The 72,089-nt window shown below is 37.7% G+C and overlaps 1 protein-coding gene across 2 annotated transcripts; it reads left to right on the forward strand.

Moving 5' to 3' along the window:
* The first annotated feature begins 17,915 nt into the window (after positions 1–17,915).
* Positions 17,916–52,238, forward strand: LOC149785532 (acetylcholine receptor subunit alpha-type acr-16-like). 2 transcript variants are annotated; one of them, XR_016413512.1, is made up of 2 exons: positions 17,916–18,084; positions 51,711–52,238. XR_016413512.1 is itself a non-coding variant. In XM_089931202.1 (2 exons), the coding sequence occupies exons 1-2, from the start codon at positions 44,427–44,429 to the stop codon at positions 52,174–52,176; spliced, it is 474 nt and encodes a 157-aa protein (XP_089787328.1). In that variant the 5' UTR covers positions 44,317–44,426; the 3' UTR covers positions 52,177–52,238. The 2 variants fall into 2 exon arrangements, 1 of the variants encoding a protein (XP_089787328.1); XM_089931202.1 differs by lacking the exon at positions 17,916–18,084 and adding an exon at positions 44,317–44,434.
* Positions 52,239–72,089: the final 19,851 nt, after the last annotated feature.

Genomic DNA, 72,089 nt, shown 5'->3' on the forward strand with positions numbered 1-72,089 from the left:
GGCTTCCCCTGCCAAAAGAATGTGTAACTGGCTTCCCTGATGGTGCCGCTGTCAGCCAGTCGGGTCTCCTGGAGGCAGGCAATGTCGATGTTCAGTCGGGAGAGTTCTCTGTCAATGACGGCAGTCTTCCGTGCATCGTCGATCTGCTGTAGGACAGTGGTCAATCCAGGACACATGGTCCTGATGTTCCAGGTTGCAAAACGAAGAGTTGGAGTCTTTTTATTTCTTCTTTTAGTCTTTCCTGGTGCAGAGTTTTGTGGCCCACTTGTCGAGATGGTTCCCTAAGCTCCACGCACCCACTGAAGCAGGCAGGCCATGGCGGGCAACACCTTACTGACTGGGGGCTGCCCAGCTTGAGGCGAGCGGTAGCTGTCCAGTGAGACCTGGTGATCTCTCCCACCGTCAGAAGTAACCCCTGGCGCCAAGCTCTACGCCAATCGAGCTTTGACTTAGAACCGGTAAACTGCTACTTCTCGTGTTGTGCCGACGCCGTACGACGACGCTGGAGTGTCCTCTCCAGTGGAGCTATGAAGCCTGGGCAGGGTGGTATGGAGAATCAGCTGTTGCCCATGCAGCAGATCCCCCCTCTCCACGCAGCTGGTGTGCCCAAGGGAACGACGAATGCCGATACAGCTTGGCACCAACGGCATCGCAGGAGTTGCCGGAATGACGTTGAAGTCAATGTCATACCGCCTTATGGACTCCATCTCCGGATTTTCTGTCGGGGTTTACTCCCTTAGCCTTTCCCATGAGTGGGTATAGCCACAAGGCAGCAGAGGTTTGGAATCGGAGTTTTCCTTCTCCTAGATGAGCTACCATCCAAGGTTTACGAGTCCCATCTACCCGAAGCAACTGGTTTTAAGGCGCCAGTGGGCCGCTTTCACCCCTTCTCCTGTTAGTAGAAAACATGGTCTGCCGGGCTTCAAATCTAAGCCACTCGCGAAGGCCAGGAGCTGGATTTTAGTTGACAGAGGCAGTAAGAGACGCAGGCTGTATGGGGCATTTTGGAGGATTGGGGCGCTTGTCTCCCATTCCCACCCCGGGCAATGTCAACCTTAGACCACACCCGTTCATAATAGCCTAACATCATACATAGTACGAATTTGTTACATGTATATGTTACCCATTTGCAACAGCCTAACATCATGCACAGCACGAATTTGTATGTAATGCTACCCGTTTGCAATGCCTAACTTCATACACAGTACGATTTTGTTACATGTATTTATTACCCATTTACAATAGCCTAACATCATACACAGTACGAGTTTGTTACACGTATAAGTTACCCATTTGCAACAGCCTAACATCATGAAGAGTAAGAATTTGTTACATGTAATATCTTACCCATTTGCAACAACCTAAATCATGCACTGTACTAATTTGTATGTAATGCTACCCGTTTGCAATAGCCTAACATCATGCACAGTACGAATTTGTATGTAATGCTACCCGTTTGCAATAGCCTAACATCATACACAGTACGAATTTGTTACATGTATATGTTATCCATTTGCAACAGCCTAACAGCATGATCAGTACGAATTTGTATGTAATGCTACCCGTTTGCAATAGCCTAACATCATACACAGTACGAATTTGTTACGTGTAATGCTACCCGTTTGCAATAGCCTAACATCATACACAGTACGAATTTGTTATACGTATATGTTACCCATTTGCAACAGCATAACAGCATGATCAGTACGAGTTTGTATGTAATGCTACCCGTTTGCAATAGCCTAACATCATACACAGTACGAATTTGTTACGTGTAATGCTACCCGTTTGCAATAACCTAACATCATACACAGTACGAATTTGTTACGTGTAATGCTACCCGTTTGCAATAGCCTAACATCATACACAGTACGAATTTGTTACGTGTAATGCTACCCGTTTGCAATAGCCTAACATCATACACAGTACGAATTTGTTACAGGTATATGTTACCCATTTGCAACAGCCTAACAGCATGATCAGTACGAGTTTGTAGCCGAGTGGTCTAAAGCGCTCTTCGTTACGGATCACTGCCATCTCACCTCTGTCTGCGGCGGTTCGAGTCTAGGATTCAGCCAATGTGGGTATGTGAGAAAGCTTGCCAGTAGCTTCTCGTGGGTCGGTGGTTCTTTCCGGGGTTTTCTCGGGTTCTTCCTCCACCATTAATACTGGCCGCCATGTATAGCCTATCGTGTGCTGAAAAATGGCGTTAAACCCCACAACAACAACAACAACAACGAATTTGTATGTAATGCTACCCGTTTGCAATAGCCTAACATCATACACAGTACGAATTTGTTACGTGTAATGCTACCCGTTTGCAATAGCCTAACATCATACACATTACGAATTTGTTACACGTATATGTTACCCATTTGCAGCAGCCTAACATCATAAACAGTACGAATTTGTTACATGTATATATTACCCATATGCAACAGCCCTGCGGAAGGTCGTGGGTTCGATCCCCTGCCGAGTCATACCTAAGACTTAAAAAAATGGCACTAACAGCTGCCTCGCTTGGCGCTCAGCTTTAAGAGGTTAGTGTTAGGACTGGTCGGCCTGGTGTCAGGATATTGTGACTGGGTGGGGCATCATGCTACATGTCTGCGGCATGATGCCCCAGTGCTAGACACCACTATAAACTGCAGGTATCGTAGCCATATGACTGAAAATTTGTTAAAGCTACATTAAAAATCCAAATCACACACACACACACACACACACACACACACACACACTAGCCTGTTATTATATGCAGTTTAAGGTTTTGTAAAATGAATATGCTATCTATCAACAATAGTCTGACATGCGTGTGCTACACATTTACAATAGTCTGAAATGTATGCTACACATTTACAATAGTCTGACACTTGCTACTCATTTACAATAGTCTGATATTATACACATCATAAGGCTTTCTTACATGAATATGCTATCTATCTGCAATAGTCTGACATATGCGTGTGCTACCCATTTACAATAGTCTGGAATGTATGCTACACACTTACAATAGCCTGACACTTGCTACTCATTTACAATAGTCTGACACTTGCTGCTCATTTACAATAGCCTGTTATTATACACAGTATAAGGCTTTCTTACATGAATATGCTATCTATCTACAATAGTCTGACATATGCGCGTGCTACCCATCTACAATAGTCTGGAATGTACGCTATCCACTTACAATAGTCTGACACGTGCTACACTTTTACAATAGTCTGGAATGTATGTCACACATTTACAATAGTCTCACACGTGCTACTCATTTACAATAGTCTGACCGGTGCTACTCATTTGCAATAATTTGAAATGTATGTTACACATTTACAATAGTCTGATACGTGTGTATGCTACCCATTTACAAAAGCTGAAACCTGTGTATGTTACCTGTTTACAAGATCATACACAGTATAAGGTTTTGTTATGTGTATATCCTAGCCATTTACAATGTACTAGCATCATCCACAATATAAGCTTATGTTGATTTACAGATGAAAGGAATGTATGTCCACATTTTACCATATAGGTCTATTTATGTCTAAACATCTATATTCGTAAGGCATTCTTGCTGATTAAAGATTGGAAATAGTATAAATATTTGCATATAGATGAACTATTGAAATTTGCATGATAGTTTGCTTGAAATACAGGCAGAAATGATTCACGAGTTGCAACTGATTTTGCTATTAGATTTTATACATACACTTCATGCTGTATAACAAGTTTCCATTCATGTCCATTGTTACAGACTCGCTATTTTACAAGTTGTAATTCATGATTAATAACCAGTTTTTATTCATGTCCATTGCTATATACCACTAAGATTTCAAGTGTAGTTTATGCTAGATAACCAGTTTCCATTCATCTCCATTATTAAATATTTCAGGTGTGGTTCATGCTGGATAACCAGTTTCCATTCATCATCCATTGTTACAGGCTCGTTATATTTCAAGTGTAAATAACACTTATTTTACATTAGATAGAGAATTGTGTCATAAACTGTTCTTGAGGGTAGGTTATAGCAGGTAGATCAGTCCCTTACGCCATGTACTTTGTATCGAGGTATGTGTCAGCAAATGATTCCTTTGAGCCAAATATGTAACGACTTGTCAACACGAATAACATGAAATGTTTACAAATACCGCAGCTTCTATTAATTGTATTAGATAGTTATAATGAGATATGAGAGATTACATTAATTGTATCAGATAGTTACAATGAGATATGAGAGTTTACATTAATTGTATTAGATAGTTATAATGAGATATGAGAGTTTACATTAATTGTATCAGATGGTTATAATGAGATATGAGAGCTTACATTAATTGTATCAGATAGTTTAAATGAGATATGAGATAAAAAAAATTCTTGGATGAGACAAAGGCCAAGAGTTTAAACTTCCCAAATTAAGAAAAATGATCCAATAAAACTGCAAAACTTGGATTTTACAAAATTATGGAAATTTCAGTGTTTAAAGTTGATGATTTTCATTTGGATTCTTCGTCTGATTTGTTACTTGATCATTAGCTAAAAAGCAAAAATGCCATCTTGTTACATTTCTACCCAATGAATAAATTCCTATATATTGATATCGATGTTTAATATTGCAAGGTTAGTTCTGATGTGTCCGTTGTATCGCACAATATGAAAAGTTAGATCGTTTCAAATGATATTCTTCACCTTAAAGAACAAAAATCTCATTGGTAGCTTTTTCTACTTTTTCTTTTTACACAATACTAATGACGTACCGTCTCCGTTCATTTGGAAATATGCCCTATGTCAGTTGGTTCAAAATTGTAAAATTGGCAACTTAGAATAACAACGAAAGTTTTGGAAAACTGAATTTTATGAAACCAAATCTTGAAGCACATGTATCAAATTCATAGGTCCGCCATTTTTCTAGTGACACACAGCAACAAAATTAACACAAGCAGCTACTATCCAGATTTTTTTGGTTGTAGGGTTTAGCGCCATTTTTCAGCACACGATAGGCTATACATGACGGCCAGTATTAATGGTGGAGGAAGAACCCGGGAAAACCCCGGAAAGAACAACCGACCCTCGAGAAGCTACTGGCAAGCTTTCTCACATACCCACATTGGCTGAATCCGAGACTCGAACCCACGCAGACAGAGGTGAGATGGCAGTGATCCGTAACGTACAGCGCTTTAGACCACTCGGCCACTCGGGGCCCCTGCTACTATCCAGAAGTAACTAATGAAAACTTTACAATATCATCGCACAATATAGAATGTTTTATTACACTTATTGATATTATTTTCAAAATGAATGTATTTATGTATGAAAACAAAACAGTCTGTATTAATATATCAATTTGTAAATAAATCCCATAATTTATGCAAACGTTTTGATTGAAAGTTCGTTTTTAATAAATTATGATAAATTTACATATGTATTATGCACACTGACATTACTTCACAAGACAAATTTATTATTATTCTGTACAAATGAGAGTATCAGCAAATATAAATTCACTTAGGGTATGGTAAAGCCTGTCTTGAGAGACCACCCTTTCTGCCAGAGAAAAGACTATCTTTGAAGACAAACAATCTCGCAAAAAAATGTGGTGCAAAATGACCCGTTTTTAGAGTCGATATTTAACATGGCTTAGGAAGGAAAACTATCCACAACTACTGCGCATACATTTTATTCTTTGTTCACAGTTCTTGTTAGAATATTGCATTCATTTCATCTCAAAAGAATTGTATATGGCAATAAAATGTATGTTTACATCTATCATAAAAACATTTACTTTTATATTTGAAGATCATGTTTTGTGCATTAGCATATGAATTGCAAAATTAACTACGGTAACAATTATTTAATATGTCCATACATTATCTACACGCATCCATAAATTTCAGAGATACTAGAAATCTAGCATATCAGTTGGACAGTCGACTATGATAACGCTTATTCATCCTGTGAATGAAGTGCAATACAGCGGTTTCGATCAGGCGTTAGGTAAATATGGAATATAAATGTACTAAGGAACGACATAGAAACAGACAGAATTAACCCACATATAAGCAAAATAAATGTATTAAGGGTTATTATCTTGAACTGATGTCGTGTACAATTTCTTTATTTATACTGGAGAAAAATTTATAAACTTTGAGATGAAAAATAGTCACGTTCCTCAAGTTCCATCACTGTATCAGTGACTAAGCCTTCGTCTTGTATTGATACATGTACTAATACAAAATCGCTCCAGTAGTATAAGACAACGACCTAATACAATGTCTGTACTTTACAAAAGAGTTCCAACATTTTTATCCCATTTTTAATTTTTATTTTTTCTCCTTAATTGAAAGGAAAAATAAGCCGTAGTGTTAAAATCACATATCACACAGAAAATTAAATTCAACAGAAAACATTCCCTGACAGTGCTACCTTGAATTAGTCCGTACTTTGAAAATATAAAATCTGTTTATATCTCAAAGCTTCAAAAAACAAGATGTAATATGCGGAACAGAGAAAGGGCCAGCACCGGCCTCAAGCAGCCGCTTCAGATTCAACTGTTTCTCCAGAACCAATATCGCTGCGACTCTGCAGGGTCATTGAGTCTCTCTACTCCGCGAGAGACATATCCCATACGCTTCCAGGATTGAGGATCTCCTCCCCTGATAGCGTTCTGTAACTCTTTAGGAGAACATGTCTCTCGACTTCATGAGAGACAGATCGCGTGTCTTCTTGGGTATGGGGTAATGGTTGGTTCCATACTTTCCTGGGACCGAGGAGTTATATTCCCGTAGAATCCAGACAGAACTATTCCACCGGGACATTACTCTTCTCTCGGGAAGAGGAAGATTTCATACACTTCTAGTATCGACCAGAAAAGGACCCCAAATTCTCCTGTGATCGAAGAATGTAACGAGAAGAAGGGCATTTTTTTATTTCTTGATAAGTGACACTCAGGTTCGTCCCAAACATATTTAGACCACAGATAACAGAATGGGCAACCATATATATGCCTGCGATTTTACCACCTTTACTTGACTTGATAAGAAAACGTTAAGTAGCATGATAAAACAAAGCAGCTCAACTTTTTAATTGTGTCAATGCAGCGAACAATCATAGCACCCAAGCAAGCGGCGGGAAGCAAAGGGGCGAAGAAGGCTGTGACAAAGTCTTCACCACAGTGATATGGATATCATCACAATATGTAAGATCATTTCTCTACAATTTAGTTTTGACATGCAAACATTATTGCAACATTTACACATTATTTGCACTAATATTTATATCCCCCCCCCCCCTTGAGCTTTTTTGCTTCATTTTTGTTATGTGGTGATTTTGCTCACTTCAAGTTTTCTGCAATAGCTACGTTTTTCATTTTTAGTTTATTACCATAGCTTTTTCTTTTCTGCCCGTCTTGTAAAAATGTTTAATATATTTGCTGAGTGATGAGCTGTGTTCACTACTTGATGTACTCGTACGTTCTTGTATGGCAAAACAACGTCGTAATAAAAGCACGGTATCAATTACTTCTCATACATACATTAAGAAATTGCCTCAATCAGTACATATTCCTAATCCCATTATACTAAATAATATCACAGCAATCAGACGCATTTCTTTACATTACAACTCATTCAAAGTACACAAATATTCAAATATTCATGCTCTGATATATCCATACATCCATATTAACTAATCTTATAAACTTCAACCATTTTCCAAATTCACAATTCAAGCATGTGTAAATTCTAACATATCATATGAATAAACGATCAAGTTTACTACGAAGTAACCTAACAGCGTATTACAAAATCAGTTCTGACCACAAGCTAACAATCTACATAATTCTCTACATAATACTCATATATGCATGTAAATGAACACTACAAAGGTAATTCTACGGACTAACGATCCATGTAATTAAGTATACATACTACACATAATTACAATTACAATGCCGTAATATTCTGCAAACATCGAGCAAATAACTTACTGACCTTTACGAAGCATTGTTTTTCCTTAGATCTCCTCTCTAAGTTTTACCGCCAAATTACGAGTGGCTTCATCGGACGTAACCCTATATTGCTCAGCAATCTTCCTAGGAGAGACTAAATTTTCGATTGCTAGTTAGAAATTAGAATTCGGACCGAGATTTTCAAACGTAGCGGACAATGTCGTTCTCGCTGTCTGTTCACATGGATACGGATTTAGAACACTCTCCGGTCCCTCGCGGGTTCCTCTGATCTTAGGACAAACTGTAACACATAGGTGCGAAGTCGCTCGTTCTAACGCCTGTGCGAATCCAAGATGCCGGGTCTTCTCTCTGGTCAGGGTAACCTTTTTTATACTCTGAACCAAGAAATTCAGTACTGGAGTGTCCAGCTGTTGTCTGTTTTCATACATGTGACGGAAATATTTTGACTTGGTGAGATTAAGTGTGAAAAATTTGTGGACAATGCGTTTTCTGCAATATCGATAGAATTTTGCTAGTTTTGCTTAGCTTAGGAACTTATTTTGGCTGAATACTGGTAATAGACCACGAAAGATGGCCAAATTGGAGATTTATTTTTGCAAGAGGTGATCAAAATAACGACTTTGCAAATGTGTACCAAAGGGACCTCCTCCATCCGGCAAAAATATTAACAACTTTAGAAATCAGTGGGATCACAGTCACAGTCAATATGAAAGAATTACAAAACGATGGCCAAGGGAAATACCCTAAAGGAAAGAACCTCCTTTTAGAGGATGGGTGGCTAGAACTAAAAGGGAAATGGGTTCTGGTTAAGAGTGCGCCGCTCATTCGGCGAGATATCGAGCCAAAGACACTGGATGTACATGCCACAGAATTTCCTACAGAATTATACAAAATTGTTCTGAAACAGGAAATTGCAACCACTTACTAAGTCAAAGTTGTGGGTCATAAACCTGCTCATATGTAGGGCTTTCCGACTGTTAAATTAGGAGTTAGGATACTGATTATGACACGAGAGTCCGAAAGAAAAATACCGGCTTTACTCAACGTTATGGCTTTCGTTGTCCGTATTTGGTATCGGGGATGTGAATTTGACAGAAAGTGTAATAAGTGCTAATAAGTGCTAACAGGTCGGCCATGTGCCAAGGGATTGTCCCAACTCAGCGATACCCAGGGAAGGGACATCGTATGCAGATAAAGCGGCGCGAAATGGTACAGTACAATAAGTACAAAAACACTATGGCTGGCAGAGGAAAGAAGAAGGGAGATTACAAGTTCGAAACTCCCTTGCAGAATACATATGAAATAAATGTTTCAGTAAACACGAATCCGGAAATGAAATAGAAAAACGTTAAAAATGGAGGAGAGGACTTTTAAACCTGTTGTGGTAAGAAGGATGAAAATGATACTCAAGAAAACATTACCAAATTTGTTTTAAAAAATCAGTACTTTCTGCCAGAGGAAAGTTCCTCAGTCGCTGAGAATAAGAGCGAATATTCAAGGAAAACCGATTAATACAGACGAAGGCAATAGAAATGGAAGTGAAGAATAAAAACATGATATGAACGAAAACGAAGATGAAGACGAAGATGAAGCCAGTATGGATGAGAAGGAAGATACTGATACAAATGACACAGAAAGAATAACTGATGAAATAAATGATGCTTTTGATTAAGGTGGAAAGGAGGGAACCACGACTGATTGCCGCAGGTCTACTTAGTCTGTTATAAATTTGTTAATAGGAAAGAATATATGTATATAATTTTTTAGAAATAATTATATACAATGGAGGGAATAAACCTCAAGATGGTAACTTGGAATACTTATGAGGTTGCCTGAAAAGGACTCTAATATGGATGGAAATAGAACAATAATGTGCAATTACACTGTATTTTAAAAATTTGCATATAAGCGGGGGATGGAGGTTTCACTTCTGTTCCTTGTGGAATATCTATTTCATAGGGTCATGGAAGTTGAAAAACAGAAATTATAATGTAGAATTTTTACAATTGCCGTATTTGAAAATGTGTTATAATACTGAAGTCAATATTATGGGAGTTAACTTTAACTAGGTAATATTTTGTTTGAACTTTTAACATCACTTTATATTATTTAGGATTTTGAAAATTTACTAATATAAAGAAGAAGTTTTCATCCTCAGTAAAATAATGATATTTCTGTATCTTCTAACATCATGATAGGTAGGGAAAGAAACAATATCGGGACATGGCTCCTAGTATAGTGGGAAGTAAAATGGATCTCGTAAGGCTATGCTGTGTAGCTCCAAGCGAGGTAGGCCGGCATACCAGTGAGTAAATGAAAAGCACATACATGGAATAATGGACACACAGAAAACAAACATGTGGGAAGCACAAAAACAACCTATAGTCTTTTAAGAAACTAACTACTTTCTGCTTTCAGTTTTTTTTTACCTATACATAATTTTGGATGTTTTTCTGTGGCGAAATAATTTATAAGCAGTAGAGCATATTTGTAATAAAGCACAACAATCACAAACATAAAATAAATAAGTAAATATATGCTTTATTTTGCTAGTTACTTTTAATTCTTTCGCACATATAAACATATAATAAAATATGGATGTTTATATAGATAGTAGTACGTATATTTTTTAGAGAACTAAATTACTAAAACATGCAAAGGCTGGTCCTAACACAAAAATCTAAAGCAGAAAATAGATTGTAGCGTATACACACGCACATCGTCTGTAGGTAGGAAGAACAATGGCCATAATCACTGTACATTGTGACCATGTCATGGGACCTATCCATATACAAATATGTCAGTGGATACGAGTTGTTGTTGTTGTTGTTATAGGGTTTTGACGCCATTTTTCAGCACAAGATAGGCTATACATGACGGCCAGTATTAATGGTGGAGGAAGAACCCGGGAAAACCCCAGAAAGAACCACCGACCCACAAGAAGCTACCGGCAAGCTTTCTCACATATCCGCATTGGCCAAGCCCGAGACTCGAACCCACGCAGACAGAGGTGAGATGGCAGTGATCCGTGACGGACAGCGCTTTAGACCACTCGGCCACTCGGGGCCCCGTGGATAAGAGTACGTAACATCTAACAAGATATTTAGTTTAAACAAAAATACATTTTAAAAAATTAGGTATAGAGAAGGAATCTAGGGGACTGCAGATTCAAAAACCTTGGAGTACAACTCTTAGAACAGCCCCTGCTAACAAAAATGACTTAATCAATAAACTTTTCTTACAAAATTCTTTTTGAGTTTTTACTGAATAAACAACATATAATATCGGGAGTGGTATAAAACCCATACAAAAGCCATTGAATGTTTCGAAAAAGATTTTCTTGGGGGAGGGGAGGGTCACAACCAAGGCCTTAAGCTTATTATAGTTATCGGTAGAGGGCATCACCACAAATAAAAACAGCGATCACTTCTTTCAGTTGCAAGTCAAAAGACTGTCGGCACTTAATTATGTTCCACAGGGAACATTCGTTCATTGTCAAGTGACTTTTCTTCACATTTAAATAAACTAGAGCATATCGTAGTTATGATTACATTTAAACTGAATTAAAAGATAAAAACTAAAATAAGAATTTCACTTTATAAGACTAAAAACAAAATACGCGCACCCACCCACTTGCGGGTTGCTTATGTTGCTATACGTCTTTTATGTGCCATATGCTGTCGTACACACACACACACACACACAAACACACACACACAGATATATATATATATATATATATATATATATATATATATATATATATATATATATATATATATATATATATATATATATATAGTTTATGTTTTTTAATTACTAACTTTTTCATCAATATACTGTTTTAGTTGCACATTTGTCAGAATTACTTATGTTTTATTGTTTGAAGAATGAATCATAACACTTAATTGCTGATAATTATTACATGTCACACTCCTTCACACACACGCACAGATACACATACCTACAAACATATATACACACGTGCGACATGATAGAGAGATATTCCAAGTCACCGACAAGAAGACGGAAAATAATTACTGCTAAAAGTGGCTGACAGGAATAAAATGTATGTTTGGCAATTCTAGAATGAACTAAAACAAAATAGCTTAGATCGATATGCCGCCTGCAAAAACGGCCCCTACCATTATGTCCACGTCATTGAAATGCTAATAAATGTTCCTGTCGACATACAGCTCTAGGGTATTGTGTCTAGTATATTCTCAAATCGTATAAAATGTTGAATAAAAGAAATGTGACATATTTCGGCAGATTAGACCCTGTTAAAACGAATTCCCTTCCTATTCAGTGGTCTAAGACGCTTGCCTTTACAGATCATATACATCTCACTTCTGTCCGCGTGGATTCAAGTCTCGACACGGACAACGCGATTATATGATAAATCTTGCATGTAGCCTCTTCCTTTGGCGTTTTCCCGTGCTCTTCTCCTCCACCAAATATAATGGCCACCACGATAAGCCTATAACCTGCTGAAAAATGGTGTTAAATCCACAAAACACTTCCCGCCAGTCACTTTTGGCATAATTAGCTTATGTATCATTTCTTATTTTGTATGAAATGGTTCTCCAGAATGAAGGTAACAAATATAGAACTATAATAGTTGACATTATTCCAAATTTATTTTCTCCAATGAGCTCTTACTCTCATTCCTCAACCATTTTATCGACGCCACTACTGTGCTTAACCAATTAGAAGTCTTAATTTTATCATTTTAGAAAACAATACAGGGTATTTATTCCTAAAGTTCCTCTATATTTATTGGTCAATAAAATCAACACATGATGCTAGTGTTTGCTTTGAGAGAAATTATAGCTGTATTGTATGCATTTATTTTCACAATTGTCTTAACTTTCTATTAATGTATTTAATTTTATATTTAATGTCTGTGAAGCTAAAATTTATCGACTTTAAATATCAAGATCTACACCGTAGTGACCGCTCTGTTTTAAAAATTCCAGGGCTTCCTCGTATCTCCTCCCTCCGCCCACCCCCACCCCCAAAAATGGTCCCTGATGTTGCAATGCCGGTTACGTGTGATGTAATATCGCGCGTGTATGTATGTATGTATGTACGTACGTACGCACGCACGCACGCACTCACGCACGCACGGATGTATGTATGTATGTATAGAGAGAGAGAGAGAGAGAGAGAGAGGCATTTTTTGTTTTCAAAATGACTAACCTGTTTACTCTACCGTTTTATTTGCATATTTGTTGGAATAATAGTTACTTTGCGCTTCTTTAACTTATCACACGTAAAATGGTGTAACTTATATTAAATGGAAGTCTCCCCTCTTATCACACACACACACACACACACACACACACACACACACACACACACCATAGTAGCTTGATATTCAGAGTCAACGGCGTGAACCGTCGAGAAGCAGAAAGAAAATAAATGTTGCTAACAGTGGTTAACAGGAAGAAAATGTAGGTTTGTCAGATTCAGATCTACCCGGATGCCACATTTTGTAACATCTGATATGATTAAAGAATGTAGTAAACAAAATACCTTATATCGGTATGACAATGAGAAAATGAACACTTGCCACGTCACTGAAATACCAATAAACTGTTCTGTTGAAATACTACTCTTAGGTATTTTTTCTATTATATTCCCAAGTCGTACCATACGTTCTTTAGGTGTAGTTCATTTTCAGCAGACAATACAAGGGAAAAACTTTTGAATTCATATAATCTGAAAGAAAACAGTGAAGCAAATGAATCAGTTTTCCCTGCCCCCCCCCCTCCCAAGCGGGTCCTCCGGAAGACAGTGAAATGGTATTTTGTAATATTTTGTCTTATTTCTTTTTATTATGTATTTTCGGGAAAAGAGTATCTGAAAAATATTCTTCACGACCTACAACCGCCTTAATCAAGCTTCAACGATGCTTGTACCTATGCATACAAATTGGATGTTATTTAATGTACAGTTGGATATTATTGATATAGAAAATATATTAGGTTGAAAATTAATGGGGTAAAAACACTGTACAAAACTCAATCTCATGAAGAAAACTTACAATACAAAATGCTCGTATGCCAATGTTTACAAGCTAAAGAAATTATAGACACGTGATCAACAAATCTCAGCCACAAAATGAAATATAATGATGGTGTTAATGAATTGTGGTCAGATTGTTAACATGATGCGTTTGAAACTAAAGTGCAGAAATGGAGTTTCTTGAAATTAGTGATTTTTTTTTTTGTCAATCGGTACTGGAGTCACACATGTTATTTATTAGTTTGAATATTCAATTTAATAAGTTAAATTTAATTAGTGATATGAAAAACATCTTGTGACTGTATTGCAGTCTATATACGTTTATCCGGAATATGTACTTATAACAAACTGCACTTGTTTGTAATATTTTTTCTATGAAGCAATTCATTTTTGACGCGAAAGATACTAAGCTTTCTTCTTCAAGTAATTTAGAGTCAGCCATGTTTTCCTGCACTGAGTCAAATTATCATCTGAAAGGTAATTTTGTCATTACATCAGCTAAACGCAAATGATGTGATATTTGGGTATAGTTTGATATTATCGGAAATTTTGCTATAATTTTTTCCATAACTGCCGAATCCCTGACCAATTTTTGGAGTAAGAAAACCAAATTTCATTGATCTGAAAAATGTCAGGAGGCTTTTGATAAATTAAAGGCCATATTTAAGTGTGCACCCTTATTTGTTACGTGTTAAGGCTCGAATAAACAGTAACACAAAAAGAGTGAAAACAACAAGCTTTGAAAAATATAATAAATAATTTATTTCCCTGGAAAAATACCGTAAAAATGAAAAAATATGAGCACTTACGGTTTCCAGAATCAAATCCAAAAATAATACAAGAATAATCCACGAATACAATTTTTGAAGTCCTAATATTGAAATGTTATAATGATTCCAAGTTCGAGTACCGACGCAGAATCCAAGATGGAAGGCGATGACGTATGCTGTAGCCTGTACTGTGATGAAGTCTATAGTTCCTTGTACAAACACAATAATTTATCCTCCGGTTTTGGAAATTCAAATAAAATTTTTTAGAATTTTGTATGAATACAATATATTTCCAGAGAAATGAATTAATCTTTTAGAGTCCAAGTAATCTGAAGAAAAATCAAAATATAACTAAAAAGCTCAAAAATTCAACACTGGTCACAACAGAAGAAAACAACTTGACACCAAGTGTTTAAAAGCCCGGACTTCCCTTCTCTCTCTCTAAACATCACCATTAATATTAAGTATTTCGCAATTTCGGGAATGCTTAATTGCGAAATAGAGGATGACGTGATCATGTTTACATGTAAAAGTCACATAGCTCATGTATGTCCTTGATAAGAACTAATCATTTTACAACTAGAAAAAGTTGTTTACTTGACCCTCAATCAAAGACAGGAACTAAATCAAAAGAAAAGAAACAAGTGTTTCTGTTATTAGGTATTTATGAAAACATTCAGGTCAAACTGAATTTTCTGGAAAATATCAAATTCCTAGTAAACAAAATTATATTACATTGACATGTAAAGATAATAAAAAGACTCCAAAACCCACAAACAGTCAAATCAAATCAAATACAACTTGAATTAAATATAAATTAAATCAAAGATACGTTAGAATCCGTTCCTTCAGCTCCAAATTTCAGTCAATCATTCTAAATGTCTTTTGATGCAAGTGATGTTGGGGTTGGTGAATTATTAATTCAAGAAAACAAAAATGGTGTAGATCATAAAGTGTGCTATTTATCTAGACATTAAAATAAGAACCATATAATATTCCATAATCGAGAAGGGATGTTTGCTGTACGTGTTGGTTTTAAAGATGAAAAACAAAAATCAGAGATTATTAAGATATAGTCTGACGTAACAGGAATACAATATTGACACCAGGTACATCAAGGGAAAAGACAATCTAATTGCAGATGCTCTTTCACGTGTATAGAAGTATTATATTCGATATTGTAGCCCGGTGGGAGTGGAAAGATAGAATTTCAACAGAGAACTGAGCAAGACTATTGGGAAGAAATAATGCAATACGAGCCCTCTTAGGCAAGAATTTTTTTTTTTAACCAATCACAAATAAAAGTAGCAACTCCAATTCAATCTAAGTTATGTCAACAGATTTTAATAGTAGTGTCGTATATGGATTTATTTCATCATAATAACGAGTGGTGAAAAGAGCGCAATGTCCATGACCGATTGCATCACCTTCCTCCCTTGACCGTGTATCAACATCTTCCTGTTTGCTTGAGCCTTCCTATTCTCTACGCTTCACCCCTTTCTGGACTTCCTAGTCCTTTATTCTGAAATCGTCACTCCCGTTTTCGGACTTCCGTCTTCGGACTATCTCGTCTCTCCCCAGAAAACTGATCCTTAAAGGATAAAATTACTCCTAAATCTCTGTATGTACCACTTTCTACACGTATATAAAATTCCTTCACTTACGTTACTCAGAAGCATACTAGCTATCCACACTGCATCAATTCTGAACTAATCCGATATAACATCACCCTCACTTCACAGAGGCCAGTCATAATTAACACGTTAGCGGTATATCTAACGTTACCTTATCTCTTTACCTACGCTACCAAAGCTCGATAACTACTGCATAACATTCACAAAATTCTAAACTCACAGCAATCCCTAACTTACAAGATTATTCAAACATTACAAAATCAGATATAAATATCCTAACAGACAAACGAAATTATTTCATATAACCCTATGAAATGCTATACATATGAAAACTTGGATAGCATGCAATCGTCAATTCTATCAATAAACTAGTAACTGTAAAATTAAAGAGATAAATTGCATAACAACTCTAGCATCAACAGATTTCCATGAAATTGAATAAACTATACATAATATGAATCCTAGTCATATCAAACACATTGGCATAAACAAACAATCAAAAAAAGAAAATTACGTGGAATATTAAAATTGCGTACCTTAATGATTTATTGTTCAGAAAGTGTGCGTCTTAGCACTAAACCCTGTATTTTCTTACAAGACAGCCACCTGGTCCCCTTCTCTTGCTTAACGAGGAAAACACTATTCTTTTTAGGCTTCTGTAACGTCTTTTCCGGCTACAGTATTTTTGGGTTCTCCTGTCTAGATTTTGATTAGAAAGAATAATACAAGACCGTATAGAATCAACATCGGAAGTATTTATTTGTAAATTACCTTAAGTACAAGAGCAGGTGAACATGCAATTACTGAATGTCAATACATATATATTTAAGATTTAATACCAGACTTATATAAAACAGAGAATCACGGGAGACAAAGGTGATCGACTCCCGTGGGGGAAGGTGCAATGGAGCTTCAAATATAATTGCACCTTCTCCACCTCTTTAAGAATATATTTGTAATGATTTATATCACATAGAATTCTCGTTATGGACGTACAAGAAAGAGTTGCCTAAGTCGGGGCGGTGAATAAGGTGAAGTATTAACCTTCAGGTGTTGAAGGTGATGAGTACTGTAAGGTGAAGGTGCAACGTGAGTTCGCCTTTAAACGAAGGTGAAGAGTGACGGTTTAGTAGCATTAATATACTTATATATCAGTTTCTGAGGGAACAATTTGTATGTTTCCCAGGATTATATATATCGTAATGATCTCTCGCCTTCACTTACATAGGTTAATCGCGGTGATAATTCACCAAAGATGAAATCATATCAACCAATACGGTAGCAGACGTCACCTCATGAATAATAGATAACTTCTGGAATTCCCCGTAATGTCAAGCAAGCATATCAAATTTCATTAGAACTAAGCATTGCAACCTGACTATGTTTATCCAACATAGCTTGAGACATTATTGAAAAATAGTTGAAATGGGTATAACGTCACCCGATGCTTTGCTTCCGTTTGCTCCGAACGCTGGACAAGATAACAGTGAAGTCCCACATTACATGTACACGGTGCTATTTATAGGAAAAGGTCATGTGACCAATAACCAATCAGATTCCATAGCGCTCACTGACCAAAAGAGTGCAAATGGCGGATTAGTACGTATTTTGACGGCGAGTGCACAGCCAAACATTGGAATTATGGAATAATTTGACCATGTCATGGTGGAATTATACATGATACAAGGTAATTTCCTTATACTGCTATGACTAACATGTAAAATATGCACAAAATATTCATACAAGGTTACAATACATACCGAATCTGTCTATCACATAGTGTCAAAACATCGTGAATCAGCGTGTTCCAATACACAATGCAGGTAACAAAATTCACTTGCTAAATGCTGAAAGACGTGTACTAGATAAGTAGGTTATACATATTACCATACATAAAGCGTATATCTCATCTAGGAAACGATGCATAGTAATTACATTGTAAATTCGTAATGAAGGTAATGTTCATAGAGAACATCGTTCAATTTACAAGTGATTAAATATGGACCATCCCAGTCACATTGTAACTTTTTACAGTTACTTTTAGGTTGATGAGGGTAATGCAGCCATACAGAATCACAGAATCACCTTTACTAAAATTGGGTTTCCTGGCTCGGAAGTCATACTGTCGTTTCATTCGATCGCTCGATAGTTTGATATGCTCACGTGCAAACTCGTGAATTTTATCAATTTTCTGGCAAAGTTCATATGCTTAATCACTTTGAAAGTTTTCGTTTTCTTTTTCGGCCTCAATACGGCCTAACACTAAATCTACATGCAATAACACCTGACGTCCGAACATCATTTCATAGGGAGAAACTTCTGTACTCTCACGAACAGCTGATCTGTAAGCCAGCATAAGTAGATATATATGTTCATCCCAGTGCTTACGTGGAATATTAAAATTGCGTACCTTAATGATGTTATTGCTCAGAAAGTGTGCGTCTTAGCACTAAACCCTGTATTTTCTTACAAGACAGCCATCTGGTCCCCTCCTCTTGTTTAACGAGGAAAACACTATTCTTTTTAGGCTTCCTCGGTTTATTGGTGTGTTCCCTCTCATACTTGCATCATAGAAGGGAACCCTTACTGCCGAAAGTTACATGATTGTCTGTGTGTTTGTTTTTTCCCCATCGTGTAAGTGTTAGTAGTGAATGGGGATACCCTACGTACAATGGGAATTAGCATTAAAAACACCCCTGGGACACTCTACGTACAATGGGAATTTAACATGGCGAAAAATCGTGGGACACTCTACGTACAAGGGAATTTAACATGGCGAAAAATCGTGGGACACTCTACGTACAAGGGGAATTTAACATGGGGGAATAGAGTTTGGGCTTGTTTAGGGACAAGGGGAATTGAATATGGGATTTTTTTTTGAAAAGTCATTCTCTTTTCGAGAAATATGCGTGGCCCTGAAAAGGGCCTTTGGGTTTATGTTAATGTATCCATTAACATAAAGGGCACCGCATTGGTCTTCTTCTTGTCCTTAGGCTGCGTCTCACTGTTGGCCCGTAAATCAGCACTCTTTTGAGGCAACCTGTCTTTCCACGTAGATCCTACGTATCCACAGGCTGGTGTTTGTCTTGTGGACAACGGTCCACTTGGATCGGACATACATGAGCATGTCCGTCCTAAACATCATGGAAGACACAAGGGTGGATGACTCAACTGTGGTCCACATCTTGAAGCGACGAGAACAGGTGAATCAATGCAGTGAACTGCGCTTATTTATAGGTAGAGGTAGGATTGAAACGGATTGAGTTCATTCACCAATCCGAACACGCGTTACAAAATTCAGTCAGCCCGCATCCAATCCGAAGAGAGCAGTCTGTGACGTCACGTAGTCTATATAGATTCGCTAGCGCTTGTGTACAGTCAATCTATGCGACAGTGATTCAACATGACGGAAATTCAGAAAACGATCCATTGGGGTGCACCAGCAGGGGAGACTGCCCAAGGGAACCCGGACTTACTTTCAGAAGAGGTGAATTGGGATTTTGTGGATTTTCTCTCCTCGCAAGAATTTGTTCCGGAACCTTCGTTACCTTCTTCATTACCGCAAGTGGAGAATTTTAGACAGAGACAGAAAGAAGAATTGGAGAAATTTATACAACGACAAAAGGAAACGGAACAAGCTTTTCTCCTACAGCAACAGCAGCAAGAAGAAGAGGTAAGAAAAAAACAACAGCAACAACAGCAAGAAGAAGTAGCAGCAAAGAAACAAGAGGGTGAAAATCAAACGGTCACGGTACTGTTGGACATTTTAGCGGAGTTAAGAAGTCTGAAACAAATGTATCAGACTTCTTTATCACGACCGAAGAGAATACGACCTTCCCGAGCTAAACACGTCAACCCTGTGACTAAGCCTACCGTACCACCCTTAGTGATTTCAACCCAATCATCATCATCAACATTACGCAGTCCAGAAGTAGGCCTCGGCCGTGGCAAAGGCTTAAGGCAGTTAAAGTTGATTGCTTAAACTCACCCCTACACCAAAACAAAAAGGCCCTTTTCAGGGCCACCCACGTCTCTCGAAAAGAAATACAATTTCAATTTGCCAATCACTCAAAAAAAATAATAAAATAATAAACAGCCGATTTTACCCCTATAGTACGTGTCTGTATGAGTGCGTGAGTGTACGTTCTTATTTTAAAATCATAACTCAAAGACACTTACCTTTTAATACTTAATTTATTCTTTTATCCATTGTTACAATCCAATTCACAATTCACAACACAATACTTTAATATAAAGTTCATTGACTTCTTCTTTCTCCTTGTTTAGTCTCTCTGTTTTTTGAATTTCTTCACCGTCACACTCTTTTCCTCTTCTTCCTCCTCACTTTCTTCCCTTCTTCTTTTCTTGTCCTGTTTCTTTTTCTTCACCTGTCTGCTTTCTTCCTCTGAAAAATCTCTCTCTTCTTCCGAAGAATCCCTCTCTTCTTCTGAAGAATCCTTCTTTTCTTCTGACTCCTCTTGTTTCTTTTTTGGGCAATCTGGAGACCAATGTCCTTTTTCTTTACAATAATAACAGGTATCTTGACTTTTGTCTTTTTTAGACCCTGTTTTTGTTCTTTTTTGACGGTCTGGACACTCTGAAGACCAATGCCCTTTCTTCTGACAGATATAGCAAGTATCTTGACTTTTATCTCGAAAGGAAGGAGAGTAGTCCGTCGGCTGGTCTGAAGAGAATTTTCTAATGACCCTTCGCAAAGCTCTGACGAAACGTTCCATCTGGTTAGTCTCTTCCATCGTTGTGCTCACCTTGAGAGTGAAATGAATAGTGAAAGGACAAGACACACACCCTTTTTATATACGCTGGTCTGCCATGACTATAAATTAGTCTATGGTGTTTACACTTGAGTCATTTGACGTTTTTCACTCAAGATGAAACGATCCTATTCATTTGAGAAGAAAGAAGAAGAAAGTAAGAGGCAGAAACGTGATCTATCGCCTCGTACCAGGGCTGAAATCTTGGCACTAATTCATGCCAGTGATTTTGAAGAGGACATGAGTGAACCAGAATCCGAACCCTCTAAACCAAGTTCACCACTCTTAGTCAACCCTGAAAAATACTATTCCATTCGAGAGACTGAAAAGCGCTTCTCTAGAAAATTTAGAACCACGGCTTACAAATACATAGTGAAGTTTAAAGATTTCAAGGCTGAAGTACCGTTAGAGAAAGCAGAAGTGTTCATCACTGGGGTGTGGGATTCTTTGCTCACTGAACTCAAGCGACAATGTCAACCCAAAGAAGACGATCGCTTGAGACTTTCCATACAACACGACGGTTTGAAATCCCCTGTTTGGATCGAGTTTAGCACCCCTGCAGAATTGACCGCTTCCAAAGTCATGGACAAGATTCAACACGTGCAACAATCTAATGACCAGTTTGACATCACCGATGGAAAAGCCACACTGGACATGACTAACGTCTCTCCTCCTCAAGGGACCGGACGCAAAAGGATCTTATTGGTGGACGACCTTCGCAACACCAAAAAGAGTCTCGTCCGAATTAACAACCCTCATGACCATCGTGGTGGGACGAACCTATGCCAACAAGAACGACACGTTAGAATGGAAAAGAACCTGGAACACTATTCAACGATCTGATCGAGCCAAACAACGAAACGAAGCAGAACTCCTGTTACAACAAGCCGGACTGTCCAAAGACACACCCTGTGGCATTCCTGAGATGCAAAAATTGCAAGATGCCCTAGCTCCACGATACACCTTGAAAGTGCATCCTCAAGAAGTGCGCGGACCTCCGTTGTTTCGAGGCCAAGACTTTAAGGACGGAAAATACATTCATGTCTATTATCACGATGAACATTTCGATACCATTACCAGTATCACTGCATTCCTGGGATACGGTTATTACTGTGAGAAATATGACTATGGTTATAATAATCGAGAGCAACACAAGCATTGTGGATGGAAATGCCCAGGATGGTTGGCCTCTTCACCCTGTCTGAGCGAAGGACCAGTGCCTTGTTCAGCTTGTTTGCGCACGTTTGTCAGCCCTACCTGTTGCCAACAACATCTGAAAACACAATGTGCCCTACCTGTGGACAAGGCATACGTACCAATAGTGCCAAGGCACACGTATGTTCAGGAAAGAAAAAATGTCACATTTGTCACCACATCGTGGACTTGGAACACGAATGCTACGTGCAAAAATACCAACCCCAACAAGAGGAAGAGGACGGTCACAAGAAGAAAGACAATTTCATCTTTTTCGATTTCGAATGCATGCAAGAGACTGGCATTCACATTCCTAATTTCTGCGTGGCTCATCGAGCGTGCGAGAAGTGTATTCAAGAACCTATCTTCAGTTATTGCCCTCACTGCAGCAAGATTCCTGGAGGACGTGAAAAAATCTTTCGGGGACCGAACACGTTAGCCGATTTTGCCCAATGGGTCTTAGACCCCATCGACAAGACGTGGAGCCAAGAGGATATCGAACGTTACGGAGATTGTCATCGTCATGCCACAGTGATGGCTCACAATTTCTCCGGATACGATGGACAGTTTCTATTTAGGTACTATACGGAACATGGCACCAAACGTCCTAAAGTGACTTTGAACGGAGCCAAAATCATTTTCATGCAAGTGGGACAAGTGCAGTTTAAAGATTCGATGAGCTATTTGGCCATGCCTTTGAGTCGAATGCCTAAAACGTTTGGAATGACAGAAATGGCTAAAGGGTACTTTCCACACTTTTTCAATACGGAAGCCAATCAACACGCCGTTCTACCCCATTTACCTGAGGCTCACTATTACGACCCCGACAACATGCGTACCGAACAACGAGAAGCTTTCTACGCTTGGTACCAGGCTCAGTCTCGGACCCTTTCGACTTTCAGGAAGAAATGCTAAAGTATTGTCGTTCCGACGTGGACATTTTACGGCGTTGCTGTGGAAAATTTCGAGAACTGTTCATGGAACACGGAGGGGTCGATCCTTTGAAAGAAGCTTGCACCATTGCCAAAGCGTGTTCCTTAGTGTATCGACAACGATTCATGCCTGAAAACACCGTGGCTGTCATCAGTCCTCAAACGACCAACTATGTCAAGCGTCAATACTCGGTCAAAGCCCTACGTTGGTTACATTACTTGTGCGAGAAGGAAGACAAGTGGATTCAGCATGCCCGCAACGGAGGGGGCGAAAAGACCATCGGAACGTATTCGGTCGATGGCTGGGACTTAGAAAACCCCAAGATCGTGTACGAGTTTAACGGTTGCTTATTTCACGGATGTCCCGTCTGTTACCCTGATCGTAGCATTAAAAATCAGTTTTTGCAACGGACCATGGAAGACTTGTACCAGGACACTTGTCAGCGACGCCTAAAGTTAGAACAGCAAGGATACCAAGTGGTGGAAATGTGGGAACACGAGTACGATCTCCGTATGAAAACCGATCCCGAGTTTAAACGCCTCGTGGAAAGTTACCAGTTCATGGACCCGCTGAACCCGAGGGATAGTTTGTACGGAGGAAGAACCAATGCCACCTGTTTGCTGTACCAAGCCGACGAAGAGAAAGGAGAAGAAATCAAATACTTGGACGTGTGTTCGCTGTATCCCTACGTGTGCAAATATTGTCGCTTTCCTGAAGGGCACCCACAATTGTTAACGGAACACATCGACCTGAAAAACATTCGACAATACGAAGGCTTGATCAAGTGTAAAGTTTTGCCTCCCACGAACCTATACCATCCCGTTTTACCTCACCATTGTCAAGGCAAACTGATGTTTCCCTTGTGCCGTACTTGTGCCGAAACGTGCAACCAAGACCAACCTTGTCAGCACACCCAAGAAGAACGGGCCTTGACGGGAACCTGGGTCAGCGTAGAATTATTCAAAGCTCTGGACATGGAATACCAACTGTTAGAAGTGTACGAAATTTGCCACTTTCCCAAGACACAACAATACCACAAGGGTGATCCCAGTCAGAAAGGCATTTTCGCTGACTACGTGGATGCCTTTTTGAAACTGAAGCAAGAAGCCAGCGGCTATCCTTCCTGGTGTCACACTCCCGAAGACCAAATACAATTCAAAGAGAAATACTACGAACAACAAGGCATCTCTTTAGACCACATTGAGAAAAACGAAGGCAGGCGATCGTTTGCCAAAGTGATGTTAAATTGCTTGTGGGGTAAAATGGCACAACGACCGTGTTTACCCAAGACGGAATATTTGACAGAACCTTCCCGCTACTTCCAGATGATTCACGACAAAACCAAATACATGAAACACGTGGACGTCGTTCGAGAGAATTTGATCTTGGTCAATTACGAAGAAGATCTGGACTTTGTACAAGACGACCCTTTTGGAAATGTCATCATTGCGGCTTACGTGACAGCTCATGCTCGCTTAAAATTGTACGAAGCTTTAGAACTGTTAGGAGAACGCGTCCTGTACTTTGACAAGGACAGTTGCATTTACATCCATCACCCGAGTCAACATCACCATGACATCGAAGGAGACCGTTTAGGAGCCTGGACAGACGAGCATCCCGACGACAAGATTTTAAGTTTCGTCAGTGGCGGTCCCAAAAATTACGGCTACGAATACCGTGACAAACAAGGAGAAGTGCACACGACGTGCAAAGTGAAAGGACTGACTCTGAATTATCGTACCAGTCGAGTGGTCAACTTTGGGGTATTGAAAGAAGCCTTGCAATCGGGAGAGGATGGAAACTTTAAAGTGACCACCTATCAACCGAACAAGATTGTACGTTTACCCACTCACCACATCGTCAGTCGGCCCTTGGAAAAAGTCTATCAAATCGTGTACCAGAAGCGAGTGCGACTTCCCAATCATTTCACCTTACCGTATGGACATGTCGGTATTGGTCTGTATATAAAAAAGGAACCCTAGGCAAGATCGATAGTTCATTGTGACTACCAAGACCGAGCGAACAAGATGAATACTTTCAGAGAAACACAAAACAAGTTGTTTAAAAAGGCACAATTCAAGTGTGGGGCTTCGGAAGTGGAATGCGATTGTGAGCCTTGCGATGGGTACGATGCTGTACGTTGTGACCTGAGCGATGCCGTAAAGCATCATGGGAACTTTGTTCTTACGACCCCTATCATGGAAAGGGATGCTGTGCGTGTCAAACCTGAGGGATGCGAAAGTGATGCCCCTCGTCCTCTTGGACATTTTACTGGGTTTCGTTTTAAAGGGGAATGTTCACCTTCACGTCTACCCCCCTACGGATGTCATCCAGCCTTGAGCAAACTCCTGCCCATGTCACTCAACCCTCATCGAAACGAACCTGTGAAAGACGAATATTCGTTCCCTGTGCGTTTGTCGGAATACTGCGACTTTGAAAATCGTCTTCAATCGTTCAAAGGAAAATGGCCTAAGTATCTGGGAGGACCGACCCCCGAAGAATTAGCCAGAGCCGGATTTTTCTACTTGGGCGAAGGAGATAAAGTCAGGTGCTTCAGTTGCGGTGTGTCACTTCACCACTGGGAACCGCAAGATTCGGCCTACGTAGAACATGCTCGATGGTCACCGAATTGTCATTACTTACCCTTAGTGGGACCGAGACATTGAAGTAACTTACCATAATCTGTTCATGGATGCTTTACAAGAGAACATTCGTGCTTTGCCTGTGGAGTTGAGAGAACGCATTTACCGAGAGCTGGTCAAAATACAAGTGAAACGTAAAGAACAATTGCATCCGTTACGTCACCAGTGTTTGAACCACTGGTACCTGAATGCTATACAAGGACTGATTGAGTTGAAACTGTTCCATTGGACAGACATTGATCAACAACCTCCTGGTTATAAAAAGGAATGGTTTGGTATTGACGATTTTATCTACTACATTGTAAACGTACTGCATCGAATTCCAGAGGAAGAGTTAACGAATTACCAACATCTTTCACGCAATGTCAACTTGGTGAAAGAAGAAACTTCTGAACGAATTGTAATGTGTAGATTAGTGGTGAAACGATTTAGATTCGACAATGAATTAAAACCATGTTTGTGCAAACAGTACATTTCTTGTGTCAGACCAAAGAGGATTTAGTATGACCTATTCATGGATACTTTGCTAGAGAACATTCGTGCTTTGCCTGTGGAGTTGAGAGAACGCATTTACCGAGAGCTGGTCAAGATACAAGTCAAACGTAAAGAACAATTGCATTCGTTACGTCACCAGATCTTTAAGCACTGGTACCTGAATGGTATAAGAGAACTGATTCGTCATAAATTGTTTCAGTGGTCAGACCTTGTTCAATACTTCCAGGCCCCCGATGATCCACGTGTTGATCATTTTGGTTACTTCGAGATTCACCTAGTACAACACATTGAGGAAGACAAGGTAAAGGATTACAGACATATTTTACGTGGAATCTACTTAGCGGAAGAGGAAACTTCTAAACGAAGTCTGACGTTTCGGTTACAGTATGCAACATTTAGATTCCCTACTGGAGAACGAAGATGTCTGGCTAGAAAGTACGTGTATTGTTTCCGAAACAAAGAGACTATAAAAACAGGCTGCCATGCGACGACTTTTATCTCATGTAATCCAACAGATTCCGTGGAAGGAACTCAATGACCATATTCAAACCGTGGATCATTACCATCGATTATTACAAGAACTGTATCCATTCAATTTGGGTCGACAAGTGGTGTGTGTCTTAGTGACTTGTTTTCTGGGATTTCGTTTACCAGCCGATTCTTTGTGGACTCTTTACGATCAGTACTTACCACCTCAATGGCCTTAAATGGTCACGAAAAACTCCTTTTGCTCAAAGCCTTGCGTTTTCATCTGGATACTTCTCGACCTCAACAGGAAAAAAAGATTCGTCAACTTTTAGCTACCCAAGACGTGTATGACGATGTGTGTGTAGCTTGTGACTTACATCCCCATTGGACAGATGTCCGTGCCTGGAAAGAATGGGATTTTGAGGCTTGGACCCAAGAAGTGGCCCAGTATGCACGAGAGTTGTTCAAGGAAAAAAGTTACTTTTCAACCCGTGTTAGTGACGGTGCCAGAAGAACCCGTCACCCAAGACGGGACTGTCGTGGACAGGCCTGAAAGACCCTTTTGGGAGGACACTTGTTTGACCTTACCCCCTACTATAGAACTGGTTAGAACATTACCCAAAACATGTTGTTGTACAGACACTTGTGTTTATTCCACGTTAATGGTTATCATGTGCCTTTTATCCTTGTACTTAAGCCTTTGGCTTTTATGTATTTTTGTCTTTCGTATTCATGTTTGAAAAAACATTCAATAAACGTGTTCTGAAAAAGTATATAAACTCTTGTCTTGTTTGTTTTCGTGTCACAAGTGACATTTCTCACACAATGGCTACCTCTGCTGTCTCTGCTCCCTCTTCCTCTACTGTCAAAGTCATCGACGAACACTTAGATCGTGCCAGTTGGGAGGCTTTGTATCTTCGCCATCCCTTTAACATGCTCATTGCTGGACCTAGCGGTTCAGGCAAAACTGAATTCGTCAAACGTTTGATCGAACATAAACATCATTTGATCGATCGGCCACCTCAACGGATCGTGTGGTGTTACAAAGAGTGGCAATCGGTGTACAGCCTCTTGCGAGAAAGTCAAGGCGATTCCATCGTGTTTGTGGAAGGCATTCCTAAAGAAGACGACAGCATCGTCTCTGACTCCCGTCAAACCCATTTGGCCATTTTCGACGACATGTTAGGAGAAGACGAAGAAGAAATTAAACTGTGGTTCACGCGCAAAGGGCATCACCGTAATGCCAGTGTCGTTTACATCACGCAAAATTTGTTTCAACAAAGTAAAGCCCATCGCACCATCAGTCTCAATGCGCATTACGTGGTCTTGTTTAAAAGCCCTCGAGATAAATCGCAAGTGCAAGTCTTAGCCAAACAGTTAGGAACGCCTTGGCTGACTCAGGCGTACGACGATGCCACTCAAACGCCACACGCCTATTTACTCGTCGATTTGAAACCTACCACCCCCGAGGATTTGCGATTTCGTACCGACTTGTTTCACCACTGGTGCCAAGACGGAGGGCCTGTCCTGTACACGTCTCCGTCCTCGACTTCATTTCACTCCCCATCAAAAAATCTATAAAAACCTCAGACCTTTTTTCGTCTGTCTCACACAGTGTGAACATGACGTAACTTCAGTCGCATCTTCCCGTCAAATTGATTCGTGCCTTGTATGGCATCAGTCGAGAAAAAAATCCACAAACACGAGCTCGTGTCTTAGAAGCTAGTCTCAAAGAAGTCTTACGATGGTTCACGGTGACGGCACGTCAAATACTCCAAGGAATCATTCAGATTCCTCATCAAACCAAACGCTTTTTCGATCGAAACAAAGTCGCTTTGGTCCAACTGGCCGATCCCCGCATCGACACTCAAACCAAAAAACAAATCATTTTGAAACCTGGAGGGAGCGGTACTCTAGGAGGGGTCATCATTCGCTCACTCTTAAGATGGGATCCTAATGCCCCCAAAGTTATCCCCAAGAAAAAAATCCAACGAAGCCCCAAGAAGAAAAAGAAAAAGACCAGGTCCCCAAAGAGAAGAACTTCTCCAGTGGCGGGACCCTCCTCTGACCAAACACCACCCCAGAAAAAGAAACAGAGAAAAAGTCCCCAGAAAAAGAAAAGTCCACAGAAGAAAACTAGTCGCAAGAGAGGCACTTCGGCCAGGACGCAACCTTACACTCGCAAACCACGACCTGCCACGTCGGTGACTGCGTCTCCGGCAGCCTCACGTTTATCTACTTCTCCGTTGATGTCACCAGGAACTGAAGAGTACTTGGAGACGTTGATCACACCAAGAACTTCTCCGTTGATGACCCCAAAAAGAACTTCCCCAGTGGCAGGACCCTCCAATTTAGTGGCAGTGGCTGCTGCTCACAAAGTACCTTCTCCCAAAATCAAAGTCCATGAAAGATCGGGCATGTTACAAAGTTTACTGGATTTGTCCAAGCAAGAACTGGCTCGATTTAGTCCGTTGCGTACCCCTGCACGACGTGTCATGCCTGTCCTCAAACTGATACGACGTAAAGAAAAATCAGTGGCGACGCGTTCCAGTATAAAAAAGGTGTGTGACCAAGTCGGGGGTATCAGTGTTTTTTTTGGTGCTCCTGAAGACTCAAAGATGTCACCCTCCAGAAAACCCCAAGGAAAGAAAAGGAAATGACTACCACCACGTTTAGTCAAACATGGGGACATGTTATCTGTCCTGTCCAAAGCTTCTTCACCTCTACGAAAAAACTTATTCAATCAGCCTCCAAAGAGGTCATCGATACCGTGTGCGAATGTTGTTTGAATGTTTTGAAAGGCACGATCCCTTTGTCCAAACACCAGAAACAATGCTTAAGCAAACATCGTCACGTTCTTCGCCAAATGGTTCCAAAGAAAATTCCCATTCGTCAAAAGAAGATGTTAGTCCAACGTGGAGGCATTTTGCCTCTCTTGTTAATCCCCATACTGAAAGGAGTCTTGGGAACCATGTTGGGAGGTCTGGTGGGAGCAAGATAAAAAGGCCCTCGGAAGTCCCAAGATCTCAGAATCGACCCCTGACAACCCCATGGAAGGACGAAAACTAGCTTTAGTGCCTTACAAACGATGGATGGAATACCATCGGTGGCAAGAACAACGCACCCCGCATTTACCTCCCAATCCCAATTTAAGCGAGATGTCCCAGTTACAACACGAATTGCAGTCCTTGATGGATCGCCAAGATTTGTCCGAAACAGAAAAATCGCAAAAGTACGGTCAACTCTTGCAACGACTACAACTCTTTCACCAGAAAGCTTTAGACGAAACAGCTCTACCCACTCTGAAAGATTTTAAGACCTTGATGAAAAGTCCAGCACCATCACCAGTATCAGTACCAGTCCCACCAGTACCAGTGACCAAGACAGAAAAAGGAAAAGAAGAAGAGAAGAAGGGTTTCAAACTCCACCAGAAAAAGTACGCAAGTTAACAACACCACCTACCTCCAGAATTGGATGGATTAAAAAGATGATGGCCACCCCTTCTTCATCACAAGAGAAAAAGAAAGTGAACACAGAAGTGAAACAAGAACCGATATCCCCCGTTCAGACATCCTCCTCCTCTTCAACACCTATTGCCGGTCGCACACGCAAAGCATTGCAATCCAAGAAAGTACCCCAAGTGAAAAAGAGTAGCCTCTTCCAAGAGTGGGTGCCTTATTAACACACAAACACAAAAAAATGGAAAAAGTCTTAGCTAGCATTTACTACGATCCCCCGCATCCTGCAGGTTACGCAGGAGTTCAAAAATTGTATCGTGCTGCCAAAACTCAACTGAAAAGTCTCCGTTTACCTCAAGTACAACGATGGTTACAAGAACAAGCTACCTACACTTTACACAAACCCATTCGACGCAAGTTTGCCAGAAGTCGCACCCGAGTGAAAGGCATCGATCATCAATGGCAAGCCGATTTAGCTGATGTCTCTCATTTGGCCAGCTACAATCGTGGCTACAAATATTTGTTCTGTGTCATCGACGTCTTTTCCAAATTTGCCTGGGTCGTGCCCTTGACTTCCAAATCGAGCTGCGAGTTAGTACGAGCCCTGCAACGGGTGTTGAAACAAAGCGGTCGTCACCCTCTTCGATGGCGAACGGACAAAGGCACCGAATTTCTGAACCAAGCTTTCCAAAAAGAATTAAAGAAACGTGACATTCATTTTTTTACCACCGAGAATCCCGAAACCAAAGCCAGCATCGTGGAACGGTTTCAACGCACTTTGAAAGAACGCATGTGGAAATATTTTACGCATCACCACACTCTGAAGTACATCGACATCTTACCGCACCTGGTGCAAGCGTACAACCAATCTTACCATCGAAGCATCGGACGTGCCCCGCAAGAAGTGACTCCCGAGAACGAAGTGTTGGTGTTTGAGCGCCTGTTTGGTACGTCCCCGACGAGGGCTGTCCCCAAGAAAAGTGGAGAGTTGGCCGTAGGAGATTGGGTGCGCATTGGCAAAACCAAACGCACTTTCGACAAAGGTTACTTACCTAACTGGACGACCGAATTGTTTCCCGTCACTGGACGAGTGCATGGCCGTCATCCTGCCGTCTATAAATTGGAAGACATGAATGGAGAAGTGCTCAAAGGAACGTTTTATTTGCCCGAGTTACAACGTGTCACCAAAAAAGAAGACGTGTACGACATCGAAAGCATTCTCGAACGCAGAACCCGTAAAGTGGGCAAACGACGTGTCAAATAAGTCAAAGTACGTTGGAAAGGATATCCACCCAGTTTTGATTCTTGGATCGACGCTTCGCAAGTCATCGACTATAAAAAGAAGTGATCATCATGCCTTTTCACACAGACGCAGCTACGTCGACCACTCCTCCTTCACCTAGTTCTTCTGTGCAAGATTTACAAAAACAACCCTTGTGGGTGTGGTGTGGAGAACGTGTGCCTAAAACGCAAATCGTCTTTTTCTGCCAAATCTTCGTGGTGTATTGTGTCATCGGGGCAGCCATTGCCAGTTTGAGTTTGCAACAAGGAGACAAACAATTGTGGACCATTTTATTGAGCAGTTGCATCGGTTACCTACTTCCCAATCCCTCCCTGAAATTCTCCTCGAACGGGAACCACGGGAACCTTGTGTCCAGTGCCAGTGCCAGTCACCACTCCAACCACAATCAGAACCCCATTTTAGACGGAGACACGCCTCTGACGTCCAGTAACCCCTCGGACAGCCACAGAACTCTGGAATTATGAGTCACCAAAACCAATTTTACCTAACCTTACCCAGTGACAGTTCCATGGAGGTGTTTCCCCACAACACGTTGTGCTGTTACATGGCCAAATTACCTCAGGCCATCCCCTTAGATCACGAAGCCCATTGGGAAGTGGCTTTAGTAGAAATCATTCACCCGACCCAAGTCCTCAATATCCTTCCCAATTAAAAATTTTTTGATGTGGAAGTTCATGACGAGCAAATGCAACAGTGGATGGATAACAATGTCAAATATGACAAGAAAACCCGTACACAAAAGTACACCACCTATCACTTGTTTATTCCCTCAGGCTATTATTTTAGTGGTCAACATTTGGTCAGCACCATAGCCACCAGGTTTAATGGCAAGTTTCTGAAAGCTTTGGAGCATATCAACAAAAGTGTCACCATGGAGTACCACAAAGCAGCTCGTCGCTTCTCGATGAAATTTGAACGGAGTAAAATCCTGTCCATTTTATTTTGTCCTGAATTGTATGACATGTTGGGCGGAGACATGAACATGAGAATGGCCATGCTCAAGAAAAACGAATTACCCATCGTTTACGACAACGAGTCGTTTAGCAAGTTATTTCGTACCCCAGTAGAACTGAATCAAGGACTGAATTTGATGTTCGTGTATTCCGATGTGGTGGAGTACAACGTGGTGGGACACACCTCTGTACCGTTACTTCGTGTCATTCCTTTCAAAGTGGATTCTGCCACGAACGCTGACGAGGAAGGTGGAAACACTTACCACGTCCACCGCGAATTTGTACATCCTCACTATTTGCCTGTCAGCAAGTCGTATTTGGACACGGTCAATATTACTATAAAAGGAGATTTGGGACAAAATATTCCATTCACCAAAGGGAAAGTCACGGTGAAACTCCATTTTCAAAAACGGTTTTCTCACGACTCTTTAGTCATGTATCCAGCGTACCGAGGGGTTGCTCGACAGCGAGGACACGGTTTAGGAGATATGTTAAAATCGGCCTTTCGTTCGGTGGCCCCGGTGTTGAAACCGGTGGTGACACGTGGATTGCACGCCTTGAAAGATGCGGCACTGACGCAAGGCAAAGAATTTCTCCAAAATGTCATCATCGACAAACAAAACCCTAAAGAAGCCTTCATGAGGGCAGGCAAAAATGTCTTGCTGCAAACGGGCAAAGACATTTTGGGTTGCCGAGAAACACCTATAAATGCCCTACACGCTACCGAGTCAGGCATTCAGCAAGGACAAGGCAGAAAGAGACGACGCAGAAAACACCCTTTCACCAGACTTCAAGCTAGAAAGGCCAAGAAAAGAAGAACCGTTCGAGACTTAGACGTTTTCGATTATTGAGAAAGAACAAAAAATGATGCACCCAGAGTCTTGCGCTTGTTCCTAGTCGGAACTAGATCTGTTTGCCATGCCCCCCACCATGATGACGATGCAAGAATCCCAGTGGGTGGAATTTCACCCCGTCTCCTCTTTGACGGATTCCGCTCCCATCGAGTTTGAAATCAAAGGACAGCCCGAAGATTACATCGATCTGAATAGCAGTTACTTGTACTTGAAAGTCAAAATTCTAGATAAGACTGGAGGTCATATAGACGATGAAGCAGTAGCTCCCGTCAACAATTTCATGCATTCCTTGTTCAGTGGAGTGGACTTGTACTTGAATAACAAATTGGTTAGTAGCAGCCTGGATACTTACCCTTATCGTGCCTACCTGGAAAATCTCTTGACGTACGGAATAGATGCCAAGAACACTCATCTCAATGCCTGTGTGGTATGGGAAGCTGACGAACCTACCAAGTTTGAAATATTGGAAACTGATGAAAAGAAAGACAACAATGATGGATTTGTAGAACGAAGAAAGAGAATCACGGGAGTCGACACAAGTTTAGAACTAATGGATCGTTTGCATTTGGACATGTGGTTGCAAGAAAAGTATTTGCTGAACGGGGTGGATGTCCGCCTGAGACTGAATCGTAGCAGTACCGCTTTCCATTTATTGGCTGATAGTGACGGTTACAAAACCAAAATCCAAGAAGCCAGACTCTACGTACGCCGTGTGGAAGTGTTACCTAAAGTGGGAAATGACATCAGTCAGACGTTGAGCAGAACGACCGCCAAGTATCCCATACGACGCGTGGAAGTGAAAACCTTCACCATTCCCAAGGGACAGCGATCCATGATCGAAGATCATCTGTTCCAAGGACAGTTACCCAAACGTTTGATCGTTGGTATCGTCGAGAATACAGCCTTCAACGGAGCTGCCGAAAAAAATCCTTTCTACTTTCAACACTTTGGCGTGTCCAAAATCGAAGTCAGTCGCGATGGCAAAACCTTGTGTACCCGACCGTTTGAACCTGACTTTACCAAGAAGAATTACTTGAGATCGTACTTGTCCTTGTACGAAGCCACCGGACAGTTAGGAACCAATACCAGTCACGGTATTACGTACGAGGATTATGCAGGAGGCTACGCTTTGTGGGCTTTCGATTTCACTCCTGACCAAGGCAGCGACGAGGGACATTTCCACCCTATAAAATCGGGCCAGATTCGTGTGGAAATTCAGTTTAAAGACCGAGACCCTGATGAAACGGTGAACGTCATCCTGTATGCAGAATTCGATAATACCATAGAAATCAACAGTTTGAGAGAAGTTATTCTAGATTACTAGAAGCCATGGAAGAATGTTATCCCTCTTTACCTAGTGGAGAAACTTTGGACATGAAGTGTGAGGAGACCGTGGAAAAAGAAGAAGTGTTCATGATGAAGTCAAGATGGCCAGAACAAGAAGCCCATTTAGTCTGCTGTTTTGCCAAACACTTGGTTGAAAAATGACGGAATTGATCAAGAAAAATTGCTATGGATGTCAAAACGCTCATCCCAGTCAAATTCAACACGATAAATGCCTGATGTTGAGTCAAGAAGAAAAATTGGACGAGTATCTGGACGAGGCTTGGAGTCTCATTTCGGACGAAGACGTGTTGCATCAGTGGTATAAAGACTTGCGTGAACATTCTTATCCACCATTAACCACTCAAGAGATCCATCGTATCGAAACTCTCCTGAATCAGAGTGAGGAGACGAAACGAAGAAACGGTTATTTGTCAGACATTTTCAAGCAAAAAGTCAGGATCGAATTGACGACTTATTATTACCTGTGAAGAAGAAGAAAAAAACCACACAAAACAATGGATACCTGGGAACTTTATTACCTTTTGAACCACAGTTCGTATACGGCTTCTTGGAATCCTGTCGTCTGTGCTAAAGATGAACTCCCTCATCGCAAACCTAAAGACCATCAAGCTTACGTGATCAACACGGACGACAGTCATCTCCCAGGAACCCACTGGGTAGCCGTCTACTTTCCTCAAGAAGGATGTGTGGAATATTTCGATTCGTATGGATTGCCTCCTTTGGAAGACGATATCATTGACTTTATGAGAAGAAATGCTCAAACCACCCAATTCAATAATGTGAAATTACAAGGCACAGATTCCTTGGTGTGTGGACAGTACTGTGTGTATTTTCTGAATCATCGCAGCCTGGGCTATTCCTTAGAACATTTAGTGACTCATTTTGATCCTCGTTCTTCTTCTAGAAACGATGTGAAAGTAGATCGATGGTTTTGTGACCATTATGCTTATCTTTTGTCTCAAGCTAGGAAACGTAGTGTCCATCAATGGCCTAATGATTTCCAACAGTGGAAATCACAATTTCATTCACAACGTTGTCAGCCCCGTTTAAAGTAGACTGTAAATTGAGAAGAAATGTTTGATGCTATCATGTTGGATTATTGTTTAAAATATGTTAGAGTTGTTGATTAGTGTTAAGTGATTATTGAATAAAAAATGTTGTGTTTTGAAAAAAATGCCTTTGTGGTTTGTTTAGCTATAAGAATGTTGGATTCATGCTCTTTAATTTCTTACTATCCCTCTCATGACACTCATTGAACGTTGCGACTCGAAAACCGTGTGGGGATGTTTTCCTTCACGTCCGCGCTTTGACTTTAAGAACCGGGGTTGTTTCCAGTCTAACCATCCATTGTCGACTCATCCTCCTACGAAGATGTGCTCCAAACTAGCTAAGCTCAACGAAGCCTACGTGAATTTGCATAGGGTCAGACACAGTCTGATACCGAAGCCAGAAGAGATAGAGAATGTGAGAATGCTAAAAGTTACTGAAGACCTGATAGAAGAGCTCTTCAGAGAAGAAGTGAACAGGGAGAAAGAAGAATGGACAGAGAAGTACAGACTTCAAAGACAGCAGCAACAGCAGCAGCAACAACAACAACAACAGGAGCAGCAACCTGAAGCTGACAGAGGCTTTGTCGATTGTCGTATCGACACCAAAGAGTTCTTCTTCTCTTTCCGAAGAAGCAGACCTATTGCCAGAAAGTCTATTCTTAGAGGACATCGCATTCTTAGAAACTAAAAAAAGATTGCCACAGCAAACAAAAAAAAACAGCCCTTTTCAGGGCTACCCAATACTCTAGAAAATAAATAACAATCGATTTGCCAATGTGTGTAGATAGAGTAGTGTGAATATAAACACTAACTCTTTTTCAAAAAATGTGAGGGCATGTGTTTGTGTATAAGATTGTGTGTTTGTAAGTGCTCACGTACGTTGGTATGGATAGTAGATTAAAATGATGTCTTTTTTTGGGTGTTTGAGGTGTATACTTTTGGTTAAATTGGATTGCTTTGCGTATGTGGATAGTCTATTGAAGTGGTTAATAACAAAAATTTTTTAGAATAGTAATGGGTAGCATAAAAAGTGTTTCTTTTAGGTCCGCGCGTTGTTTTTTTGGTCATGATCTAGGTAAGATGAATTCTATGTTTTTAGGGGGATGTTTTCCTTCACGTCCGCACTTTTAGTATAAATTGAAACTCGTTCGGCAGTCCAGCTACCCTTGTTGATTGATCAACACCACCAGAAGAATGAACAATAGAATTGTGAAACTGCTAGAACTCCAGATGCACCTGGAATATGCCAGGCGCATACTAAATGAACTGGCCGCGGAGGCCATTGTCGAAGAAGCAAGAATGAAAGAGGAGGAGGAAGAAAGAAGAAGAAAAGAAGAGGAGAGAGGAGAAACAAAGAAGAGGAGAGAGGAAATTTCAGAATCCCAGAGACAGAAAATTGGGATTCTGAAGCCACATATCCCGCCTCTGCACTCCCAAGAAGAAAGGTGAAAGGAGACTGGGGAAGAAGATGCGTGTGTGGCGCCAGGCCAGGAAGGTGCCATCATTAGATGGGTGCATCTGGAGTTCAAAAAAAGCCAACAGCCCTTTTCAGGGCTACCCAATACTCTAGAAAAGAAATAACGATCCATTTTGCCAATGTGTGTAGGTAGAGTAGTGTGAATATAAACACTAACTCTTTATTCATAGCGTGAGTGTATGTGTTTGTGTTTGTAACTGCTCATGTAAGTTTGTGTGAATGGTAGATTATGGGTTTCTTTATTATTTATTAGCATATGTGAAGAGTATAGTTTGGGTTTTATTATATGAAATGAGAAAGTAGGGGGATGTTTTCCTTCACGTCCGCGCGATGTTTGGTCATGATCTAGGTAAGATCAATTTTATGTTTTAGGGGGATGTTTTCCATCACGTCCGCGCTTTCACTATAAGAACCCACCACGTTCGTCGTTGGAACCATTCTACGGAATAAAGACAAGGAAGATGGTAGCTGTAACAGAATTGTTTAACCAGTTGAAAGACATTTGGTATTGGATGGTGGATGGAGCTTATGCAGTGGAAAGGATTGAACAAGAATGGAAGCATGAACTTACCCGAGATTTTGTCAGAAGACAAGTAACCAACCTAAAATTATCTATGGATCTGGTGAAAGAGATGATAGAAGAAGAAGTAAAAAGACTAAGAGGCTTTACAGATCCAGAGTATGTAAAGATTGGTCACTTAAAGGAAGCCATGGATAATGTGATAGAAGTCAGGTGCTTTTTGGAAGACGTAATGGAATGGACAGAGTGGTCCTTTGTCAAAAAAGGCCTAGACCAGCTTAAGAAATCGGAACAACTTATGAGAAAAGTAATGGAGGAAGAAGTGAAAAAGATCAAAGACAAGTGGAATAAAGAACGAAAGGATAAGGAAAACTTAAAGAAAAAAGAGGCCTTTGACAAACTCAACAACAATTGGATCAAGATACAAGAGAAGTTCAGGGCTATGGGTCACCCAGACTGGTTACCTGAAAAAGAAAAAAGGAAGAACAAAGGAATTTGGGGAAAGATTAGGGGATGGATGAGGAAATGGAGGAAATAGAAGAAGAAGAATCAGAAGAAAGCCAAAGGCCCTTTTCAGGGCCACGCATATTTCTCGAAAAGAGAATGACTTTTCAATTGCCTAAATTTAAATTTAAATTTAAAAATTTTTAAAAAAAAAAAATATCCCATATTCAATTCCCCTTGTCCCTAAACAAGCCCAAACTCTATTCCCCCATGTTAAATTCCCCTTGTACGTAGAGTGTCCCACGATTTTTCGCCATGTTAAATTCCCTTGTACGTAGAGTGTCCCACGATTTTTCGCCATGTTAAATTCCCATTGTACGTAGAGTGTCCCAGGGGTGTTTTTAATGCTAATTACCATTGTACGTAGGGTATCCCCATTCACTACAAGTGTTGTTTGTATTACGTTTATTAGAATTTCGATTTAATTAAGTTTGATAATAATAATAATAATAATAATAATAATAATAATAATGGTAATAATAATAATGAGGACTTTGTATAGCGCCTAATCTTTAGAAGCTCTAAGCGCTTTACAACATTAGAACACCTATAAGATAAAAAAACATATAATAATATTATTACAAAAACAAACACCATGAAATTAGAAAAACATTAAAAAATAAAAAAACATGCTGAGAATATTTCAGGTAGGCAACATTATTAGGTCTTTATGTTTGTTCTTGCAGTCGAAAAAAGTGAGTTTTGAGAGCCCTCTTGAATGTGATCACTGTGTCTTTGTGTCTAAGTTCATTGGGCAATTCATTCCACGTTGCTGGGCCCTGGTATGCAAAAGAACGCTGTCCATATGACTTTGTTTTCATAGTGGGAATAATGAGTATACGATTGTCAGAAGAGGAGCTTAAGTATCTTGCTGGTGTGTACACGTGGGTGAGATCGGATAGGTATGTTGGATTAGAGTCCGACAGTGAAACGTAGCACAGAGAACAAATTTTGTGCTTGATTCTGGATCGAATGGATAGCCACTGTATGATACAGAGCAGCGGGGAGGTGTGCTCTGATCGTGGTACTCTAAGTATGATCCGAGCAGCTGTGTTTTGAACTTTTTCAAGTTTCTGGAGTAGATATTGAGATGAACCAGACATAATTGAGTTACAATAGTCCAGTCTCAAAAGTACTAATGAACACACAAGTGTTTTAGTGGCATGAACTGAAAGATATTTGCGAATTGAGCTGATGCGTCTCAGCTCAAGATATGCAGCCTTGCATATGTTCATGACATGTTGGTGCAATGTGAGAGTACTGTCCAGAGTAACACCTAGGTTTCGTACTGATTGTGTGAATTTAATGTTGGCGTTGCTGATATTTATTCTTTGAGGTAAAGGATGTAAACGAGAAAGTCTTTGTGTTGTGATCAGAATGGCCTCAGTGGTATCATCATTCATCTGCAGCTTGTTCCATGTCATCCAAGATTTCACATCAGAAATGCACCTCTCTACACCTTGGATGGTAGCATCAACTTCAGTTGGGTAGCTAGATTTGTATATTTGGGTGTCATCAGCGTACAATTGGTGAGACATTGGATGATGATCTATGACACTTGAGAGCGGCTGAGTGTACAGAATGAAGAGAACAGGTCCAACAACAGACCCCTGTGGAACACCACAACATAGATCAACTGGGCTGGAGTGTATTCCATTTGCAGATACAATGTGTGTCCTGTTGACCAAGTAGGACTTGAACCACAGTAAGGCTGTATCATGAATGCCATATACATGTTGGAGACGGTGAAGTAATATATCATGGTCTATTGTGTCAAATGCTGCAGACAAATCAAGGAGGGTGAGGACTGTAATCTTTCCGCTATCCAACGCAGAAAGAATGTCATTAACTACTTTTAGAAGAGTAGTTTCAGTACTGTGGCAAGGGCGATATGCAGATTGTACATTACTAAAAAGACTGTTTGAATTTAGATGAGATACAAGCTGGGATAGAACAACCTTTCCTAAGATTTTCGATATGAATGGGAGATTAGAAACCGGGCGGTAGTTCTTTAAATCGTTATGGTCTAGTGTTGGTTTCTTCAGCAGAGGCTTTGCAATATAGGGTTTATACACCGTCCTACTCTAGTGTTTAGAATCTGCTGGACTCTGGCTGGTCATGGAGTTTTATTACAAAGAGTGATCCTTGACAGGGATCAGTGTTGTCCGGTGTTTGCTATATGTGTGTGCTATTTGTTTTGTAAATTATCCTTTGGTTTTTTCTTTTGTATGGACTGGCTGTTAGAGATCAAATCCTTTAAGTTGTTACTTAATCAAAGGTTTTGTTATGGCTCGGGTAGTTCGGCGGTGACTCTTGTTAGCTCTTCGCGTGGGTACCGTGCCTCCCGGTCTTTTGGAACCTATAATATAATTTTAGTTTATGCGCTTATGTAAGAGGAAAGATAGATAGAAAAGGATTGAAATAGGTATTTGCATGTTGAGCGTGTGCATGTTGTGTATATTTATACCTAGTATTGTTTAATTTGTTCCCCGTGTTTCTGTTTTCGTAATGCATTTGTTGCTGACCTTGCTTTTGGGGTGATCCTGTATGACCCGTGAGTCACGTAGCATAGGGGTTGTACCATCATGTGTTCCTTAGTCAGCAAGGCCATATCCCTGTCCCTTGCATTGTGTAATTGTTGTTCTAAATAATGTGTTAATTATTCGAAGTATTTGGTATAGATGTGTGTGATTTAGATTTTTAACGTAGCTTTAACAATTTTTCAGTCATATCGCTACGATGTCTGCAGTGTGGCAGTTTATAGTGATGTCTAGCACTGGGGCATCATGCCGCGGACATGTAGCATGATGTCCCACCCAGTCACATTATCTTGACACCAGGCCGACCAGTCCTAACACTAACCTCTTAATGCTGAGCACCAAGCGAGGCAGCTGTGAGTACCATTTTTCTAAGTCGTTGGTATGACTCGGCCGGGAATTGAACCCATGACCCCCCGCATCCGGGGAGAGAGAGAGAGAGTCAGGAACCTTGACATTCCACATATTTTTCCCTCCAAGTAACGTTTAGCAAGGAGACATGCATTATTTTAACTTTTCATTATTTTGACTTTTAACACATGTCACAAGGTCATGACAATTCGATTATTCGAAAGGGCTCGAATAGGTGAGTTTCGTATTGAGTTTACAAATCTATTTCTACACGGTGGAGTAGTTATACCCTTCCAATTTTTTCTGCAAAAACATATATCAAATTAAACTTGATAACAAGAAACCTTGACAACGCGATAGGTCTCTTTATTTTGCGCATGTAAACACATTTCAATTTCAGTTATAACTGTAGCAGCCGACGACCGCATACGCTGGAAAGGCATGTTCAAATCGATCATAATTTTGAAAGTCATTGTCGGGTAAATTTCTGCGCATTTTGAGTAAACTGGTAAAATGTTGCTACATCACTAGTTCGCCTCTTTTATCAATGAAAATTTGTGCAAAACGATAACCTAATACTCGTCATGCCCATAAGAGCTTGCAGAACTTAACCGTCAATGATTTGTACAGATGGCGCCAAAATCATGATGTAAGTTTCAATGGGTAGGCAGTCGTCTTCAAAACATCATACTTTTACCAAAACTGAAATTCATTTACCTACTGAAAATAATTGAGCTCTCGTGTTTAAAGGATTTAACTAAAACTGAAATTCATTTACCCACTGAAAATAATTGAGCTCTCGTGTTTGAAGGATTTATAGTTATCATTTCAATGTGGTACAGTAGCGTTTTTTCTTCAGAAAAGTGGAAGAATATACATACACGACCCAACAGAAAGACTTCAGACGATTCGTATTTTCAAATTTGTATGAAATAGTAGCCATAGGAAAAAAATAATAAAAGTGTGTGTTCTTTTCGGTTTAATGTGCAATTTAATTAGAGATTTTGTTTTGAAGATTCTAAGTGTAAGAGCTTTTAGATGACTCCCTCTTTTAAGCAGTCGAAGCTGTCTTTGGGGTTGTTTCGTCGCTGCATCTTCGCTAGCAGAGGGTCGTTAATTCTCTTTGTTTCACATCGATGCATGGTAAATTAGATCGAGGCCCTTTATCTACCGAAGATGTCGACAGTGGTGTTCTTTGGTTGACATTTATTACAAATTGTGCATATTTACAAGACAAAACGTATTTTCATCGTACCTTTTTATGGCCAGTTTGCCGTTCTCAATATTTTAAACCTATTTGTGTCAGTGTATTATTCATTTTTATCTGATGGTAGATTAGTGATTTGACTAGAACAATTTTACTTTTTAAATTTCTTCTAATTTGTTTTCATAATCACCCATACTAAAAAGGAGCATTTGTTCATATATTGTTGGAGTTTGTTTTCACAACTGATTTATATAAAAAGTGAGCACGTACACTAGAAAGGCACTTGTAACGTCTGCCTCTGTGTGATCTTTTCTGGGTTCTGGTATAATGTGATTATTAAAAGAAATCCTAGTGGACTTCGCCTTAAACATCAATATTAATATTTAATATTAATATCTATGGAATCATTAAGTAGGATTTTTTAAAATCTCGTTTGTCAAAGCAGATTTAGGGATGTGGTAACTTTTTCCACATCAACAATGCTATGATTATGCGTAGGTGACAAAAAGTTTTGTACCGCGGAATTTCTGAACATACGCCGACATGTACCACGATATACCATAATTATGTTAGGGACCAAGAGTTTAATGTTCTACTTCCGGAACCTGGCGACCTTTTGTAAAATTTCCGTCTGTAAGTAGCTGGAAACATATCTTGCCCTGACCGTAAACCCCCAAAACACTACTGTTGCATATCCAAAATATTATTTGAAAGAAAAAATATGATTTTGAGATACAAGAAAAATAAATAAATATCGCAGTTCAAAAGAAAATTGCAGGTCCCACCTCCCTCGAAAAATAATGGACGGTACCTTATAGTAGATGAATTTGCTATGTGTATGCAAACTGCTGTACATGCTGTAATTTAAAAACGGTAAATAAATGAATTTGGATGATTAAACTAAAACTATAGCTAACACACCATGCTGACGTTAGAGAGGTTTTTGATAAAAAAAAATAGGAAGTGTGTTGACACTGAATCCTACAATTCTCTAGTCCACTCTGTTAGTATAACAGGCAAGGAAAATTGGAATGGGATGACAACACCAGGGCATGATATTTATCAGAGACGACCAGCAAACATAAAACGCACTGACTCAAGAGACGAAAAAATATTCAGTGAGAAATAACGTAAAACACAAACAGATAACGACTGCTCTGCTGAAAAGGATGATTTGCAGTCTTACAAATGAATACGTATACTTAATACATTAACTCACGTTAGTAAATAACTAAATAAATGACATGTGTATGCTTTGTTGTTTGAATCTGAAATGTTTCAGAAGGTTGCAATTGGCTCGAATATATTTCCCAACATCCTATTGGGCCTCCATGTGATAATAGAATCATAAAATAAATATGGTTATACAGTGTATTTGTAGTATTCAAAATTAATTTACGACAAAAAAACATGTATAATAATAATAATAATAATAATAATAATAATAATAGTAATAATAATAATAATAATAATAATAATGATAATAATAATAATGATGATAATAATAATAATAATGTAAAAAAATATTTTCTCAAGAAAATTGAAAACATTCTGAATATATCATTAAATTTACGATAAGATTACCCAAGAAAGTACGTATATTCCTTACTGGCGGCAGCTACCGATGGACCGGAAAGTGACAATGTACTATTATACGAACCAAGAGAATATATACACACACACACACAAATATATATATATATATACACACACACTGTTTGCATTAGCAAGAATCAGTAGGAATAATGAATAAATATTTTAATTTGCAAACAATTTTGTTTTATAAGAAACAAAGGGAAACCAGGTTCAAAATCCATATCACACGGACTGAACATGTATTACTCCAGGTTCAGGTGCGATGTCACGAGAAAGGCTGACGAAAGAGCTTCTAGAGAACTATGTGAAAAGCGTAAAACCAGAACCTTCCAATAGCTCTCGTTTCAACGTCACCCCTACTCAATCTTGATGACGTGGTAAGTACTGTAACATCTTTGTTTTGTTCCAAAGGATAAAAAGTCGACGTATAACGCGAACTTAGAAGAACCTCGCTTAAATACTTAAATCTCATTAATTTAGTTAAATATTGATTTAAATGAAAAATTCTGCAATATTAAACTAAGCACTGCATACGGGCATTTGTGTACTGAAAATGATGGTTCATGATTATGTAAATTGCTCAAAGTTTATTGTAGTTTTTAAACCAAGCGTTATAAATATTTTTTTCTACCAGACCGGAATAATAAATAAATTACAAAATTCGAACAAACTGTTTCTATATAAACATATAATAACTAACTTCGGCATCGAAGATTATTTCTAATTCTTGTGTAACCATAACATCAATCAGCTTTGACAATACGCCATGTGTTTTTCCATAATTTGAGAATTTAAATAAGGAGATACCAACAGGTCGAGAAAAGTGAACGATATTGTGAAAACAGTTATAATAAAGATGAATATCGTTTCCTTTTAGTATGCCCTTTGCATGTTAACTTCCATGTAAACATAATTAAATTGACAATGACCGTTATGATTTTCTGTTTTAAAGTCATGCATTTAGGATTTGATAACCACGCAGTATTTGTAATATGTACTCTGTGCAAATGCTTATTATAATATACTACTGAATTGATGAACCTGTGAAATTTACACTGGCCGGTAGTACACAAGAGACTAAACAGACTAACCCTTATCTCCTTTGACCTTGCTGTCATTTCGTGGTCAAACGGTTCCAATTAATTTTACGTATATGCCTTTATTTTCCTTGACAAGGATGACAATAACAGGGTGATAGAAACACATTCTGACTTGGTTCACGTGTGGAGAGATGAATAGCTTGGGAGCCTTCCGACTATGATGATGTAAGCCTGCTGCACCTGCCAGCGGACTCTATATATGGTATCACAGTACCAATTGTTTTTCCATATACCTCAATGCTGATGTTTTGTGAAATAAATATACATTTTATCCTACCTCAGCATGCATGTAACACACTGTCATAGAGAACAACGCTAGATTGTCAATTTGACAAGGACAAAACCAGGAACTCCGTTGCATTTAAGAGAGATAACTCTGCTGGAACTAGACAGGGGCAAGAGTTATCTAGTCACAACGGAAAACAGTTTCAGCCATGTGTACCACATTTTAAAAAAAATCATAAAAATATAAAATATGATCTAGATATAAATTAGCATAATCTCACATGTTGCCAAGAGGCACAACTTTTTTTTTATAAGCCTAACAGAAAGTACAACTCTTACATAATGCACCAATCACAGCTAGTGTTGTTCTTTATTTCTGAATGCAATCTTCCTACACCTTATGCTCCGCCCACCTGGACTTACGCAATTGGTACTGTTATACCTATAGCAAACCTTAATTTTTCCTATAATCTGTGAAATAGATTGGGACTGTATAAGTAACAAATGTACTTAGTCTCACTTGTGAAAAGCAATTTTATGAGGTACTAAGCTAAGTCTTATATGAATGTGTATAAAATGTCACTGAGCTGTCTGAACTCTTGTTTTCATACTTTTGCTTCACTAGCAAAATCATCTTTTGAAATAAAATTAATTCTTTTAACTATGAGTTGTGTCTTATTCATATCAGCACTTACTGAACTTAACATGGGTGATATGGGATAAATCACATTATATCATATTATGTAATAAGTAGGTCAAAGGTCAATGTACCAAATAGTATGTACATTTCCTACTTCAAAAAGTACAATTCACCTAAACGAAAGGAATTTATATTTGTTTGGTAGATGCAGAACTTGACATCTGAGACAGGTGGAGATGACCCAATCTTATTATAAAGTATAAGCTTTGAATTTTTTACACTGTCTGCAGATACATGTGGTCACTAACCACCAGTCCTCACACAAAGGTCTATCTACCCATCCTCTTTGTAACACAAATAGAAAGCTTCCCTCCTTTGTGTTGTGAATAAAATGTATTCAGTAAGCCATTTAGTCACCAACTATAGTAGATCATAAGTTCTACGTGGTTATGTTGGATTGGGGATTGGTGAAATTAGGGGAATAAAATACAGAACAATGCCAAATCTAAACAATAAGTATAGCGCGTCAAATGGAGTTAAAAACAGGAGGAAAGTGTGTATCTAAAAGGGAGATATAGCTTATGATAATGGTATTAAAGGAGACAACAGCAGCAATTATAAATACGAGAAGTGAAAGGTTGATGACCTTACCTTGGACAAATATATGGAGGCAGGGCTCCATGGGTCCAAGGACAGTCTGAAGGCACCTGTACTATAACATCCCTTACAGGCACCAAAATTTCAGGTGAAGTGGTGAATAATGTAGATAATATAGATGCATATGATTTATATTGCTTCTACGTAAGAAATGAATAATAAGATGCAGAAAAATACCTGAACCCAACAAAACATACTTTATCAGTTTTTAAACTTGTAAACTTTACTGTGAGAAATTATTGAATTGCTTCTACTTACATTTGCATCAAGACTGAGGGCTAATACAATACTTCACAAATCTTCTATTTATTTTCCTGACGAATCGCTGAAAATGTTTTTTATTTCTTGAAATGTTACGTCTGCTGTAAGGGACATAACTGAATGATATACAAAAGGTGTGGTATTGTTAATTACTCCAATATATTATCCATGTAATATATTTGAGTTCATGAACACATGTATTAACTTTAATGCAATTAAATTATCCAAAAATACATTAATGATAAAGTGAGAACCTAAAATTCAGGCCTGTTGATGTAGTGGAGACCTCAAGAGTGATGTAATTTTGTTATGTGATATGATGTGACTTTTTAATATCACATAGTTACTGTTCTCCACAATGCCGGCATGTGGAGTGCAGCTTTCCATAAACATGCAGATGTGGTCCCATGCCAAGCTGGATTCTTGCGATGGTATGGAAAGTTTGAAGAACAGTGTGGATTTGAATGGAAGGAATGTGCCATCTGTGACTAATATGGTTATCACTCAGGAATGTTTAACCTAATATGGTAATTCCACAAGAACAGCTGGACAGAAATAAATATAATTAATTGAAAGTCAATAGTAGGTTATATTTGGGCTTATACAAGTGTCAATTTGAAATGCCGAGTTAAAGAAACTGCTCTTGTATGTTGGTATTCCCTGCTACTTCAACAAAAGGGATTGCAAAACAACTTCTCTAAATAAACTGCATGAACAATTTCAAGGCAGGAAAGTGTACAAAAATGGACAATGAGAGCAGGACAATTAAAATCAAAGTGGGAAGGAATGCCATATCTTTAATAAATTACCTAAAATTACTCATACCAGAATATCCTACATGATACAAGTGATCTAAGTGTACTTAGAGTGTTCTCTATCCTGGTTTATGGCATGCCTTACAAGAACAAAATAGTTGTTATTGTATACATGATTTTTCAATTTTTTTTTTGTTTTTAAAAGACTTTCAATATTTGACCGAAACTGTTCAGCATCCATTTGTTTTCATACATCAGACTAGTAAAGTTCATAAATGCCGCCCACATGTATGCGTTTCTATGGATACACTGTGACGCTGTTCTTCCCTTTAGGTATCACGGTACCAATTGTTTTTCCATATACCTCAATGCTAATGTTTTGTGAAATAAATATACTTTTTATCCTACCTCAGCATGCATTTCACACAATGTCATAGAGAACAATGCTAGATTGTCAATTTGACAAGGACAAAACCAGGTACTCCATTCCATTTAAGAGAGATAACTCTGCTGGAACTAGACAAGGGTAAGAGTTATCTAGTCACAGCAGACACAGTTTCAGGCATGTGTACCACATTTATAAAAAAAAACATAAAAAATATAAAATATGATCTAGATATGAATTAACATAATCTCACATGTTGCCAAGAGGCACAACTTTTTTTATGCCTAACAGAAAGTACAACTCTTACATAATGCACCAATCACAGCTAGTGTTGTTCTTTATTTCTGAATGCAATCTTCCAACACCTTATGCTCCGCCCACCTGGACTTGCGCAATTGGTACCGTTATACCATATGGATTCCAGATGTTGTTTTGTACAACAAGTAAGCACTTTTCGTCAGTTGTTGTGTTATTTAAAGCAATATCGAAACGTGGATTCGTCTTGGGAAAATGATGTCATAATTTTATTATTACCGAACCCCCGACATTCTTGCAAAGACGCAGGGATATCATTTGTCATGTTACAAATAAATTAAATATGGTATATATTTTATATATTTTCTTGAAATTATTATTGATAACTTGTTCAAATATTCTGCTTCACCGCCCAACAAGTTTCTCAAAAATATGACCCCTTTCATTTTAATAGCTTAGAACTCGGCCGTGACGCGACGTCCTGACAAATAATTGGTATAACACGATGTATGATGTATTCACATAACATGAGCAATTTTGCTTAATTGAACAATTTATTTATTGTCAAGGAAATCAGAGAGAGAGAGAGAGAGAGACACACACACACATACACACACACACACATATATATACACACACACACATACATATATATATATATATATATATATATATATATATATATATATATATATATATATATATATATATATATATATGTGTGTGTGTGTGTGTGTGTGTGTGTGTGTGTATGTGTGTGTGTGTGTGATAAATGCAGATGGAACACTTCATGAATTTTGCATCAGAATCTACCTCTGAAATCACAACGATAGAGTGATGAAGCGTGAAATTACACAATACAAAACTCTAACATGCATAATCTTTATGAAAATTATAAAAATTCAAATTACAATCCTAAAGATTGTACTTTATGAAAAATTCCTAAAGAATTCCATCGTGTGTGTGTGTGTGTGTGTGTGTGTGTGTGATTTTTCGATTTTTAACGTAGCTTTAACAATTTTCCAGACATATCGCTACGATGTCTGCAGTGTGGCAGTTTAAAGTGATGTCTAGCACTGAGGCATCATGCCGCAGACATGTAGCATGATGTCCCACCCAATCGCATTATCCTGACATCAGGCCAACTAGTCCTAACACTAACCACTTAATGCTGAGTGCCTAGCGAGGCAGCTGCTAATACCATTTTTATAAGACTTTGGTATGACTCGGCCGGAGTTCGAACCCACGACCTCCCACATTCGGGGCGGACGCTCTAACCAATAGGCCACCGGAGCGGTAAAAGAATTGGAAACATTCGTCTTACGCAGGACAATTCTAGTAGCTATAGATTGATTCATATGTTAAATGAAGACGGAATATCTTGTGGCTTTTCTACCAAAATTTACCTCTGAAAACACTTCCATTGAGCGATACTGCGTAAAATGGACGAAATCGCTAGAAAATAGCGAGAAACTCAGTCACAAACTCTTATGTGCTAAGCAAATTAGAACTATGCCCAACTGTGTATGATACCTTGATGGAATTGTTTGCACCAGTTCAGAGAAAATTTTTCTGGAGATTTCATATTTGACCAAAAAAAAATTGAGAAGGTTTATGAGAAAAATAAGAAATTTCAGTCTAATATTCATAATGGGTGCGATGACGGTGTGTGATATATAGATGACGTCATTTTCGTAACAATATATATATATATATATATATATATATATATATATATATATATATATATATATATATATATATATGCTGGCTACTCTAGTATTTCCGAATTCTTTTCGGAAATATTTGCATAAAGGCCTAAGAGAGTTCAATAAATTGAATGGTCGTTCATACTGGAACATAGTAGCATTCGATTGTTTCAATTTGTTCGACAAGACAATCAAACTATAAAGTAAAAATTATATGTATCTATGTCTGTCTGTCTGTCTGTCTGTCTGTCTGTATGTATGTATGTATGTATGTATGCACGTATGTTACTATTTTATGGTCATAAACAAAGTATCAGAAAGAAGCAAAACCAACAAGTTTTGCGAAACTCAACTGGAGAAAAGCCACAATCTCGTAAACATATTTACTAATAATTTAATTATTATTAAATGTCAACACACACGTAAGCATCTGTTTATAGATATTATGTAATATTTCGTTCTTTAATATCTTAAAATAGAACCTATGCAGTGTATGAAATTTCAAATAAAGATAATCACTTCAATTAACAGCCATTAATAAAAATTAAAAAAATATAGATACATAACAGTATGTATGTATGTATGTATGTATGTATGTATGTATGTATGTATGTATGTATGTGATTTAAAGCCATATCAGCACAATCCCGGTTATAAAATGCCAAGCATAGGTGTGCACAAATAGGCACACAAAACAATATAATGACCAAAAATGGCAAAATCTTTCAAAATACAGTCATATTTTAAAAATATAAAACGAACCCTTTAAAAAAGTTCAAGGCAATCTCAAAAATAAATCATCACATATCGCATCCAGGAGCTTCCTTTAGTGGCCTCTTATGACATATAGGAGGGAGCCTCTTGCCTATTCTGCATATCAGAACCCACAAGGGTAGGGGGCGCTTGATTCATAGTTTTAACATTAAATAGATGCTCTTTTAATACCGTCCATATGTACAAATAAATTATTTGAAACTGTGCACCCAAAACTTGTAAACTGCATCATTATTAATCGCCTGAGCGACAATGAAAATTGTAAGCACGAAATTATTTTCACGGTAAATATTGTGATACATAATGCAGTACATTTAGTGCATCATTTGTTATCCAATATGCATTAACATTTTAACCCATTTTGACGAGAAAAAATCCTGCTGCGCTTAGTTTGCGTTACTCATTCAACCGCACAGTCAAGGCAGGTGTATGCGTTCCTTAGACTAAATTTCGTCCGAATGTGATAATACATCACACAATTCTGGGTCACTTTCTTCCTTAAATGTCTTTTGCTTTTTCAGATTTTGGACTTAAGAAAATGTTTGCGGATGACAAGGAGGAGATAACTCTAAATATTCAGACGCCCAGAAACTCTTGTTCATATCGTTCTGATCATATCTTGAAACATTCTCGCCTTCTTTAATAACATGTCGCCCACATTCTCTGTAATTCGAGTGCATGATAAACACAAGAATCATGCTAAATCTATTTGCCTTTTCCTCTCTGTAAGCAATCATTTTGTCGAGGTAATAGAAAGTAGTAGAACAGTATCTAATCCTTTTGGCTCTCACAGTTTAGTAATCATGGCTTGATTTAAAATTAGGTCATTGTCATAATCATGACTTTTATCGTAGTTCTTATCTAGTATGATTTATCTTCTCTCTATTTCCAGTGCCGGTGACGACTGTAAGCCAATAATAGACACGTCTGCCTATGCTTTCAGCGATGGAACCGTCAATTATATACCTCCATACCATCTAAAGAGTTTTTGTGAAACAGGCAAACAATCGACTGGAGTTTCCAACAAAATGAATATTGACCGTTACAATGAGCTCGTCTGCAGAATGAAATTCGTATCTTGGAGGTATAATGGATATGAGATGAGTCTTGTGAACCGTTCATCGCAGATAGACATGTCGGGATTTAAACGGCTCCCCGCTGATAACTTTCAAGTGAAGAGCACAAGCGTGCAAGTGGATCCGACGATCTTCCCATTATATCCCCAGCCATACGACATCGCTACGTTCACCATCGTTCTGAGCAACAATCCAAAGTACTATCATGACACCGCTCCAATAAGCGATGAGAGTCCAAAGAATTTTGATGATCATCACAGAAGCATGGAGGATAGGTTTTGATCTATTCTAATGAAAGAGAAAAAAACTTCAATTTCTATTTTCATGTTCGCTTCCCAGCATATGCATTTGCAAAAGCTGTTGTTTCTCCTACACAACTTTAAAGTTTTTTCTCATATTTGATGGAGATAAATAAATTGCTATTCAGATGATCGTTATATTACATGTGTATCTGGTATGCACCGCATCTCTAACCGTCTTTGTTTCTTGAAGATATAAAATTGCTACCGTATACATGTATAAAAGAGCATTGCTCGCAACAATGATAACCATAGTGTCTGATCTGGGCAGGAAATTACATCTCTCTCTCTCTCTCTCTCTCTCTCTCTCTCTCTCTCTGTTACGATGATAGGCAAATATAAAGACATATGCTCATTTATCACATAAAGTTTGCTTTTATCAGAGTATATAATTGGTCTATGTGCCGTAAAACCACACTGCGTCAAAACCCAAACCTGTGTGTAAAGGGGGAGAAATGCGATTTCTTTGAAGGCAAGTTCAAACGTTTTAGTCTAGATTGCATTCTCCTTCTTCTTTCTTTCCTTGGATGTGCCTCTGTTTTCTCTCTGCCTTTGTATTCCTCTCTTCTCTCTTTGCTTTTGTAGTTTTCTCTCTTCTCTCTCTCTCTCTATACTAACGTTTGCCTCTCCCCGTTCTCCCTCCGCATTTACGTTATTTGGTTTCGAGACTGACGCTTTCTTAATTCGATTTCCATTTTGTATTTTTAAAACTGTAATTCGTTTAATTTCCTATCAAAAGCAGACACATACCTCAAAGTGATTTTATCCAAAGCATTTTTTTCCACCAAATACTAAATCAAAAACATTTTATCTTAAGTTCAAAAGTATAGAGTCTTCCCAATGAATTCCAGTGGTGTTCCGAATAAATTTAAATCTTGAATGAGCTGATGTACAAAAAGTCTTGCAGTGCCGATGTACTAATTCCCTTGATGTATGATAATGATAAAATCCGTATTATCTTTGAATGTATTCACAATAATTCCAAAGTAGTGCTATAGTCCAAAAGTTAATGAGCACTTTTAATTCAAATGATTAATTTAAATAAATAATTCCTCTAAAATTATAACTGAACATATATAAGCATGATTCCACCACAGACTGATATTAAGATTAGAATGAATCATTGTTATCAGGACTTTATGTAAAAATCCAATACACAATAACATGGCCAGGACGATGGTCAGATGATCGTGTTCAGAATATTCTAAGGCTAGACCTCGAACTCAACTATCAGTTAACAACTCACAACTTATAAACATGTCAAAACGCAGGTTGATAGTATAATTTCCAAGTAGAAAACCAAGCTTCTGAACTCAAACCCAAGTAAACATATCTTAAAAAATGTCATGAGTCAAGTAAGCCAAAACATCCGCCTTCACTTACGAACAAAATTCAAGCTCACAATACAAAGGAAAGATACATAATTTTATCTATCTCACTGTCCACCTAAGCACCTATATTCATGCTTGCGCTTGTAAAATAAATTTTGAAATATTTATTTTACGATGCCACTTAGAAATGTGTAAACAACTTCCAAATTCGAAAATAGGTCAGATTTCTGGCCTGATGAGTACAAGTGTCTCTATATCCGTTTGCTTCATACCAAAAAATCTTTAGAATCATAGACATTATCACACTATTCAGATACATTCAAAAATTTTTTATCATTTAATAACTCGATATATCCATCAATCTCTGCATCTTCCAGTTTTCTGATATTACCTACTGTTATAAGTTTTTCTTATTCAAATACACTACTTTCCAGATCTATAATGTTGTCATCTGTTAAAGCGTTAGTAATTGCTTTTTCAATATCGCTTAATCGATTTTGCTTTTTTTCTAATATTAAGTTCCTCCTGTTTTCGTCGTTCTTTATCTCGTTTCGTTTTTTATCTTTATTCTTCTACTCGATCCACCCTTCCAATTTCTCGTAAAATCTCAGCCAGTTGTACAACAGGATCTAGTATTCGCTCAATTAATTGTTCTACAACTTTTGTTTTGTTCCTCTTCAAGAATACCTCTTAATCCTTTCTCTGATAACATTTTAAGATCTTACGGTGATGCCGCAGAAATATTTGGCTGTTTGCCAAGTATCGCTTCAGTTACTTGACGTTCCATCTCAGCCTTCCTTTTGAAAGCTGCTTTTGCTGCAACAAATTTCTTTAGAACCTCTTTTCGTTTTTCGTCCATTTATACGTTCTATTTATTTTGTTAGACTAATTTCAGATTAGGGCCTTAAGACCAGTTTACCGTTAGATTACTTTTTACAGTCCAAAAATATGTCTATTCCACATCTGAACATACGATTTCGATCTCTTGCTAGCTTGTCAAATAAAAAGAAACTGAGTCCGCCATCACTAGTAGCCTTATGATAAAGTTCGGCAAATTTATCCTTTAATACACCCCCGCACTGTTCTCCACCTCTATTTTGTACGTCGATATTGTCTAGTCTGGCAAATATCATGAAGCAGCCAGTATTTCGCCTGATGAATCGGTCAATATTGTAGAAGCCTTGAGCTAGGTAGATTGCATTACATTTTCTTTTGCGGGGTAGGAAAAACAATTATTTTATGTTCGTCAGAGTCTAGATCGGCAATAGGAATTAAATCTTCAAATTGTTTTATGATAAATATATCCCTGACTACATAAAGCTCATTTTTCAGGTTTTCCTTATAATCGCTAAGCAATTCGTATTTATCTTGATATGGATTTATTCTGTAAATATAAACCAGATCGTAGTTAAAGAGGTCATTAAGTAACATATTCTTAAGAAGGTTAGTTCTGCTCTATCCAGTTCGCCTTATTTTCAGATAATGGCAGTCGGGTAGATACAATTTTTATCTCGCGGCCAAGGTTACATTTTATCTGGCGGTCAAAGTGAAATTTTATATCGCAGTGATAACAAGAAAGAGCTATTACACAAAATTTGGTACGTTAATTGACAGCTCAACCACCAAAACAGGAACTACAACAACTACGGCCGGCGCGGATTTAACAAATTATATCAGAAAATCAGGGGATACAATGACTGGTAACTTAAATATGTCAGGTCAGCGAATACTAGACTTTGAGACAACATATCCACCAATCAATCCATATATGTTATCGTTGTCGGGTGGAAAGATAACTGGAAATATCAATATGAGTTAAAGAAAAGATGGTAAATCTTGAAACTGAATACCCCCCGTAACTTAAATAATTCACAGGCAGTAAGCTATGCACAACTTAGCTCGGTAGATAATTCTACGTTACCACTAGATGGTGGGAAGATGGCTGAAAATAGAGATATGGGTGGAAAATTAATATTTAATACTCGATCTGATAATACAACCCTGACCAATAACGATTCTGTAACAAGTGTAAAGTTTGTCAAGGATAACTTTGTAATAAAATCCGGTGATACTATTGTGGGAAATCTGGACATGAGATCGAACAAGAAAACAACTACGGCAATTCCATCAGCGGTATCAGATTTAACAAATGAAAGTTACGTCGACGATAACATAGCAACGAATATTACATCACGAGTAGCAAATTCCGGTGATACGATGATAGGTATGTTAAGCATAGGCTCGAAAACAATAACAATTACTTACATTCCATTGCGGGATTTAATCTTGAAAATCAAATTTATGTTAACGCTAAAATAAGAGCAGCATCAGCGAGTGAAATTACTTCTGTAGATGCTAATTTTCCTTTAAAAAATCCGGTGGTGCGGTAACAGGTGCAATCGATATGGCTGCCATCAAAATAACGTCTAAGTATGTGCCTATATCTAGATCCGACCTTACCAATAAACAGTACGTGGATAGTGTTAACAGATCACAGGCGATTGGTGGTATTACAACACGAGAGAAAAATAATGTTGGTCACATTCCACATCTCGCAGATGCTATAATCGTTGGGATTTTTTTTTTGTAACAGTGTCAAGTTATTATCAGGAAAATAATCCAAATCATACGTTTACGTTTAACAGCCCTGTACCTGGCAAAAAGTGGACCACAAACGTAGAAACAAGTGATTATTGGATTAAAATACAGTATCCAGAGGCTGTTATAATACGGAAACTTCAACTACGATGTATAAGAGGTGGTTTTTCTGGAGTAATTGGTAATTTGAAATTAGATGGATCTAATGATGATTCGACATAGACTACACTGTATAATGTAGTTGCTGATATTAGTTCTTATCCTAAGCGATTTACACTTGATCTTGCAGCAACTACAAATAGGTACTCGTATTTCCGGCTTTATGTTTTTAGATCTTCATATTATGTATTATTACCCAGGTTTGACGATGTTTCAGATATATATATATATATATATATATATATATATATATATATATATATATATATATATATATATATATATATATATATATATATATATATATATATATATATATATATATATACTTGATGAACTGGTAAATGTCATTTCAATTGTAATGTGATTATAGTCTATAATTTCTTTTGATCCTCCATCGATCAGATTCTCAAAAGAGTTTTACAACGCTATGCTAAACCTGAAAAAGGAGATTGAAATATCTGATGCTGATTTGCTAGACTCAGAGAGTATGGTGGAAACAAGAGCTGTGAATATGATTGCTCGAATTAAAAAATTAACTTTACGTTCCCTCGGTTTAACTGAGAACCGCAATAACTTTGCTCTAGTTTCAGGAATGAGAGGCTCTCAGCTGAAATACGCTGTCAGAGACTTTGATTTAATTTGTAAATACTGACCTGTAAGTGACTGTGAGGAGGGGCGATTAAAAGTTGAAAAATATTTGGTAAATACACTGCCCGAGCTCAGTAAAGAAAATGTTTTGACGACTGATAAATCTGACCTTGTAAAAACAAAATTTCAAGAAACCAGAGCAAGAGTGACTAAAGAAGATTCACGACTCACTTGACACACTAGCTGAAACAAAGAAACATAAGTTCCTTAAAAATCGTAAGCTCAAGGATATGTTTGCTAAACGTCTAGTATTTCGTGTACTCGGTATGGGCTATTATGATGAAAAGACTCTGTTAGAAATAGATAACAGTGCTGACACTAACCTACTAGCAACAACATATCTAGTTTTGATAGACACTCTCACAGGCGATGCAGAAAAGTATAAAGTATATTACATTAATGCTGCACTAAACGCAGTATCAGATATTGAGAATAGGATTGAGTTATATAATGATGTCGAACGAGACATATTTTATGAAGAGCTTAACGATAGAACATCTGTGAAATCTTGAATTGACGAAGATTATGAAATACATTAATAGTTCTACACTGAAAAAATGCGTTGAAAAACTATTTTAAAAAAGAAGCTGAAAAGTTACTAACAGAAAAAAAAACAAAAGCATCAAAGAGCTGATTGCTGGATACCTAAATCTACCCGCCATAGATATAGGGGAAGCAGATATTATCCGTCTTTTAAATTTTGCAACAGCTTATGCAAATCTCAGGCACCATCTAGTACATAATAATTCTAAACATTGTCAGAGAGGTTGAATTGACCACTTGCTTTAAAGTCCATTTATGAACATAAAACCTCATAGGGGGAACAAAATAAGGTCAATAACGTCAAACCGAAGCTTCTCTAATTGGGTTACTTATCCTTGTCGTTCGTGTTTTTCAAAATTTTGTTTACCCATCGTGACACTTATTTGTGGTCGCACCCTCTCTGCTGCTGTATTGTGTGAGTAATTAAATCAATATCTCAATCAAATATTTTATCAAGACCTTTACGATATCACGATCGAGGATTATGTAAATGTATTGTTATAAATCGGTGAGGAGCAGATTGTGCTTTTGAAAAGAAGTTTTTAAACTTAATCGTGTCAATATCGCCACTACACCAAGTCTGATAAATATTTCGCAGTGTATGTGAATCGCCTCCGTTAAAGACAACTAAAATATTGCAGTTATCTCTGATCATTTTTGGTATTTGTGTATATCGCTGAGTAACATAAATCACATCAGCATTTTTATGTCTGCCTCGAGAAAATATTATTGCTGGATTTGATTGTTTGTCCAGCATTACATCATCGTATACCACGAGATTATTAATAAATCCATCGAGGTGATCTACAGATTGGGCTTCGTCAATATCGGTGATAAAATCAATAATATCATTGCCGTCCTCGTACAACAATTTTGCATTTTCATTAAAATCTTTAAGTACACCGTAACATCTCTGATCATCAACTGACGGAGCTATTAAATTCAACTTATCCCATTTGAACCATCTCATTATCAAATTAAGTAATAATTGCGTTTTGCCAGACCAAGGTGGACCTATGATAATTGCTCTGATAGCATTTTGTAGCGCTGGATGATGTTTTACTGGCTATTGCTTTCGTAACGCTGAGAAATCAATACAAATTAAATAAATAGTATGGATTTTTATTGTGTTCGATGTAGAGCATCCACTCCCACAAGTGGATTAACAACAATAATAACAAAAAAATAACAATCGTGCACTTACAGCAAATGTGTGAAATGTGGTACAAATAAATATAAATTTATTTCGTCTCGTATGAAGACGGGTGGTGATATCGCTACATCATTAGTAGAATTACCAGGAACTCCATGGGCTAAATACCCAGGAGAAAAACACCTTCCAGGAAGTATTTATTGTGGTCCCGGAACTCGACTTGATATCCGACTTAACGAAGGAGATCAACCAGAAGCTGGAGAATATCCAGTAAGTGCTAAGGATCAATCATGTCATGTTTATGATGTAGCTTATAAAATTCCAGAACATATTGCAGATGTGAAGTTGATTCATTCGTTAAATTCCATTAAAAATATCTTTCAGAGAATCATTAGCTAATTGGTTGATAAGAACCGCGATGAAAGGTAAGCTAGTGCTAGAAGCTGGTAGTTAATCAACCGATTATTATAAAATAATGGAATAGATTTATTATAGCCCAAAAGGATATAGACAAGGTAGAGAAGCGATTAGTAAAATCGCTGCTGCAGCAAATGTTACACGTTCTGCTGCTGAAAATTAATTAGCACGACATGCAATATGGCAAATTATCTACCACCACCTAAAAATATTCAGCATGCACATTTTCATGTCAGCACTCCTAATGAAGTTCATCAAGCAGATATTTTATTTTTACCACATGATACTATTAAAATCGGAAGACGTCAATCACGCACATACAAATACGCATTGGCTGTCAGTGACTTTGCAAGTAGATATAAGGAAACAGAACCGTTATCAACTTAAACAGCGGCTGAAATTGTATATGCTTTTGAACAACTTTGTCAAGTTAATCTAGGCAAGGAATTTCTTGGTCAGTATCATCTCTGATGAAAAAACATAAAGTCAAAATCGGACGAGGGCATACCGCAATTTATCGTGATCAGGCAATTGTTGAACGATTTAATTGAACACTTCCTGAGCGGTTATTTGGATATTAATATGCAAAGGAAATAATTCAGAAAGATATGAGATCTCGCGAATGGGTCACAAGATTGCCAAGAGTGATAGCTGCATTAAATAATGAAATTACTCGTGCAACTTCTATGAAACCCGTTAATGCGATTACAAAAAAAAAACCTCACATACCAAAACAACGACATGACTTTCAAAACGACCAGTATTAGGTAATGTTGCTGTAAGATATTTATATGAACTTGAAGGTGGTTAAAAAAGAGCGACTGATCCCATTTGGAGTATTAGACACATAAAATTTCTAGCGTGGCAAGATCCACTGGTAGACCTGCAATCTACAGATTAGATTCAACTGCTCCTTAACGTGGATTTGTACGCGAACAATTACAAGTAATTCCTGAAGACAAAATTACCACCGCATTCACGTTTGTAACCTAGCACCTCGACGTTGATTACATTCAAGACAGGTCAGTTTGACATTTTCGCGTGTATGACCAAAATTACTATTAAATCTGTCTACGGTAAATTATCTTGGATTATTATTTGAATACTGCCACAACATTACTGTGTTACAGATCACACAGTGATTACTATGTCGGTGTTTAAGTGTCATGATAAATTCAGCATCGAGATCAAAGTTGCTTTTATTTTTATTCTTTTTGGTCACACAGTTTATAACTAATTGTTTTCTTACTATTTTATTATCAATAATATCGCTAATACCAGCAGTTTCTGTGAAGTCTATGACATTTCTCCGCAGCCGAGATATTCTTCTGACTCAAGACACTGCTAGAGAAACTAAATTCGACCATTCGATACGATCATCTACAATCCAAACATTTGTACCAGTGATCGTTAATCCTTGTGACGAATGAATTGTCATTGCGTATTCTAGCGTCCATGGAGTTTTGTCCATAGTTAACGCGCTCTCTACAACACTGACAGGAACTAAAACAATATCATTTAATACAAAATTTTGTTTTCTGACGATCCTGGTATATCGGTATCTGTTGGTCGATAACACAATAGTGCGGGTAGGTTTGAAATCTTTCTTTATGTAACATAAATAATTGTTGCTGAAGTGTATCACGAACTACCTTCTACTTGCAACTATCAAATCACTTAGTCTCCGTAAATTCCAAAAAAACATGTTAATTGGAGTTTCTGAAATTATTTAACGCATTATTTCAAATTGAATTTGTTTCGGCTGTAGTCTGATTAATTTCAGAATCTCTCTTAATTCTGGATCAAACGCACAATCACCATCAGTTGTTTCTTCATGATGATCTACAAAATTCCTCAGGAATTTATGTGGAAGAAATCCTAAAAAAGGGGGGGGGGTGACCATGATCACCACACATTATTACAGCAGTATTTGTTGTCAATAACCAATCAAGAAATCTTTATAACGTTTCTAATGAAACGGTACTTAAGAATAATATATATTTAAATTGAAATAGTATATATATAATTATAATATGGAAGAGTTATATATATATATATATATATATATATATATATATATATATATATATATATATATATATATATATATATATATATATATATATATATATATATATATATATATATATAATGATTCAAACAAAGAATAAAAAGAAATGGCTTATGATAGGCTATACAAGTCCTTGTAATAAGGGAAGCGTGAACGAATTCTGTGTTTTCAAAATGTACGGGGAGGGAGTTTAGGACCTGAACCGTGTTTGAAATGTGGTATTGTGGTTAGAGGAAACACGCAGTTGTGTGTATAAAGTGCCGATAAAGAATAAAGAGCACTGAAATGATACTACGATAAACAAAAATAACGCTGGTAATAATGACAAAGTTATAAGAAATACAGAAGATTATATCGCTAGATTTTCCAAACATTTACACAAATAATATTATATATAAATGGAGCAAAAAGAATTTGTGAAATATCCTATCTTCAAGATTTATGAAGCATCCCGTTAAGGTGTAATCAGGCACTGTCGACTAAAGAATCCTGTCGATACTGTCAATAATATTGGATATCTTATATTCTATACCGGGAGGAAAATAATATATCTTTCATAAATTTGTATATGAATGTTTTCGGGATGGGTAACTGAAGACGGTCGTGTGATCGATCATATTAATGGGCAAAATCTCTTTACTCATTACATAATTTACAAGTAATTACACAGAGCGTGAATTGTAAATTTAGTAAGACTGGCTGTTATGATTAGTGAGCGAAAGCAGTTGTATCTACAAATATAGAGACAAGCAAAACCAATACAATTTCAATTGACATATGCAGCTGGCAAATATTTTTATATTTGCAGTTAATCAATATAACCAAATTAGCGTATTCGAAGAAATATAAAGTAAAAGATAATTATTCATTATCTCCCGATTGTGTTAGATGCAAACACTCGAGGTGAAGGGAGATATCTCTGTCATGCAAAGATTTCTCAAGCTTGTTACTGCGTGACTATTTTTTGTCATAGTAAACTAATTTTATACAAATATACAATAATTTAACCATCTGTGATAATCAGTATTGCTGAAACACTAAAATATTGTAATAGTTCAAATTGTTTACACGTATTAATTTTATCCCCAAATAATTTCGTCTACAGTTCTTTAATATGATGTGTTCTGGAGAATGGAAACAAATTCCACGCTGTAGTTATTTGTGGGAAATCCAGGAACTTGGTATTATTTTCTAAAACATATATTAGTAAGATAGGAACATAGCGCAGTGATAGCGCGGCTGACTCATACTCGAGGGTTAGCGTTCAAATCCCGTGACTGGACATAATGTCCACATTGGCGATAATCGCTATTTTTAAATAAGTGTGGGGCTCTAAAGCCCCTAGAATTTCATGTACAAACAACCCGGTTAGTGCGTTATGTACTCTACCCAGGTTTGATACTGGAGGATGTGCATGAAATTGAAAAGCCTACACAACCCTCTGATTATCTACAACTGTGTTTCCCTTAGTGTTTCGCAGGGGCTGTGTGTCTATTCAGTTTGGAGCCATCCAAGAATAAATCATAGCGTGATGTGAGCATTAGATCTCACTGAAGGGTACACCGCACAAAAACATTCAGACAGAATGTCAGCCAAAAAGAAAAGCCTTGTGCTAAGAAGGCCATACAAAAGATCTCACAAAAAGACCCTATGGATAGGTACAAAGGATAATATGAAGGGACCCTATACTTGTTAAAATTTTATATATATAATCCAGTTAATCTATGATGTGGTGTTCCACAGGGATCTGTTCTTGGACCTGTTCTCTTCATTTTATACACTCAACCGCTCTCAAGTGTCATAGTACATCATCAAGTGTCTCACCAGTTGTACGCTGATGACACCCAAATATACACATCGAGCCATTCGACTGAAGTTGATGCTACCATCCAAGGTGTAGAGAGTTGCATTTCTGATGTGAAATCATTGATGATATGTAACAAGCTGCAGATGAATGATGATAAAACGGAGGTCATTCTGATCACAACACAAAGACTTTATCATTCACATCCTTTACCTCAAACAATAAATATCAGCAACACCAACATTAAATTCACACAATCTGTACGAAATCTAGGTTTTACTCTGGACAGTACTCCCACATTGCACCAATATGTCATGAACATATGCAAGGCTGCATATCTAGAGCTGAGACGCATCAGCTCCATCCGCAAACATCTTTCAGTTGATGCCACTAAAACACTTGTTTGTTCATTAGTTCTTTCAAGACTAGATTATTGCAAATCAGTTCTGTCTGATTCATCTCAAGATCTACTCCAGAAACTTGAAAAAGTTCAAAACACAGCTGCTCGGATCATACTTAGAGTACCACGATCAGAGCACACCTCCCCGCTGTTCTGTACCCTACACTGGCTGTCCATTTGATCCTGAATCATACACAAAATTTGTTCTCTGTGCTACGTTTCACTGACGGACTCCAGTCCAACATACCCATCCGACCTCATCCAAGTGTAGATACCAGTAAGAGACTTACACTCCTCTTCTGACAGTCGTATACTCATCATTCCCAGTATGAAAACAAAGTCATATGGACAGCATTCTTTTGCATATCAGGGACCAGCGACGTGGAATGAATTACCCACTGAACTTAGACACAAAGATACAGTGATTCCATTCAAGAGTGTTCTTAAAACTCACTTACTTCGACACCAAGAACAAATTTGAAGGCTTAAGAATGTTTCCTACCTTAAATGTTTTCAGCATGTCTTTTATGTTTTCTAATTTTATGGTGTTTGTTTTATAATCATATCATTATATATGTTGTTTTTTATGATATAGGTATTTTCTAATGTTGTAAAGCGCTTAGAGCTTCTAAAGATTAGGCGCTAGACAAAGTCCTCATTATTATTATTAGATGTATAATGAATTACAAAAATATTAATGATATTAATTCTGCAATAAAAATATTAAAACATGACGGCATAAAAATTGAACTTGATCCAGAAAAAAAAATTTGTGATTTTGAATTATTGCAAACATAAAAATTGGAAGATAGATTCACACTACCAGCAGAGTACAAAGTTATAAAGTAAATTTAACAGTGTATGTTCCAATCTTTGGCTATGGTTAAAGTCACAGAAGTTTAAAAAGAAATGTGTATCTCTCTCACGAGCGATTGACAATATTAGATCAGAATCAGCTGTAGAATATGAGATGAAAAAGATCATTAACCTGCGCGTGAGGTAGTTGAAAATGTTTATGTCAGATCGTGAAAATGAGGGTGAAAGTAGTAACAACGTCAGTAAGGGGGATTGTGTAAGTAAAAGTGACAGTCAAAGTTTTGACAACTGGGGTCACTGTCGTGGTTAGATTTATCCTTGACTTTGTCAATTTATTTATTTTTTATGTATTTTTTTTATTATTTTTCTTATTTATGTACATTTACAGAGAATCAGTATTAAAAACATTCTGTTATAATCCCTGATTGAAAAACACTATGATCTTACATATAAATTAATATTAGGAATTTGTTTTCTTAAATCAAGTAAATGGCCATTTTGTTTGTTAAGTTTGAAATGTAATCTTGATAATAGCAGCTTTTTAGAGCGTAGATAAACAGGATTCATAGGCTCTTGTACTATCAAATATCCAGGATGTATTTAAGGTGTAAATGTATATAAAGTATATCCTTGGTAAGCCTGACTAGATTTTTCAAGATCTATTTGATAGCTGCGATCAAGTACATCACATACAAGATTGACTACGATTGTTGAAGTTATATTTACAATTCTTGGTGAAATATGAGTGCAGCGACCGTACTGATCATTGTTATGTCTGAGAATTATTGATGATGGAGGTGTATTTTTTTTCCATGACTCAAGAATTTGTGGAAAATATTCATTGATAATGATGTTGAGTTTTCTTTTTAGTCCGTCGGTTTCAAATCCTGGTATTACAAACGTTGGTAATTCTGTTTCATTTAATCTATAATAATTGAGAACTTTTTCTTTAGAAGATTCTATTTTCCTTTCTTCAGTCTTATACTTGCTTTAGTTACATGCTCAATACCTTTTTGAATTATGTAATCAAGATCTGCTACAATCTTATTTACATGTTGTATTGTTTCAGTGAATTGTTTTTTATAACATCATTAGGATGCTCGAAAATGTCATTTTTTAATAAATTTACTAATGATGCAGACATAGTTATATATTCATTTTATCAGTTAATGATTTGAACATTTCTTCTCCATCAGAAGAAAATCCTGCTACTGACCTGACCATAGAAGAAGGATAGAGATATTGAAGATTAGGATGTAACGGAGATTCTTCTTCTTGGTATTGTGGAGTTGTTATACACTTTTTTATTGTGTGTGGGATTCATATAAATTTCCTTCTGGTAGTCTTCTAAAAATATAATCAGGCGGAAGTGCAGGCCATCTAAAACACATTTGATTGACGATTGATAAATATCTACAACATAATCTGGTGGTGATATTTATATCGCAGCTGATAAAGTTGGTTCCTGAACGTAATAGCGATTGTTTTTTTTTCCTTTTCTCGTTATCGTTTTAATTCTGCGCTGGAATTCATCATTGATTTGTTCGATATAATAATTACTTCTTGGAATTCTGACAACTTGCCAATCGGGAGTTCCATCATCTTTATTTTTATTTGCAAGTACAAGAGCATTATTTACTGGCAATCCACCGAATGATTTTGTCTGATATTTGGCCAGCTGTAATATACTCGTAATTGTGCTAGCCCTATTTCTTTCGCTGGAATAGCAGTTGGAAATTTAACATTAAATTCAAGATTAGTTGAGCTTACCGATATCATCGTTTTTGACGGAGTTGTATTAATAACAATAATTGTAGTAATTCGTTCAGCGTTGACATTATTATTATTATTATTATTATTATTATTATTATTATTATTATTATTATTTGAATCAGGCGTGGATTCTATCGCAGTCATTACTTTCTTGTAGATTTTAATCATCTCCGTGAACTCAAAATCTGATATGTTTCCATCATTAAGGATTGATGATAATAACAAGGACAATTTCGATTATGCTAGTGTCGCTGTATTTAATTTTATTATAGAATCATGCAAGTTTGTGTTTGTGCATGTGCATATCTTTTGAATTGATATTAAGACGACCAGCAATTTTAGTTGCAGCTGAAGCACAAATTGTTACAACTGCTGTTGCGATGGTGTTATTATTGGTTATAATACACCGGTTCTAGCAATAAGAGCAGACACTGAATAAACAATAATGTGAACAACAACTACACGTCTGCGATGTCTTTTTATTTTTATTGTATATTCGTCAACGATAATTTTAGTGGGTTTTGTTTTGCCATTCACGTGCTTGATTATATCTGTAAAGTTGCGCTGCACGTTGCATGATGATGTGAATGCTCATTAGATTTTAATTAGGTGGGAATTTTGGCGAGTAATTCAAGATACCAATAATAAATCAAGCCGAGTTTTTTCTTTCTTCTTCGGGTTCAACAGTAAGTGTTTCCTCGTCGTTTTGCTCCAACATCACTAACATATATCCGGGAGATCCACCGGGTTTAATTTTTCCATTACTATCAAACACAGCTATGCCTGAGTTGACGTTCTGACAGAGATTGTTTATTTTGACCACATGTGATCTGATCTTTTTTGTGATATTTTATTCCACAGTTCGTTCCTGAATTTGATTGAAGCTGTTTTAATCTGACCAGGAGTCAGACTGACACTAACATGATGCTATGACATTTTTATAAGTAATACGTTATTTTCAACTGAGATTTTACATGTTATCTATCGGTGAGTCAATAACTCGCATTCGCCCGCCAGTTCCTTCAAGTAACATTGCTTTATCGCTGAGTATAAGTACAACTGCTCTATAATGAACTCCAGCTCATGGGTTTACGCGTGCTCGAAAATGAATAGCAACGACAGTTTGTTTCAGTAATTCTATATCCTCCAATGAAAAATAATAGATCGGATACAGGCTTGTCAAATCTAATTGTGATATTTACAAACCAGTATCTATATTTTGATCACGTTCCATAAAAGTCATTAAAATATAATATGCACGTCCTACATGATTTCAGTCAAAATTTAACAATATATCTTTAGATGCTTCTTGATGTCAATTTATTCTTAAAGAAACATCACTAACTCCAAGATTGTCAAATATAATATTACTATATACTTGTGAATTTACTAGATTATTATTTTATAAGGCAATAAAGATACGCCTTGGTGCAGAAACTTCTTGTTGTGATGCTATATGCCATGTAAATAACCCAACAACATCACTTTGCATGCTATATGTGGTCATTGTCAGCAATGATAACAATGATTTTCCGCCTGAATTCATAAAACTAATTAACTTTTCTTCTTCAGCAATTATTGGAGTCATTACTGGCATTCACAGTGAAAGTTTTATTATTATTACTTTTCCATGCAGTGATGCACAGGATCATCTCCTGCAACATTCCAAAGTGCATCATCAGCAGCAGCTGTTCTTACAAGTACAACTCTACGTTTAGCTCCAAATATAACTTTTCTGACATTTCTACAAAATCCAATGGTATGAGACAGTGGAATTGCACATGCAAATCTTCTTCGATTACCTTTCAACATTGACCTACGTGTAGCAAATCCTAAGTTGTAATTTTCGTTGGAGTTCTGTAACATCAAACATTCAGCGGCGGGTATGGCTATCCCTCCATCTGGTTGTGCAACAGTTGCAGTGTCCCGTGTCACTTTTACTTTTAAAAATGGTATGTGATCAAAGCTATCAAAACATCAGTGGCGGCATAGTTGACCTTGTATAATCATCTGAATATCTTGCAAGACTTAATATCGTTGTAGCAACACCGTCTTTTTGAATTGTTTCAAATAACGCCATATTACCATTACCATTTCTAACATTAGCTCCATATTCAGTAGTATCTAGTTTTATAATTTCTCCTTCTAGTTCAATAAATGCTTCAGCAGATAAAAAATATATGCTTGTATCTTGAACTTGTAATTCGATTCGACCAGATTGATCTGCTACATGTGCATCATAAGAATAATATTGATAATTGCGTATAGATTGAGAACTGGTGCGTCCATATCAAATGCTGGAGCGAATATACGCTTAAACATTTTTATTACAATTAATATTCTCTAACACGAGGACCACTTCTTGAAATAAAACCTGTATTTACAGGCATCATTTCATTAGTCAACTTTGCTAATTTTTCATTATCAGCCAACTCAGCTAATCTTTCATTCTCAGCTTGATTTATTATTTTACTAACATTTGCAGGCATACTTTCAGTGATGGGTAATTATACTAGCTGTGGGTTTCTTCTTACTAATCGAGTTAATCTTTCTTTGATCGATGAAAATGTTTTACCGGCAAGATTACCAACAGAACTTAATGTTTTATATCGAATAGTTTCAACAGCATTCATCCCTAATTGTTTTGCAATCGGTACTGCTTTTGGAACTGTTCTTCTGAATAAATCCATAACGACATCAGCAAGTCCATCTCCGTAAATTGTTTTATAAGTTGTTAGTCATGAATTTACTACCCAAACTATTTCAGGTGCGCGTTGAGCATTGTGTATTATCATTTTTTAAACTACAAGCTGATTAATTAACTATTTTCAGTCGACGTAATAATCATCAACAATTTCATTAATGAAAGAATGATAAATATTACGATCCATAACACCGCCTGTAAATAATCTTTGGCAGATATCAGATATTTCATTAATGATTTCTGGAGAATTATTTTCTGCACGTTTTCCTCCGATCAGAATTTCTAGTCGGTCAACATCAGCAAGACCACTATCAGGACAAATTCCTTGAGTAACAAAACCACAACAAGTAGCAACCGAAAATGTGCCAGATTCTCTTTGTATTACATTCTTTTTAAATTGATTCAAATTCGTGTCGTCATCTTCAGCAAGTTCACTAGTATATATGGAATAGACATCTTTAACCCAATTATCTTTTGTTATCCAAGATGAAACATATTTAGATTTTGCATATTTTTTTGCTTGAGTGTACCCCTGTGCAGCAATATCTACTGTATCTATATATTCTGATTTCATGATATTGTCTGAACCACTAGTTGTAAATTTATTCTGTAGATCAAATAGCAGAAATTGTGATTTAGGAGATAGTAGTTTAAAAGATTGTGGTTTAAAACATTGTAGTTAATCTTGTTTTTGAACTTTGTGTGGCTTTAAAATTTTGTGGCTCAGGTTGATAAATTTGTGGCTCAGGAATTTTTGGTTTTTGTGGTTCAGGTTGAGATTGTTGTTTATGTAAATCCGCATAAAATTATTTACTTTTTCAATATATTCTCTGTATTTTGGATCATCATTTCTAGCATGGTTTCTGTTGTAATATATACAATATATGCATGTAAAAAAATTATCAATGTTTACACCAGCATATTCAGGCTTTAACATTTCAGACTTTTGAAGAAAAACCGGTCAATGCAGCTTCAGTTAAATCTTTCTCTTTAACTTCTCTCCAAGTTCTTCAATAACACTTTTTCTAATTTTTTCAATCAATGCACCTTTTCTAAAATTTTTAATCATTGCAATATTTTATTTTCTTACTACCGATTTTGGTACAAGATCTTTATTTATTTCACCAATACCTTCAAGTATTTCTTCCTCTCTGCCAGGAGGCTGAGCATCAACTATTTCAGTTGGATGATCTCTTAAAATCTTTTTTGTTTGTTCGCTTCTTCTTGCTATATTTTCAGTTTGCTCAGCAGTTTGTTTTAACGTTGGAAGAAGACCTTCAGTAGCCTCTGCAACTCTTTCAATAACCTTTGTAACAGGTTTAAATAATTTTTCTGTACCTTCTGCATATTCAACTTGTGATTCTTGTCGTTCCTGCGGTTTTTGTTTGAGAGCATCACGAACAGGAAGATATCTTCTAATTGCATCTAAGTTTTCTCAAGCTATTCTACTAGTGTAAGATTCTATTATTGATATAATAATGATTTAATTACTCACACAATACAGCAGCAGAGAGGGTGCGACCACAAATAAGTGTCCTGACAAGTAAACACAAATTTTGAAAAGCACAAACGACAAAGATAAAGTAAACCAATTAGAGAAACTCTCGGTAGGTTAGAGGCTTCGGTCTGACGTTATTGACCTTATCTTCTCGTTTTTTTTCATAATGAGGTTTTATTTTCATAAATGGACTTTAAATCAAGTGGTCTGTTCACCCTCTCTGCTTATTATGTTGTTAGTTACATCGACGAAACAGAAGATTTTTATCGTGACAGAATCAATGATATTATTGAAATACCAACACATTTTAACCCTCCATTTTCATCCTCATAGTTAACAGATATCAGATATTATGATATACCATCTGAAGTGAATGATAAGTACAGAGGGTTTCTTGCCGATCCTGTCAATAAAAATTTATTGCACTGATCGATAAGGTTTCAGCTGAAAATACTACGGCGGTTGAAATAATTACAGAAACAGTTTCATAATGATGAAAATAATAATAGACTTCAATCCTATTTCATCTGGTCTCCAAGACAAAAATAGAGACGAGCTGATCCAATACTACAAATATTATCATTAAAAAACACTTTATTGTATCAGACTCGCCAGAAAATATTACAAAAATAGTAAAAGGGAGTACCTGACGACCAAGTTGAATGACGTTGGATATCTCTTATGTTGGGTAATTGTTATATTTGTTTTTCCATTGTGCTTAAACATACCCAGTGGTGAATCTTAAAGTGCGAAACGAAATTTTAGAGATTCAGATGGCTGTCCAGGCTGATTTTCAATTTTGCAATGGTTGGATCGCTAAACGCGAGAGCATTTGTAACAAAATATACCCACTAAGCGAACCCCGGATGGACGAAACTCTTCCGATCGTGAGACAGATTCGTTCAACGGTAGTGCTCTAGCATGTCGCAATTTCTTCACGGGCCAAGCTGGCCGAAATCGCACGTGTGGTCGCTTGTGAACAAATTTGTTGTCGTATCGCAGACACTATCCCCGCTGAAGCTGCTGCGTATATTCCTCAACAAGCTCAACTCCCAAAGTTTAAATTTCACAAACCGGTTGGTGATTTGGGAGACTATCGGGAAATCATCCATACGTATTCAAATCACGAAAAGACGCTGTGAATCTCTTTCAAACATGTGTTCGTTGATCATATCAACATCGCAGCACGAGGGTCCATGATGAACATTGCTCTAGAGATTTTACTATCATGCCTCCTGCCGTGAAAACAATACGTTATAGCGACGGTTTTACTCCATTCGAATACTTTCGCAGCGGTAAACTTGTGATCTTTAACAGCGGAGAAATCAATGCTATCAGTGATGAAATCGCCAAAAGGTTTGCAACGATGCTCAAAAGGTTTGTTGAGTTTAACTGAGAAGGTTCAGGATGGACTCTATCCATATGTATGCATGTTGGTGTTTCCCCGTACATGCGATTTTGCTGGTAAAATTGTATTCTGCTGGTTAAATTGTATTCTAACATCAAAGTATTTTCCACCGTGGATAGTGATAAAATTGGCAAACGACGACAACCGTGAAACGAATGGAGATCTTGTCTGCGCTGCATCTTGCGAACGAACAGGTTGAGCAGTCTCGAAAATACCGACAATACCTGGATGAACTCAAGTTTGGTAACACATAATTTCCTGTACAGCCTTTGGAGACTATAACCAAAAATTGTGATGAACTAGATCACGGTATTGCCGTAATGTGTTTGCTTTATACTAAGTTTTTATGCGAAACGACAATTCCCACATGCATAGAGAGAAGCTTTGCGCGGACAGACTGACGTTGATCTGTTGCTTTTGAGCGACATGGATGCCCATAAGGCTTTGAACCATTAAGCGTGAATAAAAAATCTTTTCCGGTTGTTTTACCGACACAGCAAGAACAAGACGAAACAATTTCCGTGTCAACATTCAGCACGCAACAGTTGCTTGAAGGCCATGACTTTACTT

Source organism: Sinohyriopsis cumingii, chromosome 13 (assembly GCF_028554795.1).
Source record: "Sinohyriopsis cumingii isolate HCF-2022 chromosome 13, ASM2855479v2, whole genome shotgun sequence".
Taxonomy (NCBI): domain Eukaryota; kingdom Metazoa; phylum Mollusca; class Bivalvia; order Unionida; family Unionidae; genus Sinohyriopsis; species Sinohyriopsis cumingii.